Source organism: Mizuhopecten yessoensis, unplaced genomic scaffold, assembly GCF_002113885.1.
Source record: "Mizuhopecten yessoensis strain PY_sf001 unplaced genomic scaffold, ASM211388v2 scaffold6411, whole genome shotgun sequence".
Lineage (NCBI taxonomy): Eukaryota > Metazoa > Mollusca > Bivalvia > Pectinida > Pectinidae > Mizuhopecten > Mizuhopecten yessoensis.
The window spans coordinates 542759-598316 of record NW_018406536.1 but is presented as its reverse complement, the minus strand read 5'-3'; the positions used below and the strand labels follow the sequence as shown (position 1 = coordinate 598316).

Below are 55558 nucleotides of genomic sequence, written 5' to 3'. Positions count from 1 at the left end.
ATTTTAATGGATTTGTTCTTGAGAACTAAAAGGAATGGATTCATATGATTTGGCTGGTAGCTTTTTGGAATAGAGGAGGAAAATGACATTGACCTACTTACAAGATCACAGGGAAAAATATGTCAGCAACTTCTGAAGAAGAATCAAAAAGCATAGAATCTTATAATAATATTTTGCTGGTAGTTTCAACAGATGGAGCCAACAAAGTTTGCGAGGGAAATATTTTTAGTGCAATATAATATTTAATGAGAATATTTTGCTATGACTGCTTAAATATTCAGGTGAGCGATACAGGCCCTCTTGGGCCTCTTGTATTACTATTGATTTCTGAAGGTGTAGTTTCATATTGGCTGGTTCTATTAAATACATCCGCTAAACTGTTTTCATTATCCTCGTCCTTTTTTCCTTGTAGTTGTCACTGGTCCCTAATTAATGTTTTCCTCTGTTCGTATTTCCCCCTTATTTTATCGATTTTACATACAAAATGACATCCCTGCCTGTTTTTGTACTGTGGCTTGCGTTATTCCAAAATTGTTCTGTGGGGTGTTTTTTTTGTATCCTTAGCGGTTACCTCACATTTTTCTTTGTTATTTAAGTGTTGGACTTTATTGCCTACCTTGACATATGTACTTATGTACTACAGTTTGTGTAGATTTCTTTTATATTGCTCTCGCTATGTTGATGTCTACTGGTTCCTTGGATATCTCCTTTTGTAGGTATATGATGGTCCATTGAAGTTTGGGCACGATCGCAAAGTATACTGTATTATATTCACATTGCTAACTGCTATTGATAGTTCTTGTCTTCCAATTTCTGTTCAGTTCCTATTTGAATATAAGTGGAAATATGTTTGTGTTCCATTGCAGTTGAACAATATCTGATCTCCAGATTCCTTCATACTAAGACCGATATGCTTGATTAATGGTTAGATTGGTCCTTATTGGTTAAATGATATGTAGGGGATTTTTGTCTCTAAGCGTTTTGCAACTTGTTTGTAGCCAAAGACTCGTGCTCAAATTAACCATAATTAGTGCCTGTTTTATTGGTCTGCCCAAATGTTGCTTAGCCTTTTTGTTTTGTTTCCTCCTTCTGTGCGATTTTAATACATCCAATTATCCAGTAGCGGTGTTGATTGTATGTTAACACAGTTCTTCATTTCTGACGTTTCGTCATTTCTTGAAATATATTTGAAGTATTTCCAGTGGTTCACTCGGGTCTTTTTTCGTAATTTCGAATCCGTGTTTTCCTATTATAAAAAAAAAAAAAAAAAAAAAAAAAAAAAAAAAAAANACTTCGAACTAAAAATCGATAAAACTAGTGCAAAATATGAACAAAGAAACGATTTACATAGAGACCCTTGAAAACGGAAGAACACATATTTTCGAAGAGTCTTCTGCTTCATCAACGACAACCGCCATGTAAATCTAAGTCGAATCCGAGTGATATCACATCGAGAACCCGGGTAGTGAAAACAAAATGAGCATAATCAGAAACATAGACCTTTATATTACACAAAGAAAGAGCATATTTCCCTATGAGATCCTGATAGCGGCCATAAAACTTTTCCATAGTCTTCATCAACCTGCTTCTCTGAAAACTCTGTGTTGTAAGTTTGTCCGTTAGCAGTTGACATATATCACGGAAGTCATGATATTCGGAGCAAGCTCTTGAGTACCGAATCAACTGCGACATGACGCGCAGGGATGATACTATCAAGAAAGGAAAACCCGCGATAGGGAAGTCAAACTCGTCCCGTTCCTGTTGGCAAGTAAGGACAAGTAAAGGAAAACGGCTAAAGTAAAAGCGCATGTGGTGTTCCTGATTTCTAGGTCTGGAGGGTATATACAGTCGATGTGGTCAATGGATTTCTTGTTATTCAATGACAGCACATCGTCGATATATATCGGAATATGAAATTATAGGACTTGGCTATATTTTTGTTATCAGTCTTTATAAGCTCAACATGAATAAATCGGTCAGAAGAGGGACACAATTTGTTCCTATAGGAATGCCTACAGTCTACTTTAGATTTATTTCGATATTGACATTTTAATTTGACCCATCTTTCTACCACGCACGTCCTTAAATGACATTAGCAGTCATGGGACGTTAAAGAAAATAAAACCAAATCTATCCAATTTGGTTAGTTTTATTATGCCGACTTCAACCTGTATGTGTTGAGTTAACCCTTAAATAAGTTGTTCATCCTTTAATTTACTTTTCGACCTGATTATTCTTACCATTCTGTGTGCTTTATGTATATTATTTCTTTTCTCTCTTTTCAGTCTTTAGTTTGTATGTTATTTTTATTTCTCTCTTGTATTTCTTTATTACCTGACCCGTATTCATTAAACCGTTCTCGTACTCCGGCATGGATTCTGTGTTCAAACCAACTTTCTTGAAAGTCGCTTAAATCATATCAAACGATCAAAAAGTCAAATGTAAAAATATTGAAAACAGTGTTCTGCTTTTAGTCTCTTCAATGGTATCCCAAATCATTGACAAAATAAGATTTTCTTCTTAATTTATAGCGGGAATAAGAAATCCAGCTTGAGCACAAAATTCATGCTTGAGCACGAGAACGGTTTCATGAATACGGGCCCTGGACTATCCTTGATTTTGTTCCTGTGAAATTTCTCAATGTCTTGGTGACTCTGTTTTTTATCTTACTGTCACCTTACTATGTTGTCCACTTCATATTTATTAATTTTGGTCACCATTTCTCCCTCCCTTTCGCATTTTTGTTTCCGTCTTCTCTATAAAATCTATTTCTTTGTCTGTCCATACGTTTCACATTGCTTTGTTGACAATCATTGCAGCACCAATGACAATCATCGAGTATTGTCAATATCCTTAGCCCTGCCTGCAGTAGACCTATGCACTCCCTATAGTTTGTGTCCTTACATAATTCTAAGTATGTCAGGTCTGTGTCATTTGGCAGTAGTCTATTTTATCACAAAGTTCAACGTTGACCCACTTTCAAGGTCACAACCGTAATTCGACCTAAAAATCAATAACAATATGACACTAGAACAAGGGAGATATTAAAAACCCTTGAGAAAAGTACCAGCTTCAGAAGGGTATGTAAATCTAGGTTAAACTCAAGTACCGGCGCAACCTCTTAACCAAGAAACCTAAAATAACAGGGATGTTACTGTCAAGAAAAGGAAAGTTCGCCATCGAAAAATCTAAATTGTCCCGCTTAGTAGTAAACTGTCCGTGTAGATCATATTGTTAGTCTAGATCGATGAAATCAGCTGATGTAGAAGATTTCGTTGAGTTTGATTTAGAGTTCTAGGTGTTTTTGTATCGACGTTGTCGATCATTTTATTTTATAGACAGCACAGCGTTGATGTATTTGGAAGTGAAATTAAAGGACTCTTCATGGTTTTTGTTTTACAGTCCTGATAAGGTCTTTAATAAATCATCTTCAGATGGACACAAAACAGACCGGCCAGAAGAGTGTCATACCGAGTTTGTCAAGTTCTGTTAGGAATACCACGGGCTGGTGGATAATTGTCAACTGGGAAAACAATTATTCTCACAATTCTATTCTCAGTGTGTTTTGTTTGGCTCTTTGTCGGGCTTTTTAATACATTACCCTGACCCTCTCTTAGGTCCAATGGGTCCAATGTGTCAATTAAATTTACAAGTGGCTATTTGTAAAAGATCCACTTTGTCTAACTTAATTATCCGTAACCGAATTATGCATAAGTCTACCTTGACCCTCTTTCTAAATCAACATTTAAAGGACAATTTCAACACGTAGTCATAACAGGTATATCCTTTGATCCAACAGAAATGACAATGACGAATTGGCAAAAGACATTGCGTTATCAGGCGACAAATTGTTTTGTTAACGCCGTGATAATCCGTCTCTAATTCTTACTGCTAAAGATATGCATTGATAATGTAACGATAGAAGCTGTCTTAATTAAAAACAAATGAAACAAACTGAAAATATCAAATTCAGTTTTTATTAATTATGAAACATGCATAGAGGAGTTAAATATCGCTCTTTATTACAGATCATATGTGACATAATAATAATGACTTTAATACTTAATATCATATATAACTACATCCAAGTTCACACCAACGGATTCCATTGGAGCATAATAATCATGTATGATATATCTTACAACAACAACAACAACAACAACAACAACAAACAAGAAAAAAAGTGTTACATCATGATCAAATATTGTTAATAATAGCGAGAACTATTATGAAGAAATATTTACATAACAAAAAAGCAGGACGAAACCTTCCACAACACTAAATGGATATTGAATTATCACTGCATAACTGTCCAATATTACATTTGATACACATCAATACCATGTTTACATTCCATAAGGCACAGTGATGTAATTGTCAGTAATGACTCGTTTGTCGAAAACAATTTTGTATTCTTTTTCTTCTGTTTTTGTGATGATCTGGCAGTTTGTTTTGTTTCTACATATTTTGTGCTCGTCAAGCACTGTCACGCGTTTCTTTTTCCAGTTACCATTTCCTTCACCACGTCAAAGTTAATGTCTAAAGATTTTTTGTAATTCAGCATGACCCCACGTCCTTTGCAACACGAGGTATTTCCCTCTTTGTTGGGTGTTGCAATGTTATAGGCGTAGTTTTTGGGCCCACCAGTTACAAAGGCTGTGACGTCGATTCCTTCCTCTTTAGCGGTCAAATCGCCCTCTGACCAGGACAAACTGTGAATATTACAGAGTCAGTGTCACAGTAGAGGACACGTGTGTCTAGTCGTTCAAGGTAACTATAGAGTTTGAGACGAGCTTGGGCGGTCGTGTACGCTGCGACAATCAAGTTTGTGCGTCCGAAGCTTCGATGAAATCGTTTGCGTACGACCAGTCAATCCGTACCATGTCATCGCAGACAAACTTTACATCCTTGATGGTTTGACTGTCACTGGTCATCATGTCGAAATAGATGTTTCTATCGGAAATGTAGGTCGACTGTACCATATCTGTCCTTTGACCGAATTTACCCCAGAAACTGAAAATAGAAGAACGTTTTAAAGTGTTAGCAGAAAACGAATACAAATATGTTTTTAAAAAATGCATACATGTATACCATTACTTTCATTAGGAGATATGCAATGTATGTATTGTTGTTTTATTATAACATCTGACGTAATTAAATGTAAGACGAAGAGACAGCAATAATAAAGTATACCTGTTGAGCATGTGTTTGGCAAGCCTTCTCGACCCGGGATTTTTCTCGAGCTATTCTTGTCCAACAGTATCCCTTCTTTTTCAAGGTAGTCACATATGTATTTTTCCTTCTGTTGATCTGTGCGTTACCATTTTGGCCACCCACTGGCTTCCTGTTTCAGCTTCAGAGGGGTGTTTACGTACTCTGTAAAAATTCCCCCAGTTTTTTTATTTGGTATCGTACTGGGCGACGCGATCGAAATGCCATACGTCGTACATCTTCGAAAGTTTGTACCCTTTTCCAAAAGCCGTTTTCAACTCGTCGGTCACCTAGGTGTATGTGATGGCTCTCCCCTCCTCATCATGGTCACATCCGTTTGTGATGTAGTCTCGGCGCACGTTCGACAGAGAGGGAACAACAGTTTTCCATCTGTTGCGTATGGAAGTACGGGTATATGTAAACCTTTAGGAGGGAGTATCTTACAGTTAATCAGTCCTTCGTTAGCGTCGATATCTTGAAAGTTTTCCGTTATAATTTGGGGGTGGCCTAGTGGAACTTTTCCACTTTGTTGATGTAGGGGTACAGAGATGCGACATCATAATATGATACCCGTGAGGTGGTATGGTTCCATTACTTTCCGGCTGAAGGAAGTTGGTCCTGTATACCAAATTACATGCGGATGCTATGGTGATGCATCGTTCAAAAGGATCGATGCCTTGATTTCCATCATGAACCGTCATCTCTTTAAACATAGTCTGGAATTTAAGGCAACATTGTCGAAGTATGTCAACATCTGAGCGGCACTATTTCAGTAATTCTTCTTGAAACACAATCATTGTTTTTGTGGGCAGTGTACCATTCAAGAAATGATGTTCTCTTCTCCGGTTTCATTCCCCCAAGGTGGTAATATTTCATGTCAGGAAGACAGGAGAGACGGGTACGTTGGTTTTCCTTCCGGTTGAACAGATGTGGAAAATTACATTTAGCTAATTTATCAACCCCAAACGATTCTGGGAGGTCTGCTAACGCCATAGGTAGAAAATTGATGCTATCCAGAAATCTCATTCGGCACTGTGTAACATCGATGGACAGGTATTTGGACCCATGGTGATTACCTCCGGCAAGATTGCGTTTTCGGGCAGATATTTTAAAATGGGGTAGCTGTCAAATCCTTTAAACTTGTGACATATCACTTTAGATCCGTAATTGCGTTCCGAGAACAACTAAGTGCAGAATTCGTTTGTTGTTTCCCCACCTTGTTCGATCTTCCCTCAGTTGTTACACTCACTAGTGTGTGTGACGTCATCAGTCCTACAGTCTTCACACACTTAATGGGCGACACACAAATTCGGAGTATGTTCATAGGATCCGCACCACGTTGTTTTGCAGTTGACGCACTTTCTCCCCGTCCCAGGTTTGTAACCACGATCACATTTCAGCATATCGTCTTGAGTGCATTCGAAATCATAGAATATATAGGTCTTTTTTGTTTTCTTGTCGAATTGATCCTCTGTTTCGTCGTTAGATGTGGTCCGGTCTGGTTCTAATTCCACAGTCTGCATGTAACATCGATGATCGTCTGTAAAATAGTCCTTGCACGTTTTGCATTAACGTTCTCCACACACATGCGTCTTGGTATGCAGTGATACGTTGATGGCTTGGCTATACTGTTTACACCGGTAGTAGTTGATGACTGTTTCTTGTGTGCTTCGAAACATATATTGTTCCTGAAATATCTGTTACACTCTGAACAATACTGCCAATTTTCGACATTGTCTTCGTGTAGCTGACGACAGTACACGCACGGGTTGTTGCATCGGGCTTTTTCTTTGTGGTCGTATCCCTGTCTGCATTGCATACAGTAATAACTTTTGTTAAGAAATGCCGGCATGCTCGTGATGACGTCATAGTGTTTGTTGTTGTGATATAAATATATCGTTTTGTTAGCTTCTGGTCCAGCGTAAACGATTGCATTAAAGTGTTCCTTCGACACCACAACGATCTGATGATCTGGCATCGCGTCTTGGAAGAGTTCCGGACACTCGACCGACAGTCTGACCAAGTCATGAACTCTGTAATGTCGTCTATCAGAGACTGGAACAGTCTCTTCAGTGTATTGAGTATATCCGGAAGATCCCGCACTTCCAAATCCTTAAAGTCAATCTTGTAATGAGTGGCCTTTGTCTGGAATTTCGGAATGTCTGTTTCTTTCACTACACGTAGAGTGTAATAGTCGTCCACTACAGCGTATTTTGCAAATTGTTTAGGTGGAGCTTCCATGTTTTCATGAGATGGTCTGTTTGTGGCACCACCGTATTGATTGTGTTGTTGTCTGTGCCGCTGTAGATTGTCCTCTCTACTAAACAGCATACCGCATTCGTCACATTTGTGGAGGGATCCGTCCTGATGTCTCGCCAAATGTCGATCAAAGTTGTCTCTCCGTCCAAACCTTTTTGCCGCATATTGTAGAACTCTCGTCTATGTCCACGTATTCGTCTGTGTTCTTGAAGAAGGCTCATCTTAGAAAACGAGGCACCGAACTGACAGCATTAGTGTGTCATGTTGACTGTTCGGGTGTTGACTGTAGACTGATGTGTCGAGGTGAAAGCTGCAATATATAATAACATACCATCAAAATTGGATTAGATAATAATACATTACCCATCATACACTGAACTACCCAGAATGCATTTTGTTTAACGTTATAAAAGGTATTTACATTTAAAGATCACATCATTATTGCTCTGACTCTAGAGGTGTAAAGATGTGTGGTATTGCGTGCTCGAGGTGTCAGAAGGCATTTTGTAGTCGATACAACCTACGCAGGCATATACAGAAAAGTCATTCAGAAGCGGACAAAATACTGGGAGCGCATGGAGGAGTGAATGAAGCGCATGGAAGAGCGCATGGAGGAGCGCATGGAGCGTGGAAAGGAACGCATGGAGCGTCATGCGCGCCTGAAAGAGCGCATGGAACTTCAGAACGAGCGCATGAAGCACCGAGAGAAGCACATGAAATTCCGGAAGTTCAGACAGTGACGGAATGTAAAGAATGCTCTGAATATTCAAAAAAGTTCTGTTTTAAACACCCCTTTACGATGATTGTGTCGGGACCGAGCTCTTGTTGCAAGACGTATTTCGTGACAAAACTATTTCAAGACAACATCACTAAACTGAGCCCACCGCCCGAAAGGATTATATTGCTGTACAAACGATGGCAGCCTCTGTATGACGTCATCAAAACGACCGTCAGACCAGAAGTGAAATTTATACAAGGGGTACCATTAGACCTGGAGAATGATACGTTTCTGGACCTAGGAAGGAATAACGTTATTGTTTTGGATGACATTGCTGCAAAGGACCACCGAATCAACGACTTGTTTACGCAGGGAATTCATCATCGGAACTTGTCAGTCATCGCTATAAACCAAAACCTCTACTACAGTAAGGATCCAACACAGAGACGAAATTGTCATTATTTAACGGTATTTAACAATCCCAAAGACAGAACAACAAATCATGACGCTGGCACGACAGATGTACCCCGACGAAGCTCAACATTTTATGCGCCATTTAAAACAGGCTTCGAGCATACAATATGGTTATTTGCTCGTGGAATTAAAACCTACAAATTCGGAACATCTGCGCCTGCGCACTGACGAATTAAATGACAAGCCAAAAGTGACGACATAGTCTATAAGAGGGCGACAAGAAGCCACCAAACCTCATTAAGTTGAAAGCAATTTAACAGGACAGACGTGCCCCGATAAGCTTTGGTTTGGTTTGGTTTTATTTTGTTTAACGTCCTATTAACAGCTAATGTCATTAAGCTCCAGGAGAGTAAACACCCTGTACAAATCGACCACGAAGAAACCGCATACAACAATACCGCTGCAACAGAAACAGAGCCCTTAGACATGCATTCCTGTGACGATTGTGGTCTGATGTTTGAGAACATACATGATTTACAGAGGCAGGTAACGCGATGTCCGGCCTGACGGATCTTTTGGCTAAACTCTACTTCCACAACATTATTAATGATTTTGTACACTAATGTTGCCCTGACCCTAGCTCTCCTGACAGCTAACTGTTCCCATCCGAAATAGTCCAGCACGGCTGTCATACTATCTCGCCGCCCAATTTTGGACTCTCTCCAGCTTGTCAGTATATTGGACTTGGAAATGGTCCCATACCGCTCCAGCGTATTCCATTATGGGTCGAACCAGAGTGGTATACGTCCTTGCTCTAACTTCCTTGGGGCAAGCACGCAGGTTCCTTCGGAGGAAACCAGCATATCTCCCTGCCTACGATGACGTAATACTGATATCTTCATCAAAATTTTTAATAAAGATCACCTATTTTTATCCCCAGGATTTCACCTAGATGTTATCAACATTAAGAAATCCAAAAACAAGAAGAAACAAGAGCAACTAAACGTACGTCTCTACAAGGACGGGATACACCCGGAAGAGCTTCTTAAAAAAAAGTCTGGGCGAGACGATTAATGGACAGAATTCATAGCGACTGTTTTTAGCTATAAATGCTTAGTATTCATGGACAAACTCTGTGTAAAAGCTGGACTTTGTTGTATTTAGTGAAACAGTTTCGCTAAAACAGATAAACCAGAGTTGTTTTTGCTACTAGCCACACAGGGAACGATACATACGTTATGATTAGTGATGTGTTTCAACACAGGGTAAAAGCCTGGTGGTGAACATCGGCACTATAAATTGAGTGATAAAACGAAACCTACAATCTGCTGTGGAAATAGGAGTCTGAGAACAGGAAGGCGAACAAATAAAAACATTAGTCTTGACTCTGCAACATTCGCGAAGCGAGGAGGAAGCACTGGGCGTCCACCCAAATCTAAGAAAAGGCCGCGAGAAGACAGCAGTGATGTCATCTGTAAATGCCCGATATGTGAGAAGGAAATCGATGAGTATACCCGAGCTACACAGTGTGAAATATGCGACTGCTGGTACTGCTGGCCCTGTAGTAACATTCCAGAAGAACTCCATACATTGGTCGACACTGGGCTTCTGAAAAACTTCAAATGGACCTGTTACATATGTCACTTGAATTTCCCACGATTCAGTTCCATGGAGAAAATCTTCAAAAAATATAAAGAAAAGTACAGGACAGAGATTTGACAAACTTGAAGATAAAATGAACAAAGTCGAGAAAGAAATTCCTACTAGGGTGTCAGAAGCTGTCCAACGGATGAAAGGGGACATAATCAACAACATAAAAAAAATATGAATGAAGTAGTAAGAAATATAAAATGAGGGAAATGGATGATCAGCGCAGGCGAGATATGAATCTCATGGCTTTCAACCTCCCAGAATCAGACAAAGAAACTTCAGCTGACAGGAAAAGGGAAGACATAGAAAATCTTATGCATCTTTTCCAGTTAATAGGCAGAGAGAATACACAAGTAAAGGATACAATAAGACTTGGAAAACTCTCAACGGACAGTACCAGACCAGCAAAAATAACGCCCGAAAATAGATCAGAAAGGAAGAAAATTTTGGATAACTGCAAACAGATCAAGGACATCCAGGAGGAGAAGGTTAAAAATGTCGTCTTAACCAGAAACTACACAAAAGAACAAAGGAGAAAACACCAAGCCTTGTGGAAAGAGAGGAAGGAAAGAGGAGAAAAGGTAGCCATTCGAGGAGACAAAATAGTAGAAATTGACAAAGAACCCAATCCAGTACCAGTTACACAACAGGAACCTGGGTCGGGTCCATCAGGAATTTCTAAAAATAAAAGTGCAGCTTCGGCATAATAGCGCTTACGGAAATATTACCGAAAAATAACCAGGGAAATATACTGGAAAGCGAGTTCAACTTGGAACACTACGATACGTTTTTAAATTCAACATCAAAAGGGCGAGGAGTAATAATTTATATAAGGAAATCACAGCGAGGAACTCATCTAGATGACTTTCCTAGATCAAATTTCCAAGAAAGTGTATGGTGCACGATTGGACTAAATTAATTATAGGGAACATATATAGAAGTCCCAACAGCTCCGAGTAGAACAACACCCAACTGAACTCGGTAATATCGGAAACTTGTGAACTATCTTCCTTATGTTAATAGTAGGGGATTTCAACTATGTTAAAAATGATTGGAATAATCTGTCTACAAACGACGCTATTGGAAGTAACGGCTACAAATTTCTGGAAACTGTGCTAGATAATTTCATTACACAATGCGTCACTGATGAAACTCACTTTAGGCAAAACCAACGGGCTGCAATCCTGGATCTAGTTGGGTGTTCTTTTTATAGATAAAAATATGGTAAGAGGAGTAGAGATTAAGGCACCGCTTGGAAAAAGTGACCATGTGGTAATGACTTTTGACCTCCAATTGTACCTAGAAATGAAGGGAACAAAGGGAACTACCTACAGATACTACAAGGAAAACTATGAGGAAATCAGGGAGGAACTGAAGGAAATGTCATGGGAGGAAATCATGGGAACAAAATCAACCCAGGAAGCTTGGGATTACTTTCAAGAACAAGTAAATAGGATGACGAAGAAACATGTACCAGTGAGGAAAGTAGACCCGAAATTACTGTGTTTCAAACGAATCTATGGAAGCCATTAAAAGAAAGAAAAAAAGCTGTGGGTTAAATATAAACATGTCAAATCGAAAGAAAACTTCCAAAAATACCAAGAGGCGAGGAATAAAGCTACTGCAGCATGCCGGGAAGCTTAAATTAACTTTGAAAAAACAGTGGCTGAGAATATGAAAAAGGACAGCAACAGGTTTGAAATATGTACAGACCAAAAACAAAGTCAAGAGTGACCTGACGGATGAAATGGAAACAATGTTTCGGACAACAAGGAACAAGCCAATCTATTAAAAAGATATTTTTGCAGTGTAATCACCAACGAAATCTGGAAACAACACCATCATTTGAAAGTCGTTACAATAACATCGAGTTAACAGAAGTTCAAATAAACGATAAACTGGTCCTGAAGAAACTGGAAAAAGTCAAAGTTTCAAAATCACAAGGGGCTGACGGTCTCCAACCAAAGGTCTTTCAAGAAATTGGAAGCGCAATATCAACCCCGACCAAAATCATCTTCCAGAAATAGCTCGACGAAGGGAAACTTCCATCCCAATGGAAAGAGGCAAACATAACTGCACTCGTAAAAAGGGAAGCAGGAATACAACCAGAAAATTACCGTCCGGTGAGTTTAATAGCAGTCATTGGAAAATGCATGGAAACATTTCTACGGGATAGAATAATGGAACATTTAGAAAACAACAACCTTCTGACCGAACACCAGTACAGATTTAGAAAGAGTAGATCAACAACCACTCAACTACTCGAAGTCATTGAAATTATCAGCAAAATTGTGGACAACAAAGAACCAGTGGATATCATTTACTTAGATTTTAAAAGGGCCTTTTATACAGTCCCCCACAAGTGTTTAATAACTGAGCTTGAAGGAAACGGAATTACTGGAAAGACATTGGAGTGGATAAAGGACTTTCTTATCGGGAGACAACAAGGGATGATTGTACACGGTGAGGCATCTAAATGTGAGGCTGTAAAATCTGGAATACCACAAGGGAGCATACTCGGCCCAATTATGTTTCTAATATTAATTAACGACCTTCCGTAACACATCAATACCATCTCTAAACTATTCGCAGATGACGCAAAGATCATTGGAAAAACAGGTTCTGTGGCAGAGAAAGATTTGATTCAACAATATCTGAACAACCTCACAAAGTGGTCTGATAAATTGCAGATATCATTCAACACCTCAAATGTAAATCAATGCATCTGGGGCATAGAAACCAGGAAAATAAAAACTTAATGGCAATCAACGGAGGCTCGACCAACATAGCACAAGTCAAGGAAGAAAAGGATTTTGGAGTCACATTCGACAATGACTTAAAGTTCAGCAAGCACATATCAGGATGTGTGTTAAAAGGTAGCCAAATGATCAGCGTTGTCAGACGAACTTTGAGCACTTTGACAAAGAAACGTTCCTAACAGACTACAAAGTATTGATCAGGCCACATGTAGAATACGCAAGTTCTGTTTGGAATCCAATCTACAAAAAATGATATCATCACCATCGAAAACGTGCAGCATCGGACCACAACATTAGTTTAAACCCTCAGAAACAAGACATACAGGGAACGCTCCGATATAGAAGGAAACGGAATGATATGGTACAGGCGTACAGAATTCTACAGTTAAATTGATAGTAGAGAAATCTGAGTTTTTCGAACTAGAGGATAACACCAGCACTAGAGGACACCAGTGAAAGCTGAAGAAAGCAAGGAGTAGGATAAACTGTAGAAGAAAATGCTTCTCCAACAGAATTGTGAACGACTGAAACAACCTGTCAAGCTTGGTAGTGACTGCAGGAAGCCTTTTTAAATCCAGACTGAATGATCACTTGAGAAATCTGCCTATTTAATTCACTCCCGATTGTTATTAGCTCCAGAAACACAAATAACTCATATGTACACATACGTCATAATTTAGTGATCTTGTATCGCTAATTTTAACAAATGCAAAAACAGTAGTTATTGGGCTTAATGGAAGTTATGATAAACGGCATTAAGGAAGTTATGAATATTCTACAAATCATTCGAGTTGATGGTTAGCGAACCGGTTTAGCTACCCATAGAGAAGTATGAGACGTGTATGATCGAAACGCATTCAAATAGAACTTCAGAGACTTCTTGAATTTTCGAATGTGTCGCTTACCATAGTGTACATATATAGTGGCTATATACGGACAATGGAAGGGTAGTAAATTACTAATTTGCTATCCTCAACAGTCTTAACCTTGCAGAAAATGAATTTTAAGGTAATTTGCAAATCCTCAGTTAACGTTGCTGGTAGCGGGTTGGCCTAGTGAAATTGTTTCGCTACGTCTGAAACTATATATCAGGAATTTTAAATGTACGGAACTTTGATCTTTAAATCAACACACTATAAGCGTCAGGGTGAACTATTAACTTTAAAACCTTGTCACCAACAGATATGCGTATACTACAAAGCCCGGTATATTTTAATAATGAAACAGAAATTCAAAGAAAAATACGGCAAAGTTATTGGGCATATGAGGAATCGATTATAATCAACGACTCGGAAAATATCGACAAGGCCAAACCAAGTAAAAACATCTGGTCCTTTGTTAAAAAACAAAAATCTGATAATTTTGGGGTATCACCACTCAAGGTCAATGGCATAACATACTCTGACCCAAAATCCCAAGCAGAAACACTAAACAGACAATTCCACTCTGTCTTTACCAACCCAGTCCCACTCAAACTATCTCATCTCTGTGAACTTGACCTATTTGCCTCACAAAAGCCTGCAACCTACATGTCATACATCAATATCACAATTCCTGGTGTTTCAAAACTTCTTAAAAACCTGGACCCCAAGAAAGTCACAGGCCCTGATAAAATTTCTCCAAATTTCCTTAAACAATCACAGATCTCTTTAACTGTTCCCTCTCAAGCGGTGTTGTTCCCTCAGACTGGAAAACTGCCATTGTAGCCCCTGTATTCAAAAAGGGAGCAAAAAACAAACCGCAAAATTACCGTCCAATCTCGCTAACCTGCTTCCTCAGTAAATTGATGGAACACATCCTTACCAGAAGCATCATGACTCACGCCGACAACTATAATCTTTTCAGTCTTCTCCAGCATGGTTTTCGCTCTAAACGTACATGTAGCTGCGAGACACAACTTCTTGCTTTTACCCCAGACATCTATAATAATCTAGCACTAGGTCACCAAACAGATGTAGCCGTTATGGATTTTTCAAAGACGTTCGACAAAGTCGACCATGCCCGACTCATTCTAAAACTCACTCGTTTCGGCATTCAACAAAAAATCATTGCTCGGGTCCAAAATCTCCTCCCTGACCGTAGTCAGAAAGTTGCTGTAAGTAACACCATATCTTCGTCCTGTCCTGTCCTCTCTGGAGTTCCCCAAGGCTCAGACATGGGGCCCTGCCTTTTTCTAATCTACATAAATGATCTACCAGACTCTATCACAAGCCAAGTTAGACTTTTTGCAGACGACACCATTGTCTATGTAATTGTTTCATCCGACTCTGATGCAGAAACACTACAAAAAGACTTAAATATTCTGGAAAAGTGGGAACAAAATTTGGTTAATGTCATTCAACACTGATAAATGTTAAATCTAAACATCTCAAAGAAAATACTGACACATAAATTAACTATATTCTCCATTGACAAATTCTCGGCCAGGGGACAGAACCCAAAGCCTTCTTCACAGGGGCGAACGCTCAACAAATGGCCAAAAGTGAGGCATTGTCAAGGGAGACATTAGGAAGAAGAAAGTTATTTAGAAAGGAGAGAAGAGATAAGGTCCCAAATTTAGTCGCCTCTTACGATCATGCAATTGGCGGCAGCAGGTACAATTCTTATGCCCTACCTGCAGGGCCGCCAGGTTATAATAGTTATTGGGGAATAAAAGAGAATTTGTAGGCGTCTTTTGTGGTAGATATTGTGTTTATTTTATGTGCCCCCCTTGTTCGTCTGTCACCTGATGTCCAACTATGATGATGGGTTAATGTTAACGATGTTATGCGAGATCTTGTATAGCATTGACAATCTAGCTTTTGCCCTTCTTTGTGATAAAGATTCCCAATCTAATGATTTCATCATGTTTGTGATACAGCTTGGATCTCTAGACCCGTACTCATTAAAAGTGTATCTCGCTGCTCTATGTTGACCATTGTCTAATTGTTGTATGTGGTTGATGGAATAGGGGTCCCAACAAGTTGAGGCATATTCTACAGCTGGTCTTACAAGAGCAGTGTATGCCTGTGATTTAACTTTCCTGGTACATGAAGATGTATTTCGACGTGGGAAGCCCAAGGTCGTATTGGCCTTGTTGGTCACTGATTGAATGTGTCTGCCCCAAGTTAGGTCTGAACTGAAAGTGAACCAAGATATTTGTTAGTATCTACATTTTCTAAAATCTTATTATGAAGGGTATAGTTATAATTAATGATGTTTCTTTTTTTCGATACATTAATAATAGAACATTTACTGGTGTTAAACTTCATTTGCCAATTTTCTTCCCATTTTTCTAAAGACTTTGGGAATTTTTGCCGGTACATGATCAGGACATGTAGCCTTGTGAGTCTGTAGATCAGATAGAAGTTTAAAGACGCCTGTCCCACCAAAAGTAATGTTAGGCATACTTTGGTATGGGGAGGGACCAAGGTTAGGAAAATCAGATAGCTGTTCATGAGTAAATTCTGAGTGAAACTGGTGGTTCAGGAGATGAGCTTTGGTTTTGGGGTCTGAGTAAGTTATTTCATCCTCGGGATTTCTGATAGGAGGAATGTTGTTACAATCAGACTTTTTACTATTTATAAAACTCCAAAACCTTTTCGGTTTTTCCTTCAACTCAGGGCTGATTATGTCTTGCATATATTTACTGTAAGCCCATCTTGTTTCTTTTTGCATATTTGCTTTGATTGATCTATATTTAGCCCAGTCTGATGTTCTTTTAGTTTGCCTTGCCTTATTATAGCCCGTCGTTTTTGCCTTGAAAGCCTGTTTATTTTTCCATTTGCCCAAGGGTTTGTGAATTTAGACCTCTTGGTCTTCTGTGGGACATGGCTTTGTATGGCAGATGTTATAGTGGTTTTAAAAATATTCCAGGCTTGATTTACTGGTAAATCTTCATTGGTAATGAGTTTCAGTTTTTCTAAAATTTCTGCTTTTAAGTTATCATAGTTTACCTTGTTCCATAGTAATATATTACGTTTGGTGGGGTTTTTAGGAGGGCATGATGTGGCATGGTCAATCAGTACAACATCATGATCTGAGACCCCTGGGATTGGCTTACATTTGTTGACCAACGATGGAACATTTGTCAAAAATTAATCTAATGTGTTGTTTGATCTAGTTGGAAAATCAACTATTTGACTCAATGCGAGATCTTCAAATAGGGAGATGAACTGTTCATTTAATGCCTTAGGATATTGATTACTAGTAATCTTTCCATCAGGCCATTCTATATCACACAAGTTGAAGTCTCCCCCTATCCACAGAGTGTGGTTAGGAAAGTCCTGAGAGATCTTAAATTCAGAAACAGTTTCTAGGATATACTGGGGGTCGGTTCTGTTTGGTGGTCTATAGAAAGACACAATTAATTTATTACTGATTTTTGTTTAGCTAGGTGTACTTTAGCAGCTATCATTTCAACTTTATTACTTGTGTATGCTAGAGTAGCATTTAAGTGGGTACAGATTGCTAACACTTTGATTTACCCCTCCACTTCGTTTTTCAGTTCGATCATTTCTGAATATGTCAAAGTCACAAGGAAAAAGTTCTGAGTTCGATATCTCTGGCTTCAACCAAGTTTCAGTGCCAATAAGAATGTCAGGCTTGGCAGATTCAATTAAAAGTGAGATTTCATGCCTTTTAGATTTTGCACTCTGGAAATTTATTAAAAGAGTTCTTAAGGAATACATTGCTTTCTTGACATTTGTGTTCAAGATTTTTTTATCTTCTTTTAGGGTTTACTGGAGATGATGTGGCCATGGGAATGGGCATTGTGGACTCGTGCGAAAGAGGGTTATGTAAATGGCCATGGTCAACAGAGCTGCATGATGGTAAACCTGAGCCGGTTGTGGAGTTCATGTTGCTATTGTTGCTATTTAACCAGGGTGGAGTGCTGTTGACATTGTTGTTATTATCAGTAATTACTGAGCTTAGGGTGGAGTCAACAACAGAGTCCTAACGGTACAGTTTGTGAGAATTATTTAAGCTTGCACACGTTGGACAAGCCCATGGCTGACTTGAATTGGGATCAATCGAGATGTTTGGTTCAGATTGTTTTATTCCTTGTGTAACACACATCGGAGAGTAGACATACAAATAGTACAGTATATTACAAATTTACAATGATACATGTATACAATAATATTCATTAATCGTGCAGTACTTCAAAATAATATATAATAAGAAACAGCATTTTACACTGCAATACACCAACATCGTAAGGTTCCGATACAGTGCAATCATAACAATAGTATAACTTTCAATGACGTACGTTACAGGTAATGATAACTGGATTAATATAGTTACATACATTGCATCGCACATATGTCACGAATAAATACTCTCTAGCAGAACAGTAAAAAAAACAATACACCGCCATAGTGTAATGAATACGATGTTACACCTGACGTTAGTGACAGTGATATTACGATATAGAAAATACTCGTCGATGTTTCGACGTTGTTAATTATGATTAATTTACCATATAATCTATATCACATAGGAAAGGTAATGAACGGGCACAATCATCTTTTTTTACACAATATACACATAATACAAATATCTTATCAAATATGGTATACTGAAATGAACATTTACAGGAAAAATGAAATAAAATATTATACAGAGCTATTACGACGTTATAAACTTAAAAGCAAGAATTTTCCTAATTTATTCAATTCCTTAATGTTTTGAGTAGTAAATAACTGAATCAATTTGAAAACACTTGGTCTTTTGTAATAAAAAGGCTTAATAAACTCGCGCCTTAAGTCGTTATAAAAGTTACACTTTAATATAAAATGAAATTTGTCTTCAATATCATTAGAGTTACATAAGTTACAGAATCTTTGTTCTCTAGGAAGGTTTGATGACACACTTGTGTTATTTAGGCAGTTAGCATGGATCCATTGGTTACAGTTATTGCAACTACGCGGCATTTTTTGGTGAATTTTGACAGGTCGATAACATACTAGGCAAGAGAATTTGGATGTTTCTAATGACAGTTTGGACAAAGCCAGTGTTTGGAGGGATGCTCTGTGTAGAACTGGAAGGTGACACTAGTGTAAAAGATGTGGATTAGTTAGGTTGCCTTACAAGCGTCAGCTGTAGGGAATTACCCTTTAGCTCAGCGGTAGAGCATCGGGCTGGAGAGCCAAGGGTCGCGGGTTCGAGCCCCGGCGCCGGCACTATCTTTATCACGTTTCCTCGTCCTATTACAAACTGGTGCCGTTGACCCTCCCCGTTCAAGGTAGGAGACCCTTGACGGGGAGTCAAAGAACCTGGGTTGATATTTGGAAAAAGGGGGGAATAGTGTAAAAGATGTGGATTAATTAGGTTGTCTTACAAGCGTCAGCTGTAGGAAATTTCCCTTTAGCTCAGCGGTAGAGCATCGGGCTGGAGAGCCAAGAGTCGCGGATTCGAGCCCCGGCGCCGGCACTATCCGCTTTATCAATTTTCCTCGTCCTATTACAATAGTGTATATTGGACAGTTTTCACAGGTCGAAGACTTACAACGACTGGAAGAATAGTGCGAACAGTGCAAACATAGACCGAACATGCCCCAAATTTATACTTCCTCGCCATTTTCTTGTTTTAAAGTTGAATAAAACGTGACAACACGCGAAGTTTGATATTTGAATTTGGCGCGCATTTTTCTTGATCTGGTTCCACAGATTATGTCATTGTTCTTATCACAGTCATCCTGGGTTTTTCGTATTCTGATATTCTCCAGACAACAAATAAACGATATACCGTCAAGTTATTTTTAACTGAAAGGTAAATCTTAAAATATATTTTAACCAATCGTATGTCACCACATCACGCCCGGGCCTGCAAGATGGCGACTTCCATAAAGGTAAAACCCGGCTTTTTGATTCTCTGGCAAAAAAAATGACTTATCGTTCATTTAACATCACTTTTTAAGTAGTTAAAACGTATTCTTGTTAAATACCGCACAATTTGTTGAAGGAAATTGGCAATATGATAATTTTCCAATCGAGAAATATATCAAATATGGACGGATGTTTACCCCCCCGACGTCAGATTGCCACGCGTCGATACAGTTAGCCTAGTCTGTTTTCATTTCGAATAAGCTTTGATTATATTTGTGCGATATTTATGTAATGTAACTGTGATAAAGTGAAATGCAAGTCTGGTTGAAGTTTTATTGATGTCAACTATGTAGTCAAAAAGACACGCCATGTTTGCTAAACAAAATCGATCATGTCGACATGTGTTTTACTTTATCGATCAGGTGTTTTGCCTGCTTAAACACATGAAGTTAGCACCTTCGGAATAGCCGATCAAGTGAGATCAATTCTGGATACGGTGCTTGTATACATGGAAAACTGTTTCACGATTCAGTCCACCTAATAGGACACTTGTACTCGTTCTATAGGCCCTCCACACTTCAAGTTCAATGTAAATCACAGAATAAGGAAGTTTATTACATTATTTTTGAAAGAACTTATAGCAATTTTGTGAGGATATCCCTTAGTGTCCCTACATGAATACATGCAAAAAGTGCAAGTGTCTTATTTTCCAATGCGTGGAGTAGAACCTGGGACCTCTAGTTTATTTTAGTCTTATGCTCTACTGAATGAGCTAAAGAGAACTTTCCTTTGTTTTGTACTGGGGGAGACAACAGTAGAATTCTCAGTTCCAAGCGGTTGTGTTTTCCCAGGGACGTAGTCGTATAATACGTATATACTGTCCCTGGTTTTCCTTACAAAAAACAGATTTGACACAAACTATCTTGTAAGAAAATAAACCACTTTTAGCAACACAATTTCTGTCACAAGTTTCCTCACCTAATCTATAGAGTAACTTTTGTTCTTCACTAGAAGGGGACTATAATCCTATGTACAATTAAGTATGTTTATGGAGCTATTTTGATGCATAAAAAGGGAAACAAAAATTGAGAAAAGCAGTTTCAGTTACATTTCTCATACTTTCTCCCCTCATTGGTAATGTGGAATGAGGGTTTCCCTCATTGGTAATGTGGAATGAGGGAGATCTCCCTCATTGGAGGTTTCAGAGGTTGACATCTATGTTTTTGTTTTTAAGAAAGCAAGCAATGAAGCATTGGTATATAACAGTATTGGGTACTGTGGTTTGACCACAAAGGTTTATGTCATAACTGATGTGAATGAGTCTGCCACACTTCTCATATGGTGTTTGAGTCGGAATGACAAGAGTCAATATGTAACAATAAAATATAATTTTGTTTTAATGTTGTCTTAGCACAGTGTGAACTCCAGTTAAACATTTCTTTTGGCCGCCCACAAAATTGTTGACTGTGCTAAAGTAAAAACTATGAATGATAATTTTAACATGCGACAAATGTCAGTCATTTCTGTGTATCATTTAAATTTATTCATAAATTCAATCAGAAAACAAAATTATGTATTGATGTTGTTACTCTACAACAGCTCGGGTCACCACTTTGTAATTTTCAAAGAGGCAAGCCGAAGGGATTGAAGCTTTTTTGCTGTGTATATCAGCGAATGAATACAAGTTAGGCATGACACCTGATATATGAAACTTGCATATTGCATTTTGGCTTCAGTTTTTAAAAAATCTTTATTTTTCTATTGACAGATGTTGCCAGCTGTAGGTTTAGTAGTAGTGTGTCTGCTGACCGTGGTAGAAGGTCAATCCAAGCCTATCACTGTAACACTAAACGCCAAATGGAACTCCACACCCTTACTACTAGAAGCAAGGTAAGTGGATGATTGATCTTACGTTTTTCGAGAGTTATATGTGTGACATGTTTATTTGTGATAATCTTTCTTTTCCGCATTTTTCAACAAATCCGCCAAAAACATGTGAGAAATATAAATAATTGTTACATTGACAAACTTTCAGCAATGTTACAATTTCTCACATTTGGTTTGTACAATCTGATCCCTTTGCACCTAGCAATTAGGAAAAATAAGATTGATTGAAGAACCTCCTTAAATTGTTACAAAATAAATAAACCAATCTCAGTGAACATTTTTTTTCTCTATTTAATCAATAAATAATTCTGTGTGGTGAAGGAAATCTCGGACAAGAAGAAAAAGGTACGTGGTAAGAGGGGAGGTTGCTTAGTTGTAAGGGATGGGGCATTTATAAGGTACATTTATAAAACCAAAGATCAAATTTCTTTTAGTTTGATCAGCATTAAAACCTACAGTCAGGATAGATGTCCGTCACAATCACTTCATTCATGCGCATGGTGGTCATGTATAATACATATAACACATTATAGGTGCTATGTTCTGACCAAATTGATAAAACCAGTTTCCTGTGATTTTTACCTGTATTGATGATAACAGGATGATATATTCTTATAAGTTCATTCTACATATATCAACATTATTGTTGTTATTTTAGTGCATGTTTTCATTGGAATTTTATTCTTGTTGATTAACAGTGAGTACATAGCAAAAGAAAGCCCAGAATCCTTTTGGAGATATGTGGAAGAGATAGCCAAGTTGGACCCGAAAGCAACTGCCTTAGGTATGTATACAAAGTCGGCAATAACTGTCAAACTGCTAAAACACCAAATATGTGATAGATTTAATTGATTAAACACACTCTACTTTGATTTTCTATGCTATGGTTCCAGACAATAAACATGTATATCATCATTATGAAGTAGGATTACAACCATAGCAAGATGTTGTCCATTTTCAAGGTAAACCATAAGACGTCTTTTGTATAATTGATCAGATTTGATAACCAATTTATTGTACAGGCTTTATGCTGATATTATGGAATCATATTTCAAGTTTAAATTCCTCTCGCACTGTCAGTTTGGGGAATATGACAGACAAACAATATATTCAGCCATGTTGTGAGCTTGATACCCTTTAAAGAAACTCGCAATATATTGTACCATCTTTTTTATTTTTCCCTTTCATCAAAAGCCTACTAAATACTGGAAATGAACTGGTTGTTATACACTACAATAACGGATTTCTCCCCAGACTTGAGTGTACACTACAATAACTGATTTCTCCCCAGACTTGAGTGAACACTACAATAACTGATTTCTCCCTCTCCCTAGACTTGAGTGTACACTACAATAAAGGATTTCTCCTCAGACTTGAATGTACACTACAATAACTGATTTCTCCCCAGACTTGAGTGAACACTACATAGCTGATTTCTCCCCAGACTTGAGTGAACACTACAATAACTGATTTCTCCCTCTCCCTAGACTTGAGTGTACACTACAATAACTGATTTCTCCTCAGACTTGAGTGTACACTACATTAATTGATTTGTCCCCAGACATGAGTGTACACTACAATAACTGATATCTCCCCAGACTTGAGTGTACACTACAATACACTATAATAACTGATTTCTCCCCAGGCTTGAGTGTACACTACAATAACTGATTTACCCCCAGACTTGAGTGTACACTACAATAACAGATTTCTCCCCAGACTTGAGTGTACACTACATTAATTGATTTGTCCCCAGACATGAGTGTACACTACAATAACTGATATCTCCCCAGACTTGAGTGTACACTACAATAAATGATTTCTCCCCAGACCTGAGTGTACACTACAATAAAGGATTTCTCCTCAGACTTGAATGTACACTACAATAACTGATTTCTCCCCATACTTGAGTGAACACTACATAGCTGATTTCTCCCCAGACTTGAGTGAACACTACAATAACTGATTTATTCCCAGACTTGAGTGTACACTACAATAAATGATTTCTCCCATGACTTGAATGTACACTACAATAAATGATTTCTCCTCAGCCTTGAATGTCCACTACAATAACTGATTTCTCCCCAGACTTAGTGTACACCACAATAACTGATTTATCCCCAGACTTGAGTGTACACTACAATAAATGCTTTCTCCCCAGACTTGAGTGTACACTACAATACACTATAATAACTGATTTCTCCCCAGGCTTGAGTGTACACTACAATAACTGATTTATTCCCAGACTTGAGTGTACACTACAATAACTGATTTATTCCCAGACTTGAGTGTACACTACAATAAATGATTTCTCCCCAGACCTGAGTGTACACTACAATAAAGGATTTCTCCTCAGACTTGAATGTACACTACAATAACTGATTTATTCCCAAACTTGAGGGTACACTACAATACCTGATTTCTCCCCAGACTTGAGTGTACACTTCAATAAATGATTTCTCCCCAGACTTGAGTGTACACCACAATAACTGATTTATCCCCAGACTTGAGTGTACACTAAAATAACTGATTTCTCCTCAGACTTGAGTGTACACTACAATAACTGATTTGTCCCCAGACATGAGTGTACACTACAATAACTGATATCTCCCCAGACTTGAGTGTACACTACAATAACAGATTTCTCCCCAGACTTGAGTGTACACTACAATAAATGCTTTCTCCCCAGACTTGAGTGTACACTACATTAATTGATTTGTCCCCAGACATGAGTGTACACTACAATAACTGATATCTCCCCAGACTTGAGTGTACACTACAATAACTGATTTCTCCCCAGACTTAGTGTACACCACAATAACTGATTTATCCCCAGATTGAGCCTACGCTATAATGTTTGGTTTCTATCCAAAGAGTCTACAAGGAGTTTAGACTTTTTTGTCAGATCCCCCTTTTTATTTTTTTTGTGAATAAGACAAGTGATATTACCCATGTTGTCTGCCTCAAAACATTTAAACTAATAATACTTGACCAATTTACTTACTTTGACCTTTCATCAATTGAATTATTTTTACCAGAGTTTGATCTATCTTTCAGAAACTGATCATGGATATTACCATATGATCCTGAAGTTTGCAAGCAAAGTTATCTCCCCTTTGCAACTGAAGTTATTACAGCTTTCTCTGTCCCTCAGGATCTACTCTCCAGCAGTGGAAACATTCCAACAGGTCAGTTGGGTCAAGGATATTGTTGTCATATAAAGGGGGTCAAGGTCAATATTGTTACCACCTATATGGGTCAAGGTCATTGTAGACAAAAGCATTTGGTCAAGATCATAATGGGATGAATAACAGTTACATACAGGGATAAGAGTAATTAGAATTACATCAGAGGTCTTGGGCACTTTACTCACAGAGGTCAGGATTATTGTAGTCACATACAGTTGTCAAGGTCATATAATCACACAAAAAGTTAAGATGTTTGTCATTATATTTATTGGTTTGAAGCAGATCCAGGATTTTTTTGAAATGATAAAATGCTGAATGGAGAATGAGATATGTCTCTTAACTAGGTTGGAATTGGATTATTTGTATGAATGAAATTATATGTTAACATGCAAATATGAGAAAAATATTTATGAAGGTTTTGTTATATGGTATATTTTTGCATGATATCTATATCCAGCCATTATATGCTGGTATACAGCATTTGCGTCACACCTCAAAATGAAGTTCAAACTACTGTGGTCGTCATGGTGATAATATTTGTTATTTCTGTTATTTCCAGCTGGCTGAGGGAGCACCAGATGGCTGCTTTGCATTTGTGAACATTCACGGTCAAACTACATGTAATCCAGCAGAGGTGAAGTCACTGATAGAAAAGGCAGCAGATTTGTAAGTGTCTTAATTTAAATGGGATGATTTACTATTCAAAAACCCAAAGTCAAAACATCGACAAGGACACCGTCCATGTTCAGATGTAAAGTAGGGAGCTAGTAATGTTTTATTGGAAAATTAAACAAAGTACAATTATAATCATTTGTACCATCAAATTCTTGTTGATAATGCACCCTTCCAATGGGTCTTCAGTGATATTTAGGTTTATGTAGACCAAAGAACATTTTAGTATACTGGCTATACTCTTTGTATCAGTCTAGTGTTGAAATTGTAAAATTCAAGTTAGAATTGATTGGGATAGTAGGAATAGGGAGGGAGGCTCTTATAGTTAGTTATATAGGGGTGATGGGGTCTTCAATCACGGGTCCAATTGTGGGTGTCGGGGAAGGAGGTTACATAAAAGAGACCTCTTGCTCGCCACCTCCCCATCCTTCCCTATAATTTTTACCGGGATTGTTCTCGGCTGATTTTCTGATATACATTTTGATCCTAAAAAATCCCCTTTTTATATAGTTTTATATTATAATTAAAAGCTTATGTAATATTTTATCCTCCACCATACATACAATGGTATCGCCACCATTGTTTTGATGCTCCCACTAGTGTGATTCAGTCTCACTCTCCGAAGTCTTTGCAATGAGGACATGATATTACTTGGGTTTGACCTAGATTTACACGACATAAAGGCTCACATTAATGCAAAATGTATTACTTGATTCAACAGTCTTATTTGAAGAAGAAACTCTGTTTAGTTTTTCCTAAATGGCCAAAAATAGCTTAAATTGACATGGGTTGTAAAAATTATACATCAAAATAGATTTTGCTATACATTAGGTAAAGAAAACAACATAAATTTTGTAATATTGGTATTGTTTTATGGTGGGCTTTTTGTGCCAGCTTACAGTATGTTTGAAACTTCATAATCAGTGATCTCTTAATTTGTAGACCAAAGTCATCAATTTTCAAGTTTGACCATATCTACCCTGGATCTGCGGGTAATGACACTGTTGTTGTGCTGTACGCAGAAGTCGGCAGAGAGGGATTCCCAGAATTTCATCAAACGCTGCTCGACATGGCAAAACAGAAACAAATAAAATATGTACTGCGACACTTTGTTAGAGTAAGTAAGGCATTAGATAACTTCATGTACTGGTTGCTGTCTTGTTCACCTTCACATGTTTTTTGTCTCGCCGCCACGAAGTAGCGGAAGCTAGACTAAGGTGTTGCTTTTCCGGCGACAACGGCTTCAACATTTAGTTTTTGCGTTTAAGTTAGTTTCACTGAAAGTATAAGTGCTAGACCAACCAAACTTGGACCATAGATGCATCATAGGTAGTACATCTCAATCCATGCATCAAATGCTGGATGCGGCCTACCTTTCATGGTCTATTGANCCAGGCATCAAATGCTAGATGCAGTCTACCTTTCATGGTCCATTGACTTTGCCAGCATCTCCATATCAACATTAAGTTTTTGCGTTGAAGTTAGTTTCTCTGATATGCGGATCGATGGTCAAAGCGGGGCACAGGGGAGACAAATTAGTCCGAATGGCTTGTCACAGAAAGTACAATATATATTGTGTTGATTATGATCTTGGTTTTTTGTAAGGCTAAATTTTAGCAATATTAATTATAAATTACAAAAACTCAAATAAAAGTACAGCCAAATACACAGGGGCATGGATCGCTTTACTTGTAATATTAAAGAATAGGGGTCTAAAAATAAAATAAATTAACTTTACTTCACTGGTGCCTGCCCCTCCCGCTTCAGAGCATGTTACTTATACAGTATATAAGAAGATCTTAATCATTGCTGCAGTATGCAGTGGGAGTTGAATTGAATGAGCATGAAGAAATCCATCATTTGTATCCAAATGCTAAATCTGAAAAGAAATGTTTTTTTCACTTTCAGGACCAAGCCAAGGAGAAGACCCGCTTGTCAGGTTATGGTGTGGAGCTGGCCATCAAGAGTACTGAATACAAAGCCCAGGACGACACAAAAGTAGAAAGTAGGTACTCGGTAGTCGTACAAAAGTGGGAAAAAAAATATTACTTGGAATAGATTTACCATCTTCACTTTTAACTTTTAAATATTGAGACTAATCCTCATGCAAATTGTCTGTAAATATTCTGACCGAATTTTTGTTTTGGGGTCATGAATCAAAGGTCAAGGTCATTGTTACTTTAAAAAGACAATCTATATGCCTCTGTGGTTTTCCGTTTAATGGGTTTTTTCCAATCATACATTCCATTTAGCCTCGAGGATCACCAATTTGTCCAGTAAATAATATGTAGAATTTTGCACATCTGCATTAATATCATTGATTTCTCACTTCAGAATTCAGATGTTTTGACATTTTTTTTAAGGCTGTTTTTTATCTTACACTTGTCATCCTTGATTGACAGGTGGAGGTTCTGCAGATACAGAGGAAGATGCAGTGGATGAGGTGCAAGGATTCATCTTTTCAAAACTCAGGTATGTAAGCGAAAAGAAGGTATTTTTGAGAGTTTAAACACTTTAATATATGATGTTATTTGATAGAAAAAACTTATATTTAAAGGCAATGTGTAAAATATAGCGAAAATGTTTGTCTTTTGACGATTCTTTTAAACATGTAATGGGTTAATTAACCATTGAACATTCATATAAGATATTGTATAGGTATTTTAGAGTGCAACTCTTTTGTAAAGAAGGCACCTGCCCCAGTAAGGAAGTATACATCCTTAACAAAAAAATAATTTCAGAGAGTTGCACCCAGAGAGCAAAGAGGATCTGGCGGCTTTTAAGAATCACCTTGTGGCCACATCTACTGATCTGGCCGCACTCAAAGTATGGCAGTTACAAGGTGAGAATGGCTGGTTAGAGGTCAAAAAGAGTCAAGATTCAGTGTCAGTTTAGGGTCATTAGGACATTGGAATCCAATTTATAAGTTATAAGTTACTTGTTTGTAATATGGTGAAAAAGTAAGATTTTTTGTGTAAAATGTTGCATATTTGGGTATTATTTTTTTTTCTATTGGTTCTTTATTTATTTTGCTTCAGAATAGTTCTAATCATTTTTTTTAAACTTGCATGAAGTTGTTGTTTTCTCCCCAGATTTAAGTCTATGCTATAATAACTGATTTCTCCCCAGACGTAAGTCTACTTGTATAATAACTGATTTCTCCCTAGATTTAAGTCTACAGTTTAATAACTGATTTCTCCCCAGATTTGAGTCTACAGTATAATAACTGATTTCTTCCCAGATTTGAGTCTACAAGCAGGACAGATTTTGATGACCACCCCTGCATCTGAAGTATTGTCTGTTCTCACAGACATCAGTCAGAACTTCCCACAGCGAGCCAGGTACGAACTTTACAGTAACCGTTCTGAAAGTGGTGCATACTTATCAAAGCCAATAATAAATGGATATTAAGGCTGGTTTTAAATCACAAACAAAAACAAAGTTGGTTTCATAATTTTCCTTCCCTTCTTGGGTTGGATGTATTTCTAAATTGAACTGCATCATTGTTCATGAATTATGATATAGGGAGTGTCCGTATGTCAGCCTCTCTCTGTCCATCCGTCCACAATTGTGTTTCTGCTCCATAATTTGCTTAAACATCATTCAGTTTTTACAAAACTTGGTAAGCATGTACAATATACATAGACTGTGGCAAATTTTGATGCTGAGCAAAATCTGGGCATAATTAATTAGCATATTGTGCTCTGATTGATCAAGATTACTTGCTTAAATATTGTTTCTTCCCTTTACATTACCATAGTTCATGCATTTAGATACAATAACGCATCGAAGGAACTTAACAGGGCAAGAACAAAAGAAAAAAGAAAAAAAAATGATTTTATTTCCTATTTTATTGATAATACAAAATTCTGGTACAGCAGAACGTACCGAGATATACATGTACGGTAACAGGAGAGGAAAATGCATGGCCAGAACTATCTGGTCGCAATCAGCTCAGTCCAGTTTTGCTACATTCGAGTTTGGAGTATCCAGGGTTCAAATCCCACAACATTCATATATATTATTTCTAGAAAACCATATGTTTATCTTGGGAATATATTAATTCTGTTTCCGATTGGGGAAACAATTGCCTATGGACTATGACGTCACAATGGAAGATGACGTCGCAAAGTCATAATGAGAATATTGGTCAATATAATAACATCCAGGGTGTTACCCACTAGTATATAATATAATGCGATTATATTTATGTATACAAGTTTATAAATGTTACAGGACATTAGTGAAGACAGTTCTTACAGAAGAATTCAAGAAAGAAGTAAAGCAAAATCAACAGGTACAATACATGTTTTGCTCATTAATTTAATGGCAAATGAGTTGAAATATCAAAGATGATATTTTAAAGAATGATAAATTCTATTACATAACTTGTTCAGCTTTCAATACCAATATGTTTTCAGGGTGATTTTGTACTTTGCAGATTTACATAAATATCATAATTTGTACTGTTAAGTTATAGAGTTTAACGATGGTAATAGGATTAGCTTTTATGCCATGTCTCATTTAAAAAAGGATAGTTATTTCCACTGCATGTCTTTTTCATGGAATTAAATCAACCACAAAATAGCAAAAATAATAACCACACAAAAACACGAAGCTTAACTGTCAGGAGTTAATCCAAGTAGACCTGGAAACACTGCTGCAGACATTGAAATCTTAACTTTATCTTCACTTCAAAATGTGTATTAACCCTTTCGCCCCTAGGTTACATTAGTAGACTCTACCATACATTGATCTGGATGAGTCCATTATGGTCTACAGTGGTGAAAGGGTAAACTCTCTATATAGCTATGCATCAGTGTATCAATCTCCTTACCTAGTATATCACTAAAATTGTATCGCCTTTTTTTGGACCAAATACTTTATACTAGTGTAACCAGACACTTGAGTATTCCAAATTCCTGTCTAAATGTACAATCATGCAAAAAGAATTATGAAAAATATCAAATACAACCTGTGTATTCTGACATCTGTCTAAACTGACAGATATGTTGTGATCTGGCCAACTGGTGTCAGATTAGACAGGTTTCACTGTACATGTATATTTTCAAACCCTTTGAATTGTACCATTTTAATTTACTCTAATTACTAAATTATAATGGATATCAGAGAAGGTTCATATAGGTATTCCGTATTTGTGATTGCAGAGGTATCTGCTTTTGTGAACAGGTATTGATTGTTAGTCATTAGTTTGTGTGAGAAAATTACGTCGTTTTTCTCAAAAATGTATGATGTTACTCTCACAAACAAATGAAGTAACAATCAATACCTGCTCACAAGAGCAGATAACTCTGCAATACAATAAGACGGAATAGCCTGCTGTCTAATCTATTATAATTATTGTATATTACTTGGGATAAATTTGATGAAAGGAAATATTAATGTTCCTCTAATTATCTATTACGATATCCAAATCAGGCCTTTGTCTGACCCCCTCCTTCACTGCTGTGTAGAGTTCGTTCATTTGTGCTTGTAGTATTTCGAGACAAACCATGGGCTGTCAGCAGGAGACTCTGCTATGTACCTAAACGGTTTACCTGTTGATATGGAAGCGTACGACGTCTACAGTCTCCTGGAACTGATGCGAACGGAGACAAACCTTATGGAGGGACTCTACTCACTTGGCTTCAAGGTCAGACAACTCTAACAATAGGATTCGTACAATGAAATGACTACTGGTAGTATGAAAAAGTCTTTGATGGATATAAAAATAAACTATTGAAATAAAGCATACAATACACGATAAAAAGGATTGTATAAGTATGTTTGTACTTGTTCACTATCATCTTCATTAATTGTCATATGCATTCGCATGCATGTATGTTCAATTTACCTGACTGTCAAAATGCAGTTTAATCAAGTATTTGATCAACTCATATTTTAATGAAACTAGTCATTTCCCGTATTTGTTTTTGCAAAAAGAGGGGGGAATTTTGAAAAGGAAGCACCTAAATTTTCAAAAATGTTAACTTTAATTTTCACAAGGTAGCAAAATATGACTTTGTAACCACACTGCAAAATTACAATATTTCTTTTTGAATTCATCTCAATAAGTTGAAACAGATTTGACTTTAAACATGTGTTCAGTTGTTGACTCTACCATAGCTTAGTTGTTGTTGAGTCCATTGTTTTGTTGATATCTCTTCAGGGTCCAGAGGTCAATCAGATTCTGAAGTTAGACCTGAGTGGGGACTCGGAAGACTTCGCCCTGGATATTAGACACATCGCTATTTCTGTAAGTCAGATTTGTCAGCCATAAATGTCAGTCAAGGTCACTTTCAAACAAGCATGTCCTTTCAGGAATCTAAGCTCAATTTTGAGAGTCAAAAACATAAATTCACGGGTCAAAAGAAAGCCTGGTAAATCATAATCAGGTTGCACTTGGTTTGATAACTTCAATGTATGCTACATAAGTACAGTGAAATTTTGGCATTTGATGATATATCAAGGGAGACATATGAAGGAATGGTAGAGAACTTGACGTACAATATAAGATGGCAGTAAGTGAGATGGCAGAAGAAATGAGCATTATATTGAAGTTTTACTGTATACATAACACAGTACACTACAGTTATTGTAATTAAGAATTTTCTGGGTTTTTTCCTGCAGTATTTAAATGACCTGGAGAGTGATCGTAAGTACAAGAATTGGCCAAGCAGCGTACAGGACATCCTACGCCCAACATTCCCGGGCATGCTCCGACATGTCGCCAAGAACCTTTTTCACATGGTATATCTTCATTCTCAAAATCAGACTTTAGTCTAATAGTTAGCCAGTAACAAACTTAAGGCAAGCCAAAATCATTTCTGTTCTTGTTATCTTACCTTCTCAACATTTTTTGCACCGAGCTGAATGACTTTTGGTTATTGACTAATGACTAATATTCATGTTAAGATGTTTTCTTCTGTAATCTGTTCAAAAAGTGAAATTGTAAATAAAACATTTTATTCTATTTTTATGGAAAATGAATATAAAGTTGTATATCAATAAATATATCCATAATGTGGTAAAGACATGCACAGGTAGCTCCTCTCAGAGCTTTTCTGTAGTCTTGTGAACATGTCTACATAGTTTTCCTTTTTTCTTTTAAATCATTTCTACACAAAGAAATCTTAGTGCTATATATATAACTACATATAGCTTATGAAGATCATTTAAACCTGAATAATATCAGAAACTTTGTTTTACAAATGTAATGTTTGCTGTTTGTATTCAACTGTAAGAAAGAAAGAAGTCTTTCTACCTTCAGACAAAAACACATTTATTGTGAATTTGTCAAATTTTGTAAGATTTTATTGAGTGATTTAGTTCCATTTTAACCCTTTCACCGCTGTAGACCATACCAGAGTGTACTAAAGTTACATAGGGGTGAAAGGGTTAATACTCTCAGTCTTCATAGAAATATTAAATAACATTCGACTCTGTTTCAGGTTTTTATTGTGGATCCTACTGAAAAGGAAAGTAGAGAATTACTTAAAATGGCGGAAGCATTTTTGGTGCACAGTGCACCAGTACGAATCGGCATAGTGCTTGTGGTTGACTCGGATAAAGAGGTGACAGGGTACGACGACACAGGAGTGGCGTTTTCTCGTGCATTTGATTACCTTATTAGGGAAGAGAGTGCCGATAGGGCTATCTCCTTTATCACAGATGTAAGTAATTTTTTTTTTTTTTGGTTTTATTTATAAAATATTTTCAAATTATAGAAAGAAGTATTGAAATACCTCTTCAAAATTTGTGTGTAATTTTTTATATGCTGTGTTGCTGTTAGTGTGATTGACCACTTTTCGCATCGATTCAAATTTTATAGATAAAATGTGTTTTACCATAAGGGCTGTTCTATAACTATAAACCATATGGGAGGGGTGGGAGGTCCTTTTTCAGAGACCCCACCACCCATCCAAATTTTAAACTGATTTAACATCAAAATGGTAGGCAGATCTTAATTTTTTAACTCACCTTCTACCTCCCCCATACAATTAATTATGGAATAGTCCTAACGGTAGCTCTAAATCATGACATGTAAATTGTCACTGATGAGGAAAAATGTGAATTTCTGGATGTACAAACCATTGACAGTTGTGTCTCTGGTTTATTGATTATTGAGATAACTTATTTTGAAGTTGTTAAATAGAAATTCCACAAAATTGACATGGTCAAGATGTCAGATCTTGAATTGTTAGTAAAAAAACAAAATAGAATGGATTAAAGGGGTATGGAGGTAAAGAAAGAATTATTTTTCCCTGTATAAGAATCGTTGATATACTTACCAGTGTATTGTTACTTTAAGGTATACTACAATATGATTGCCATTGCGAATTAATAGGTGTATGAGAAAGCGCAGTCCGAGGAACTCACCGCAGATATCGTAGTTAAGGAATTCCACCGTTTATATGGTGATGCAGAGGAGGGGACAGTTTTTGGAGAAGACGATGACTACAATACCCTCAGAAAGGTTTGTTCATGTCTATAATCTACTGTTTACATAGGTTTGCCCATGTCCGTCCCGTCCTGTCCCATCTATGAGTGGGGGCATTTATGTCTTACTGACATGTTCTAGATTGATACAATTTTTATAAGTATTTACAATGTACAAGACTAAGACTGAATGTGAATTAGAGAGAAATCTGCTAATAATTGTTCCAGTGATAGAAATATAACTGCCGTTCTAAAGAAACCAGGAATATGATCTATTAAAAGAGGTTCCATGAGTGGCTGTTAATTTTGCTAAGCTTGTCCTTCCAGGCCTCCAATGACTTTGTGTCCAAGTCGGGCCTGAAAGATTTCCCTCAGGTGCTGATGAACGGTGTGCCCATGGACAAGAAGTACCTGACAGAGGAAGCGTTTGAGGAGGGTGTGGTTTCTACAATCCTTGCCCACACTCCAGCTATACAGAAGGCTGTGTACCAGGGAACACTTCATGACTTTGTCAACGTTCAGGAATGGCTCATGGAGCGCGACAATGTTCTCCCGAGGCTGAATTCAAGGGTCCTCACACCAGCAAAGAAATCGCTGGATTTCACCCTTAGACTGGGTGTGTACTGATGCTGAGATACTGTAGACAGAGAAATTTTTGCAAGAGAATAATTTTCACTGTTTCCGCCCTCCCAAATATTATAAGGGAGAATTTATCATGATAACAAATATTAGTCAACAACATACTAAACACAGCAATTACGTAAGAAGGGCAAAGTTAACACTGGGCCAATGTGGATTTTACCAGTGAATGACAAAAAGTTGTCTGGATGAAAGTTTGTCTGGATGAAAGATTGCCTGGACAAAACTTTGTCAGGATGAAACTTTGTCTAGACAAAAGTTTGTCTGAATGAAACTTTGTCTTGATGAAACTTTGTCTAGACAAAAGTTTGTCTGGATGAAACTTTGTCTGGGATGAAACTTTGTCTGTATGAACGTTTGTCTGGATGAAACTTTATCTAGACAAAACTTTGTCTGGATGAATGTTTGTCTGGGTGAAAGTTTGTCTGGATGAAAGTTTGTCTAGACAAAACTATGTCTGGATGAAAGCTTGTCTGGATGAAAGTTTGTCTGGGATGAAAGTTTGTCCGGATGAAAGTTTGTCTGCGTATCGTATTTTGGTTAAAAATATTTCCTCTGAGATTAATTTCTTTTCAAAAGTCGACATTTAAACTTTTTTTGGATCCAGTTTTAAAAACAGTTTAATTGAAACCTTGACTTTCACTCTTTTAATAAAGGTGAATCTACTTGCTGTGCTAAAATTTTCTGTCAATTTTTATTGTCTGTTGTTACAGAAGCTAATGTTTACGGTGATGTGGATCAATTTAGTGTGCTGAACACCAAAGCCATGACTTCCATAATGACACAGAATATGAAATATCTGACAAGGAAAGGTGAGATTGTCCAGATCCCTAGCAACAGCTTTAGGTCTTAATAAAAAAATGTCTGTTTCCACAATCCTTTAATTTTTCACTGTTTGTAATTATGTCTTGTGATATATAATAGAGTTATGTCCGACAGATTAAGCTTCACCTGAGTGTAATGCATTATTTTGTCACTTGTTAGTGTGTTATTAAGCACTTTATACCTCTTCATTTTTGCAAGAAATTAATCTTAATTCATGAGTGAAATCCAATCTTTTGTGATTATTAAATTGCTAATTTATTACATTGAAATACCATCCTCTTAAGTCTAAATAGAATTATTCTTGAATAAAACCTTCAGGCAAATATACAAAGTATGTAATTTCCAATATTTATCTGAGTCCCCATTCATGAAAATCTTATTTACAGAATTTTTAATTTTGAACTCTTCTGTAATTGAGGTGCAAGGCACATAATTTTATACCCTTAAGTTAGTTTCCACATTTCTTATGTTTGCAAATTCAGAATGCATTTTCTGTCAATGAAAAGACATATTGTTCAATTTTGTTATCACATCTGATTAAACTTCTTGATATTTCAACAAATTTAGATTTAAACAGATTTGATTGATGGTTTTACAGATGAAGACATGCTCCGCCCTGTGACCATGTGGGTTGTTTGTGACCTTGAGACTGCTGAAGGTCGTGATTTGTTGTACTCGGCTCTTAAACAGCTGGTAGGTTGACCTGATTTAGGTATATGATCATTAATTGTGCATTATGATAAAAAACAGACACAAGTATTGGCTTTATATACTGTAAAACCTGCCTTAACCAACAATCGGAGGATCCTAATCATTTCGTTAAATATTTTGTGACTGTCTGTGAAATAAGTTCATCATAGATATTTATTGGCATCAGTTTCGTTAAACATTGCTACATTTTGTGGGAAGTCTTGACCAAAAGAAGAGATATTTATTGTAAATATATTCCATATTGTCATAAATATATGTCTGTAAAACAACACTTTTTACTCATGTCTACCACGAATCATGAATATAGAAATGTTAGTTTTCCATCAAGCAAAATGAGTGATGTTTTTCCTGTGTTAAACAGAAGCACACCCATGACCTGAGAGTAGGTGTGGTATTTAACAGCCAACTAGGGAAGACAGAGAGCGCCTTCACTATATCCCGCGCTGTGTATGCCGCTCTCACCACCCTTGAGCCAGGTATAGCCAAATCTTTTATCACCAAACTGGTTAAGGAGGAAAACGTGAAGGATATCCTGGCTCACAGCAAACAACTCAGTGACTTTGAGGTCCATGTAAGTATTGGCTAATTATACCCCCGCTTCGACGAAGTCGGGGTATATAGTGTTTGCTTCTCCTGTCCGTCCATCCGTCCATCTGGGTGTCTGTGCATCTGTCCGTCTGAAAGGTTACCGGAGCATATCTCCCGTACTATTTCACCTACGGTTATGAATCTTGGTTTGTAGGTACATGCATGGAAGGCGGGGTGTTTACTTGATTCTTCCTATCCACATGCTCATCACTCCCACCAATTCCTGATGAATCAAAGCGGGGGTATTCACGAAGGCCCCCCTTCGAGTTACATGTAGTTTTATATTGACATAAAGTCATTGTCTTTAAAGTGTATTTTGGGGAGCAACAAGTCTTCTCTGAAATAAATCATTTTTAGCTTGCCTATTGGAAATAAGAGCTGATGCTGTATCAAGTTGAGTCTTCGATGATAGTGTTCTTAAGGCTTGCCTTTGATTTAATATGTCAAATAGAATATTGATACTTTACATAGAGGTTCTTTGGGGAAATATTTCTAAAAAAAAATCACTTGTTTAATAGGAAGTTTATCAGGTGTGACAAAGCAATACTGTGAAGGTTGTTTTTTTGCCAGTTCTATTTTTTATGATTTTTGCGTCAACAATTTTTCCTCAAACAATACAACCGGAAAAATATTAGCTGATTAGCACATAACATTATTTCTTTGTGCTATGGCCACTTCGACTGAAAACCATGAGGATATGATCCAGTGAAAAATGACAATTTAAGCAAATCCATGAAAATTAGGAACCGCAAAAAAAAGGACTTTTACAGTAATGTATACTGTAAACAGGGAAAACTTTCACCGAGTCAAATATTGGCCATTCACATGTTATTACCATATAAAAATAATAATAAAATAATAATAAAATATATAAACTGTGTACTACTGTAACATTCTCTGTCATAAATTCGCCCTTATTGCAAAGGGCGGAAAAGGTGAAAAAATACACTGCAGTGAAAATTTCCAAGTAAACAGGACAACATAAGGTTGTTCTGTCACCATCCCTAGTCTAGGGCCTGTTTATGATGTGTCTGTATGTTGACAGGGTATGGACACCATGTCCTACATGCTGGCAGCAGAAGTACAGACGACAGACTTCCTCAAGGTTCACCGAGCGTTTGTTGATAAAGCCTTAGGCTGGGACGAGTCGGCCAGAGGAGTATTAGCTAATGGCCAGGTAAGTCAAGAAAAATAAACTAAGTTACATGCTACAAATTGCATAATATTCACTTATTTTTACAAATAATTATTATTGCACATATTAATGTTTACAAAATCCTTGGCAATTATGATTCAAACAACTTTTTTTATAAGAGCTGCCAAGTTGTTTAAAAGATATGTTAAATCAAGACATTTTTCCCCTGAAGATACTGGGACCCCTGGACAAGGATGAGCGATTCATACCTGAGGATGTGGACTTGTTCCAGAAATATGTTTTCCAGAATTCTGCCAAGAAAATAAAGGGTCTTCTCTCCGTGCTTGGCCACAAAGATGACAAGTAAGAAAGCTATTGGACTCATTGGTTCAGAGACTTTATCAGTTACACACGGGTGTGTAGTACAAGAGTCTAGATATTGACTTTTAGTCCCCCACAGGGTCTCCCAACACGTTTGTACGCCATTCATTAGTCTGTCAGTAGATCAGAACGTTTCTCATGTCCTTTGTCACCTACAATTGGCAAGTTTTACATGCAAGTGCACCATCACCTATTAAATTTTGTTCTCATGCCGTACTGTATACAGAGTTATTTCCAATTGTTCGCCATGCATCACTTTGTCTGGGACATAACTCCTATACTTTGTCACCTACAGTTGTAACATTGGTATGTGAGTACCTCATAGGATGATAAAGAGTTCCATACTGAAAAAGGTGTCATGCAGCACTAATTTAGTCCATATGAATACAGGCCGCCGAAGCTGTCTGTTGTAAAACACAGCCTAGTGATTGAATACAAGCTTTAGTTTTGCCCTCCATGTTTTATTTTAATTTTAAATTGTTCCAAGTAAAAAAAAAAAAATCTTAGCATAACTTCTTTCAAGTGAAAATCAGAAACAATATATAAACCAATGTATAAATAGAGTACCAGGGAAACCTCTGGGGTTCTTTGTCATTTTAAGTACAGCAACATCTAAAGCTTTGTGTGTTTTACAGGGGCAGTGACCTAGTGATGAAGGTAGCAGCTCTCCTCAGTCAGTCAGGGTCGACAAAAGAGAGAAAAGAGGTTCAGTACGCTGGTGATCAACACAGGTAAAAAGTCCACAACTAGGTTGTCTCCCATTCATGTCACAATGGCAAACTTCTTTTTTATGCCCCTGCCATAAAATGGGGGGGGGGAGCAAACAGTGTTGCCCATGTCCGTCCCGTCCCATCCATGAGCAAAGGCATTTATGTCAGACATTTTTCTGTATATGAATTCCCCTCATTGTGGAAACATTATAAACTTTGATTGCTTCAGTGTAAATTGTTATGTATTAAAACACAACAGAGTTGTCTCCCTTCCTGTCCATCAACATTTTTTTCCAAACAATTCTTGTCATATCCTGGCTGTCAATCTAAAGCATAATGTCTCAGTTAATTTCTGCACATTGAGTTTGTACTTTTATTTCAAAAGCACTGTTTATGTAAAAGAAAAAAGAAATTATTTGATTCTCTTAGTTAAAGGTTAATTACACTTTTAATTGAAATCTCTTACAGATAAATCTCTTTTAAATCATTTTTTTTTATGTCAAAGAATTTTATTATAATGTATAAGATATCTGATATCAGGAATACATTAGATTGATTTTTTTTTGAGTTTATTTCACTAGAAGAGACAATCATGAATTATATATTACATGACCATGACCAATTATTTAGGACTGTTCAATTCTCTTTAGTGTCATCAAACTGCCTGCAGATTCAGGAACCCCCGCCTACCAAGTGGAGGTCATTATTAATCCAGCCTCGCCAGATGCCCAGAAAATGTCGGCCATCCTCATGGTGAAAACTAAGTCTATTTTTACATCTTGGTTAAAATAATGCTCGTAAAATATTATTAACTGTTTTTTAATCATTTTTGCATTAATTCGTGATACTGAAGAGAGAGAAAATTCTATTTCAGAAATCTTTCAAAAAATTATCCAGAAACAAATATAGAAGGAAAGAAACACTTGTTCCTTTTCATGAATTCAAATACTTGCAAACATGTAGTTGCAAGAATCTAACAATAATAAGAACATTTATATGCATGAAAATTATTAGTTATTTACTGCTAATATGAACGATGCCTTTTGCCATTTCATGACTGAATTCTAAAGAAAACACAGCAAAAAGAATTTCAATTTTCAAATCATCTTTCTATAGATTTTGGAGGAGGTTGCGAATGTGGACATCAAAATATTTATGAACTGTAAAGACAAACTGTCCGAGCTACCTGTGATCACGTAAGTACTGTTTCTATCTCACAAAAAACTGTCAGAGCTACCTGTGATCACATAAGTACTGTTTCTATCTCACAAAAACAAAGCTGTGAGTGGAAGTTGTGTAATTCAGATTTTCTAGTTTGTCTCAGGACTCAGGGTGAAACTTGGTCAGAAACTCTATACCTTATGTCACAACAGGACTGATTGAAATTTGAATTTTTGTTAATATTTTGATGTTAAACTTGAAAGGTAAAGAAGGTTTTCTGACAGAGGTATTTGACTTTAAAATTGGATATACCTGCGTAATCTATCTGGACTTATCTTCAATGTTATCCTCAGCAATTTAAAAATATCCAGTTGATAAATTTTATGTAATCTATAAGGAGCTTTTTCAATGTAGTATATATTTTAGAGGAACATTCAAATGAATAGCATAATGATAATTTATATAAGGGAGACAACTAACAGGAAATTGTACAAATGTCTAAGGAATCATATAACCTTGAGTCTAGTATATCAGTGATGAATCAATAAAATAACTTCAGTAACTATTTTACTAAAACTGTAATGGAGAGACTATCTAATATTATCATACTGATACCCCTAGGGCAATAAATATATTTCATGTTAAATGAAATGCCTGTATAATATAAGTGGATAAATACATGCAAATCGCAAGTAGAGAAAGCTCCATGAGGCATCTTCACAAGCCAGAACTGGCTTGGGTTAGGTAAAATTATGTCCTTGTAATTTGAATCTTGTTTCCAATTTTTTCTTCGACAGATTTTATCGATATGTGTTAGAGCCGACTATAACATTTAAAGTAGACGGTTCCTATTCAGAAGGTCCCATAGCCAAATTCACCGACATGCCTACCAAGTCCCTACTAACCCTAGGAATGAATCCGTCCGAGAGCTGGTTGGTGGAGGCAGTGTCTGCCCCTTATGATCTTGACAACATTTTGTTAGAAGAGGTAAGTGAACTGATAACGGGACATCACTGCAAACTAGAAAATATTTCTGTCTAGCAACTTACTGTGGCCTTTCTTTGGCACTACAACTGCAGTATATGTAAACAAAAAATGTTTGCATCCTATAAATGTTCACCCGTTTTGCCTTTTAAATCAAGAGAATTTTTTATGCAGCAAAAATCATCCTTCCTCACCCACCTGAAAGATTAATTGTAGTTAAATATTCATAAATTCATGTTAAAATAAATCGCCTCTTGACTTGAATCAGTGAATTAATTGCAGAACATCTAAATTTAATGGAGTGCGTTTGACCGGAAATGTGAAATTTAAGTATATCTAAATTAGAAATGTTCTTAGATTTTAGACATTTTGAGATACCAAGCCTGCTCTTTTATAAACAAACAGGGATAAATATAAATAATTACTATAAAATAATACATTTTTAAAGAAATTGATTGTAGACAAGAAAACTTTACACAAAGAAAAATACAAAAAATAAAGAATTATATAAAAGGTCAAATTATCAAAGACCTATGGAAGAACTGTTGTAACTTTTCCATCATTAAATACAATGAATTGAAATCTAATCCTGATGATAATTATCTTTATTAGACCAAGACTGGAATACATGCTGACTTTGACTTGGAGTACCTACTGTTGGAAGGTAAGCTCAAACTTATAAATCATTTAAGTTTTTTTGTGGCAGAGAAGCCACTTGACAATATCAAAAAATGTTCAAAAACTGCTCACAATTACCTCTGTTTGTCAAAATAGTAGCATAGAATGTCATAGCTGTGAACAGAAACCAAGATTTAAGATAATTCTGCTATTAATTTCAAAAGCCAGAAATTGAGGTGAAAATTGCAAATCTTCATCCTAAATAATACCAGGTAGACAACTTAAAGGTCCCAGGGTTTAATTTATGTGATATTTGGAAAAAAAGTCTTTAAACATTGATTTATCTTTATCACTTTATTTTATTAAGTACTTATCAGATTGCATTGGAAAAAAACAAAGCTCTTGATCTAAATATGATTTAATTTAAAAGAATTTTTAAGATATGTGAACTTTGAAAAGAATCAGACGGGAAGAACATATATACTTGGTTTAAAAATTGAGAGACTTGTCAAGTTTTCAGGCGAAAATTTTCTCCATGCACAAATGTTTATCAAGATGTAAAAAATGTAATTTATGATATAAAAATATCATATTCTCTGTACAGGCCATTGCTCCGACAGTACGACAGGACAGCCGCCACGAGGACTCCAGTTTACACTCGGTCGTAACAGGACAGAAGCTGCTGTAGACACAATCGTCATGGCAAATCTGGTAAGTAGCATTATGGGATAGATTTTGGAAATACTATTTTCGTATGGAATTGAAAATGGAAATAAAATTTCCTATATATTTTATATTGCAATCCTTGCAGAAAAGTTGATTTAAGAGACATTGGGACATGTTTTTCAGAATCTGTTTTGGTCTTTGTTTTAGGGTTACTTCCAGTTGAAGGCCAATCCGGGTACTTGGTTCCTGAAGCTGAGAGAGGGAAGATCACATGAGCTATATGATATAGCAAGGTACTGTCCCATAGGTTCCAAGTGCTAAATTTTGAAAGATTTTAATCAAATTAAGTAAGTTGTGGTATATGGGAAAAACAGCTTATGTGATGGCTTAATTACACAAAATAATAGTTGATTATGATGATAATAAAATTTTAAACACTTTTCTTCCAAATAGTCATGAGTTCACAGACACACCAGACGGATCTGATGATGTTGTTGTGGTGATGAACAGCTTCAAAAGTAAAATAATAAGGCTTAAGGTAAGTTGACAGTTTTGAAAATATCTGGCATATGGTCAAAATGCATGACAGTTGATGAATTTTACTCAAATTAATTTTAAATGATTGAAATTTCTCCACCGTCAATTTAATTTAGAACGATAGAATCAACACAGGTCATGTATTTTGGGTGTGCATTGCTTTATATATATTTGATAGAGAAAGAAATACCCATGTCGACAATAAATGGAGGTGTCTGATCAACTCTAATTCAAGTTTAACATGTTTCCTCCCGCTTTCTCTGTCAAACGTTGGTACATATCCATGTCTCTTTAATTACTTCATGTAGTCAGTTAAAATTGTTAATTATAATACATTTTGAATTTTAAATGATATCCTCAATCATTGCTTTGTTACAGGTTGCTAAGAAACCTGAAAAGAGTGGGGAACAGTTACTTGTGGATGACGCGGAGCGAGGAATCTGGGAATCCATTTCTAGGTATTGTACATGTTGTCGTTAAATGCAATGTTTTCAGTAGAGTTGGTTATCAACTCATTCACCCCTGAAATTTAAGAATGAACTATTCCAACCTTTGAATTGGAAGAGTTCAAATGTGTCTTCAGGGGTGAATGAGTTAACCCAGGTGACAATAAGACAGATGAAACAGCATCCAATATCTAGTAAATAGTTGGGCTTGATGTATACAATTTCAATCACAAAATTTTTAAGGTTTTGAGTTTGTTTATGAGCTATTGAGTATTTCAGGAAAAGTATTTGTGTTTACAGTTTCAAAAGTCTCATAAATAGCAAGAAGATAGTACATCTGTACAATGTTTTCTAAATCTAGTGAGTGTGTAATAACCAAAGATGTATACCTTGCTAAAACTATGAGCTTCATACTGCACCGATTTTCCCAATTAATCTAGAGTGAAAATATCAATCTTTAAAAGTGGAAATTTTATAACATTTCTTTTCACACAAATTTAGAGACTGAAAACATTCTTTTAAATAAAAGGGGAGAAATGCAGCTGAGCATAATACTGTGGGTTTACAAGATTTTTATGGGTACTTCAGTAATGTTTTGGGTATCATTAGAAACATAGTCAATATTTTTGCTCGACTCCTGTCATCAGGCCTTGCACATTGCTATATCGCTATCAGAAAATAAAAGAACTGTATTTGAAGGTGTCATCTCCATAACATCCTGACCAATCAGAACACTCTACAACTAACCTTTCTAGCTCATGGACATACACATTTCAATAGGGAATGCAGACTAAGTACCATAATTACCCTGCAATAATGCCAGGAGGCCATTACATAATCCGATTCTAGTAAATTTGGTGGGCTTAATACAGGACCAAAAGTTACTACTTGTTTGCATTTCTACTGATAATGATATGGGTGGGCTTATTCCGTCTTTGCGTATTGCAGAGTTATCTTCTCTTGGGAGCAGGTATTGATTGTTACGTCATTGCTTTGTGTGAGAAAATGACGTCGTTTACTCAAAAAGTGATGACGTTACTCTCACAAACAAGTGACGTAACAATCAATACCTGCTCCCAAGAGAAGATAACTCTGCAATACGCAAAGACGGAATTGCCAGATAAGCTGATTGTTGGATAAATAGAGGTTCCCCAACGAATGATGGTTGGTTATCATGTTTATCTAACTCAAGTTAGTTAATTTTCAAATTGTATAAAGGCACGAGGTTTACCTAGTGTCTTTTACTATTTGAAAATTAACTAATGAGAGTTAGATAAACATGATAACCTACCATCACGAGTTTGGGGTCTTTTTTCTCNTTGAAGATGACGTCGCAAAGCATTGTTACGTGACGTCATAAGTAAAAAATTGACCAATGAAATCACGGCCAGGGTGTTTCCTACTCCCATAACATGAGAGGCCGCTGGTCGGCCTTTTTTCAATCGGATATGATTTTGCCGACTGCGACGCGCTTGTCAAAAGTTTTTCGCCGTGTAAGACCTCTAACATTGTTGGAGTAGGGTGTTACCCAATAATGGGTAACCAAAAATGTTTACCAACTCCTGGCAGGTTTATCCAATGAATCGGTAGTGAGGGGGTTGTGGGAGGAAAACAGTATGACATTATAAATTGATCCTACCTGCTATCAGCTATTAATATGTTGTTGAATACATTACAAAATATATGTAGTTCATCCTCATCATTATCCATCTAGGTACAATACCAAATGTATGTTAATGTTCGTTCCTTTTTACAGTACGCTGACTGGAGATAAAGCTGAGGATGATGGTGACAAGACACTCAATATATTTTCTCTTGCCTCGGGACACATGTATGAGCGGCTCATGAGGTGAGTTTGCTATAAAAAGACTTGTCATATATTTGGAGGAATAAAACTTAACATCAACATCATCAACGATCTGAAGTAAAATTTTGTGATTATTCCTCCAGTGAAATGTAAGAAAGGATTTTAATTAGCATCAAAACGACTTCAGTCAAACCTGCTCGTAGGAACACCTCTATTAAGAGACCACCTGTGTTAAGAGACCAGGTAAAATATTCCAGGACAAGTAACTAATACCTTCTTATTTCTTATTGTTTTCAGGATTATGATGATGAGTGTATTGAAGAACACCAAATCAAAAGTGAAATTCTGGTTTTTGAAAAATTATCTATCACCATCTTTTAAGGTAAGTTCAGATAATGAAGTGTATAATTTAATATTATGGAGTTATTAATTGTTTCATGGTACAGAGATCGACATAAGAAGTTTTGTGGAGTATCAACGAATAAATTACAGTCTATGATTCTTAGTTTTTGCTTCACAATTTTCAAACTATTTTATCTCATTTCTTTAACTTTTATTGAGTCATCTAAACAATGCAAATAAATCGGATAAGAAAAAATTGCTTCTGAAAAAAATCATAAAAAAAACCAAATAGGCTCAAGCTCTCAACAGAAAAAAGGTTCAAATAGTGCAACACAAATCTAGTGGTATTCAAGTCTGTTAAGTTTTTCTATTTATTTCAAATACGTCATCTTTTACCTTTTTAAATATTCGTTCTGATTTGTTGCAGGATTTTATACCTAAGATGGCTCAGGAATATGAATTTGAGTTTGAATTAATTCAGTACAAATGGCCACGATGGTTAAATCAACAGAAAGAAAAACAAAGAATTATGTGGGGGTTGGTACCATTTGTATTTATTTTTTTAATTATTTCTTGATAAGCTGGTGTTTCTTTGTGATACTGGAATTGAAGAAAAAAGTGGTAATTTTGAAAGGAAAAAAAAATGAAAGAATTATTATAAATAAATTGAGTTTATTTATTTTTCAATCAAATTATGTTTGAAAATTTGACTGTAATTTTGTGATGGTACATAATTTATTTCAGAAAATTTGATAAAAATATCAGTTTTCAAAATATTTTGGAAGGTATAAGTTTTGTGTGATTTTTTGTTTTCAGATATAAAATATTATTTTTGGATGTGCTGTTTCCATTAGATGTAAAGAAAATTATATTTGTGGATGCTGATCAGGTATGTAGTAAAAATATGATATTCGACGATCACATAATTACTAGGTGATATATTTATAGACTAGGTAATTGTACTAGCTATAGGTATTATATTGTTTTCAATGCTGTCATTTCCTTGTATGTTGGCGAGATATACGGCTATGGTGATAAACAAACAATTGAATTTTGAACGAAACAATATCTGGAATGTTGTTATCAGATTCCTTTAATTTAAAACACATGATTCCTAACCAATGAAAAATGTTGTAACATTGCTGGCATGATGGAACTAAGAAATAATCAATATATGTATATGTCTAATGGTGGAATGTGAAACCAGGATGAGAAAGTGGAAGAAATAATTATCAAAGGCCATTTCAGTTTTAACAAATCGCAATTTCAAATATCCCAAAATAGGAAATTATATAAGACACTTTTTTACTTTCCTTTATTCCAGATTGTACGTACAGATTTACAAGAGCTAAACGACCTAGATTTAGGTGGCGCCCCCTATGGTTACACACCATTCTGCAGCAGTCGCACAGAAATGGATGGATTTAGGTATTGTAAAAATTGGCATACTTATAAAAAGTAGGGGTTTATTTAATTGAAAATGTTATATGTTCATGATTTTAATACAAATATATTATCATCCCAAAAAAGTATATTTGTATGTGTAAATATATAGGTTGGTGTCATTTTATGCAATATTTTCATGTTTTTCAGATTTTGGAAATCTGGTTATTGGGCCAGCCATTTAGCAGGAAGGAGATATCATATTAGGTAAGATGGCTTCGTTAAATATTGATAATAAAAGTAAAACACCAATTTGAAGTTTTAAAGACAGTAAAAACTGCCAGTCTCCAAATCATTGGTTCAGGTTTTGGTGAAGGCTTTTTAACATTTAGTCATATATGCAATATTTGCATGGTCACTTCATTTTCATCAAGACCTGTCAGGGATATATACAGGCCTTTTTATGGCTGATTATGGGCCAATTCTCCTCTCCAATTTTGGCATTACTTTCCCCTATTTCAGTTAAAAATTTCCCCACATGTAACTAAAATACTACCACATGATGATTATCTGTCATGGTTCTATTGTGATTATATTTTCCGTTAGTTTGACGACCAAGTGATTTATTTCATTTTCCCTGTGTTGATGTTGTCGCTGTCGATATTTTACGACACTGTTTTTGACTGGCCTTGTTAACAGTTAATGATTCGATTCTATTTATCCAACAATCAGCTTATCTGGCAATAAGCCCGACCATTCTATAACAGGGAGAACCACAATTTAAAGATGTCATATCCATGCCCCTCCTTGTTTTTAAAGTTCTTAAGAAAATATGATTTATAAGTGTACAACTGATTCAAACTACATCAATGAAAAAGCCCCTTGTAACTTTCTGTTTATCAAATATCTTTTTTAAAGTTTTTAAGGAAAACTTTTTTCAACATTTCAACAACAACAACCAAAATCTTACACTGTTTTACTCCTTTGATGTTTCAGTGCCTTATATGTGGTAGATCTGAAGAAGTTTCGGCGTATTGCTGCAGGCGATCGTCTGCGAGGCCAGTACCAGGGTCTGAGCCAGGACCCCAACAGTCTGTCCAATCTTGACCAGGACCTTCCAAACAACATGATACACCAGGTCGCTATCAAGTCACTGCCACAAGAGTGGCTCTGGTGTGAAACCTGGTGCAGCAACGAGTCCAAGGCCAAGGCTAAAACTATAGATTTGGTGAGTTGTCTCCCCTGTAGATCAAGACATCTAGTTTGTTTGTGCTTTACGTCCTATAAACAACTAGCTAGGGTCATTTAAGGACAAGCCAGGTATTGGTGTTGCATTTCTGTATTTCTCCTTGGTCCGTTTCAAGACGTCGGCCCCTTTCACGTATCCGGTTCAGCTTTTTGTCTATATTTAAATGTAACATTTGCGAGTATAAATCCTGTCAAACCTTGAAAAGTTTATGCAGGCTTTGATCGCGATAAACAAATGTAGCCTTGGTATGTGTGTCCTATGGTCATTCAAGCTAGGTTTTGGAGTTGCAATCCAGTGTTCTAGTTATTATAGAAGGTGCAATATTTCTCCTTGGTCCATTTCAAGACAGGGTCGGCTTTCATTTATCCATTTCAACTGCTTGAAACTGAGTAGAACCAAAAGACACCATGCTAGGGATCCTGTCCTGGCTGTAACCAAATGGCTAACTATTGCTAGTTTTGTGTAATTTCTACTAAAATCAAGGTCAATTAAAAGATTTGTCTACGTTTATCTACCCTGCCTGTCTAAGCTGTCACAAGTGAGATGCTATCGTCAAGAAAGAGTTGGAAGTAGTTTCTATGCCAAATCTAGAGACCAGGGGCCTGTTCGTTTATGCAGAACAACAGGTTTGACCATTTATAAATGTAACAGTTTCGGGTATAAATCCTGGCGGACCTGCAAATGCCTATGCAGGCCTTGCAAGACTTTGTCAAGGCTCGCCTGAAAGCAGCATCAGATTACTAGGTCCAACCTTATTTAATAAATAAACAACAATGGTCCAACCGGTTTGACCGTTTAAACGAAAACGGCCCTGGTGTAAACTGCCTTTCCTGTCTAGATTTTAATATACCCCACCCCCTGTCCGTCTAGGTTTTGTGAGTTATCTCCCTTGACAGCTATGAGGCTCAGAGAGTTATTCCCCTGATTTTTTAGGGTTTGTGAGGTGTCTTCTCTGTCTGTTTAGGTTTAGTGAGCAATATGCCCAGTTATTGCCCATCATACCATTATAATACCTCTAGATCACTGCCTCACACATACAGTAAATGTTTAAACATTTATTGCTAACATGTTGTTTCTTTCTTTTTTAGTGCAATAATCCTCAGACCAAAGAACCTAAATTAAAAGCAGCACTTCGTATAGTACCAGAGTGGAAAAATTACGACTACGAAATTAAGATATTATGGGACAAAGTTTACAAAACCAATACAAGATCTCAGATAGAATATGACCCTCCAGATATAGAGACATCAACGATAGGTATGTATGGAAATTTAGAGTTATCTCCCTTTTGTATAAAGGATTTTTTGATAGAGTACAACCTCAGTATTTCTATTTGACAATCTCCACTTTATATTCTATTATTCCAGATTTTAATTTGATTGCCATATCTGAAGTTAAAATATATCGAATATTTTGTTTTCTGCTTTCTTTTTAAATCTTTAATGTGTTTTTGTTTTGTTTACAGGCTCAAAGATAAAAGACGAGTTATAAATGTACTGTTACGGCTGTCAAGAGAGATGACTTAATGATCATATGTGGAATGTCTGTGTGAAATTGTGAATGTGTGTTTCATGAGTTAAACTTGTGTGAAAGTTAATGTTTATGGCTTGGGAGTGAGGAGAGAGATTATGAGATGTAATTGCCTCAATCTGATTTAAACTAGATCTTGACCTCCACTCAGATACTTTAGGATAGTCTTCAGATAGACTGGACCAGCGGCCTACTCATTTATGCAAACCAACTGGTGCAGCTGTTTCAAAAAGAAATATTTCAGGGAGAAAATCTGACAGACCTACAAATGTTAATGCAGCCCTTGAAAGTCTATGTCAGGGCTTGGCAGAAACAGTTTCAAATCACTAGGCCCGTCCTTATTGAATAAACAAACATATCTGATCTAACTGCTCCAACTGATTGGAACAGGATTTAAAAAAATGGCCTAGACATTGACCTCTCTAATTATAAAATCTAGATGGACTGGTCTAGATCTTGACCTCTCTAATTATAATATCTAGATGGACTGGCCTAGACCTTGACCTCTCTAATTATAGTATCTAAATGGACTGGCCTAGACCTTGACCTCTCTAACTATAATATCTAGATGGACTGGCCTAGACCTTGACCTCTACAAAGAGATCTGAGGAATGCTGTCTCAGAACATTCCACGCTCACACTGGGACAAAACCCCTTGCCATTTGTGTAAAAGGCCAATTGCTGAACTGCTGGACCAATCAAACCATAGGTTAGTTTAGTTCACCTCTATTTGACCACTGGGCAGTCTTCTGAGATCTGATGTATCATAAAGTATAGAGTGGCCATTAAGGTATAGATACAATGAGATCGTGCAATCATGTTCGTTATAAATTGGAAACCTTTGAATATGCATGCGCTGATCTCAGCTGTTGATAAATGATCGTACTTTGTCCTGTGATTATCAATGTCTTAATCCATCAGTAAAATGTTCAAAATGCACGTGTACAAGTATCTATAAGAGTAAGATTTTCCATTCTTCATTATGTATGCATGCAATTTTTCTATGTTGAAAAACAGATGAAAACATGACCGTTAGTGGAATATTTCTCACACTTGTATATTACACATTTAATGCCCTTGTTGTAGGGAAACATCCTTCTTGTTTCCCAGAAGTCAATCCTGTTTCATGACAGCACATGATCAATTGAGGGGAAACAAAAAATCATGTTTCCCCAACACAAGGGAAAACAATATTTTATTATACCAAAAAAGAACAATAACACAACAGTAAAGAGGATCTGGTTTCTGCACCACTGTTGTCCTCTCCTTCAGTCGGTCAGAACTCTGGCCTGGTGCCTCTTGCTCATTTTTCCTAGAGAGGAATGAATGAGGGAAGTATGACTGGAGAAACTTGAGTACATGAGGGAAACACAGTGATTTATCTCACTGTCACTTAATCAATATAATCCAATCAGAATTGCTGTTATATATATGAGATATTATGATATGTATCGGAAACCTTTTAACAAATACCCAGTCAATCAGTTTATGTTTTGATGCTACCAGAGCTCTTCCTACATTAATAAAGGGACTACTCTAAAATAAAATACCTTTTACAACACTGTTTGGAATATGAAGAGAAATTGTCATCTCATTACTGATTAGAAAGGCTAGACATTGTTATTAATTTCATAAAGTTAATAGTATATTTACCTGTATTTTTTCGTCATCTGCAATCCATTTAGATGATGTAAAAGATTCCATTTTTTCTATTAAAAACTGTCCCTGAAATCAATGTGTTCATAATCCAGCCACTTCAGCTGGAAATGAAGATGGCAGGATTAATGAAATTCCGTGGTATCTACTTCCTAATTATTGAAACTGTTCTTTCTAAATAAATGTTATGATGAATTGATACATATGTAGTATTGGTGATAACAGTAAATTACTTATGTTTAGTTTGGTGTAGTTTTTACGTTTTCATTATTGATGATAACATAATCTAAAATAATGTCTTCTTGGTGAAAAAATGCCATGGGTTCATGACATTGGGCTTTCCCTGATCCATAGTATAGTGATATAAAGGGGACATGTAATATATTGAGTGAGATATATTAAGAATTTTTAAGAAAAAATGGGATATTGAAATAGGTAGGAAATGAGTGTTCAGTACATGCAGTCAAACTTGCTTATCCTTCCACTACATTTAAGAGAAAATCTGTGTTAAGTGACTTATTTTAATGTTCCTCATTGTAGTGGTTTTATTTTGAACTGAACTTGTATTGATTGGTTTAGTGTTGCTAGGTAACTGTATCAAATATTTTCCTATGCTGATATTTTGGGACCAATCTCCATGTCTGTATAATCACGGCATTAATTTTTAAAAAGGGTCAAATGTATTCATTATAAAATTGTTTTGGATTTTCAATTTCAAAATTTAGCACGTCACCTATTTTTCTGTTACCAGTGATTGTAAGTTGGTGGTAACCATTGATAGCTTCACATGTTTACGTACGTATGTCTTGTCTATTGAAACATGACTATTGTACAGTATATAATAACTCATTCACCCCTGAAATTTCATAATGAACTATTCCAACCTTTGAATTGGGAGAGTTCAAATGTGTCTTCAGGGGTGAATGAGTTGCCATGGGTTTTGTTCGTTTGTTAAAAAAACAGTTATTGCTGGCCTTAATTGTTTTTTTCTTTGAAAATGTTCCATAGAATATTATTTATAAAAAGATATTTCTAAGTTATTCAGTGATTTTAATCCATAATCTTTCTTCTTTTTTGTGTGTGTGTTAAAATATCAATCTTAACACCTAAGACATTGTGGATATTTCTATTGAAACAAAAATCCAAACCAAGATTTGTGTTTACTGGAAAAGAAAAAATGAAGAAATAAATGGAAAAATAAGTTTTTATTAAAACAAATTCATATGTGGACATTTATGGCACCATCAAGGCATCTTCTTTTTCTGCATTGTCATTTTATCATAAACCTCATCTTCATTCTGTTTTCTAGGTTGAGTGTTTAAGGGTCATTCTCTAAAGTAATTTGATTGCTGCAGAAATTTGTGAAATTCAAGTAAGAATGTGTACAAGTTTGAGTTTTGATGAACTTCTTATTAATTATTAAGTAGTTGATTAAAATTAAAACCTAAACTATGTCAATGAGCATTGTGTTTTCATTCAATCATGTTCTAAATGTTTTTTAGCAGATTAGTGAAACTTAATGAGGTGTTGAATATGCGATACGAGGTACGCGAGAAAGTGAAGATTCATCTCTATAAATATTTAATTGTGCAAAGTGCTTTATATACGACTTTATAGTAGTTACGTATACTGATAAATGTTTTTCAAAATTCAAAAAGAAAATGTGAAATATTTCTTTTTATCAAAATTTCATTTGACACACTTTCATGTGAATCATTATTGTAAAATATCATCATTATCCTCATTGACAAAGAACACAATTTTATGTTTTTCAAATTATTCCTGCTGTAGAAAAAAATGTGCCAGGTAGCATATGTCCTTAAGGCTTAACTCCAACACAAATCACAGGTATGATATGTTAGGTCACATCCTTGAATTAACTTGTTGTTCATACTTAAAACAAGACAAAACTACTAAATCTTCATTGATGGGTAGAAGAAAGAAGAAATCTTTATAAAGAAATACTGGGTGCTATAATTTTGGAACTACTTATGAATCAAGTCATTCATGGATTTTGTGTAGAAGTATACATTGCACTATATGTTAGCCATCAACATCACCACCATTCTCTTTAAGATGTATTTTATACATAAATTACTGACCATTAAAATTATGAAAATCTGTTCATTCAACAAGAAATATACGTCTATTAAAATTAAAATCTTGTTTACTATGCATGGATTATTTTTCTGGTACAAAACACTTATTGACATTGAGTGTACATGTATATTAATGAGAAACCTAGGTGTAACTGTTTCACAGGACAAGACAAATCCTACGTCTTATGGCCTAGGGCCAGTAGATTTGGTCTTCAGGCAAATGAAAATTTATGTTTACTTGCCCCACAGGCCATTGCAAAAAGTATTCTTATATTCACAGCATACTGTTTTATTACTTATCAAATAAACAATGGACAGACAAAATAGCTGTTGATTCCATAGAGTACATATCTGTATGTGTATGGTAAGTTTTGGACAAATGCAGTATATTTCCCCTCTGCAGAAGTTCTTTTTCAAATCTACTCGACTGAAGGACCTGTACTTTTGAAAACTTTGTTCTTGCATCATAAAATATTGTAATCTACCGCTGATAAGCCCATGGTTAGTGTAAAATTGTACTATGTTTTATATATATACATTTCTTTACTTACTGATTATTATCTTCTGATATCAGTTGATATGCCATATATTTCTCTAGTGGTTCAGACTAGAATGTTATTACAGGTGAAGGTCGCTAATTGGTTATGGGAACTCATGGCATGTGTCAACCCTAAGGGAAGTATAGTCTTACATATCTGACATGTCTAGTAAGTGGTTAGAATGGTAGCGCTCAGCATTGATGTCAACGACTCCCTGTAAAATGTCTAACAAAACTATATTGGGTTTGACCGTTTCAACTTGTAGGTAGAACTGTTAAATGTATGGACAGAGTCAACTTTGTAAATTACCTTAACCTGAAGTCTCTCTGCGCCATTAAGTGCATAAGACCTCCACGCTTTCTCTCCAACCTAGTCTGCTTTGCGCTAACACTTCTCTGATTTTCTGTGGCCCACCGTAGTGGCTAACACTCCATATTAAGCCCACTCAGTTATTTGACATTCAATGTTATTTCTATAAGATATTTCCACCTTCATAGAAGACCAAAATAAACAATAAACCCAGACCACATTTTCAAAGACAGAGGCTCCTTGGCTGATCGTAAGTAAAATACGGTGCTCAGATTTACTTTTTCAGTTGAGAACATTCCAATAATTTGAGCCTGCTGTAGGTGTTCTAAATCACCACCAAGTAACTGATTGGGTAAACTTAGAGAGACTAACATCTATTGTCGCAAATCACATTAAAATATAAATAAAACATTTAAAAACTTTTTACATGTGTTGTCATCTGTATATAACATGTTTATGAAGGAATTGTGAAGATGTCGACAATAAACTTGGGTAGTAATGTCCGACTTTCTCTGGCTTAAAGTACATAGAACAGTAAGAATTTCTGCTGCCTACAAGAGGTACAATTGCCGGGTATAAGTCTGCAGCTGAGAAATCCATGGAAATATCTAATGGTGTTCTTTAAATACCATTTATGATTCACAAATGTAGCAATTCACCACAAATTTCTTCAAATATTTGCCTGTGTGCAAGAATGCAGAATTATTTTTAAATATTCTACTACATGAATTAAATATAAAAGATATTCAATGAAAACAATTGAGTACTGTACATTGGTTTTTATAAATTTAAAGTAATGAAAGTTACCCTGAAACAAACAGTAAATTTGCTTAAGAACATCAAAATCCCATCACATTGTGTGGCAGGACCTCAGTGTATGACATCTTACTTCAATGATGTCTCTATCAATGACATCTTACTTCAATGATGTCTCTATTAATGACATCTTACTTCAATGATGTATATCAATGACATCTTACTTCAATGATGTATATCAATGACATCTTACTTCAATGATGTCTCTGTCAATGACATGTTACTTCAATGATGTCTCTATCAATGACATCTTACTTCAATGATGTCTCTATCAATGACATCTTACTTCAATAATGTCTCTATCAATGACATCTTACTTCAATGATGTCTATCAATGACATCTTACTTCAATGATGTCTCTATCAATGACATCTTACTTCAATGATGTCTCTATCAATGACATCTTACTTCAATGATGTCT

At 36.2% G+C, this 55558-nt stretch overlaps 1 protein-coding gene across 2 annotated transcripts; it reads left to right on the top strand.

Moving 5' to 3' along the window:
• Positions 1-19811: 19811 nt before the first annotated feature.
• Positions 19812-50110, top strand: LOC110452121 (UDP-glucose:glycoprotein glucosyltransferase 1-like). Of its 2 annotated transcripts, none has more exons than XM_021500458.1 (40): positions 19812-19843; positions 21589-21710; positions 22406-22491; positions 24765-24895; positions 25455-25561; positions 26510-26684; positions 27476-27572; positions 27970-28039; positions 28309-28409; positions 28809-28908; positions 29804-29864; positions 31065-31220; positions 31737-31823; positions 32198-32317; positions 33019-33240; positions 33915-34043; positions 34334-34622; positions 35359-35457; positions 36069-36163; positions 36543-36752; positions 37815-37946; positions 38137-38267; positions 38921-39016; positions 39646-39748; positions 40112-40191; positions 40954-41143; positions 41753-41804; positions 42363-42469; positions 42632-42717; positions 42878-42962; positions 43340-43419; positions 45164-45256; positions 45512-45596; positions 45984-46093; positions 46373-46445; positions 46881-46984; positions 47150-47206; positions 47936-48167; positions 49277-49445; positions 49654-50110. In XM_021500458.1, exons 1-40 carry the CDS (start codon positions 19826-19828, stop codon positions 49677-49679), a joined length of 4566 nt encoding a protein of 1521 aa, XP_021356133.1. In that variant the 5' UTR covers positions 19812-19825; the 3' UTR covers positions 49680-50110. The 2 variants fall into 2 exon arrangements, with proteins under 2 accessions (XP_021356133.1, XP_021356134.1); XM_021500459.1 differs by lacking the exon at positions 19812-19843 and adding an exon at positions 19980-20059.
• Positions 50111-55558: the final 5448 nt, after the last annotated feature.

Excerpts from the sequence above, each read along its gene's own strand:
- LOC110452121 (XM_021500458.1), top strand. Across the intron at positions 42,963-43,339 it reads GTAAAATAATAAGGCTTAAG|GTTGCTAAGAAACCTGAAAA; the intron begins GTAAGTTGACAG and ends GCTTTGTTACAG. Across the intron at positions 43,420-45,163 it reads ATCTGGGAATCCATTTCTAG|TACGCTGACTGGAGATAAAG; the intron begins GTATTGTACATG and ends TCCTTTTTACAG.